The sequence below is a fragment of the Eptesicus fuscus genome, chromosome 1, assembly GCF_027574615.1.
Source record: "Eptesicus fuscus isolate TK198812 chromosome 1, DD_ASM_mEF_20220401, whole genome shotgun sequence".
Classification (NCBI taxonomy): Eukaryota; Metazoa; Chordata; class Mammalia; order Chiroptera; family Vespertilionidae; genus Eptesicus; species Eptesicus fuscus.
Window position 1 is genome coordinate 128,792,031 of NC_072473.1, and position 72,089 is coordinate 128,864,119.

A 72,089-nucleotide genomic window follows, 5' to 3' on the forward strand; every position below is an offset into this window, starting at 1 on the left:
TCCCGGCTGTGGCAATGGCGTCGCGTCGCCGACCTCCGTGGCACCTGCGATGCCACAGCGCCGCCCGCCCCTCTCTCCCATGGGGACAGTGACTCCAGACGAAGGGCACCGAGGCGCCGGGGTTCCCTCCGTCCGCAGTGACCGGTCTCCATCGGTCACTCCGTTCCTCGGCCCTGAGGGCACCTTACCTTCCTGCTCCTTCTCCAAGCTCGACTGGGCGGCCATGGCGACGCTTGTCGCTCAGAGAGCGAGTCCTCCCTCCGTCAGAGACAAGTTCTCCGTCAGAGAGCGAGTCCTCCCTTGTCAGAGACCGAGATCTCCCTCCGTCAGAGAGCGAGTCCTCCCTCGTCAGAGACGGAGTCCCTACTCCGGAGAGCGCCGACACCCCCCGCCGAGAGCTGGCGCTGGAGGTGGGCGTGTCCTGAGGAGTCCTCGCTTCTGATTGGTCAGCCGCAGCCACGTGACTATCGGCTTCTCAGAGCACGCCAACCCCCCCGCTGGGTTGAGCGCCAAACTCAAATTCAAGTTTCTCCCGCCAACAGCGCCCCTCGCCCCCCCCCCCACTCCGCCCTGTGGCTCCCATCGTGGCTCCCATTCGGGACCGTGAATTCGCCCTGCTTCCCTGGGCCCCCATGGGTGTGCTGCGAGGGAGGGCAGGGGCGGAGAGGCGGTCCACACCAGCCATCCGGGTCGCCCCAAGTCAGCTTACCTGCTCAGCACCGCCCTGGAGGCTCAGCCTCAGCGGCTCAGAGAAAGGCCACCCCGGCCCACAGGGGATGCCCCCGAGCCAGCCGCCCCTCCTGCCATCTGCTCTGCACACTCGGTCCCTGCTGACCCACAGGGACGGTCCCGGGACTCCTCGGGTCATCGGGTGACCCCACACGGGGTCCGCCTGCACAGCAGTCTGGGGCCGAGAAAAGGGGTCCCGCACTGCTGCCGGGCACCGGGAGGGCCGGCTGGGGTGGGCTGGGCTTTCCAGGAAGAACAGCCTCAGGTCCCGAGTTGCCCGCGATCCCGGGTGATCCCGGGTGATACCGGGTGATCCCGGCCTGAGATGTGCATCAGCATTTGTCCGGGCTGCGGGGGAATCCGCTGATGGATGCACAGCCACTGGTTTGGTGCCCTCTCGTTTCTGTTCATACAAACACGCTGCCGCTATGCTGTACGTATGGTGGCGTGACGTTCATCAGATGGATGCCGATTTTACCCCTATTTACCAGAGGGCCGCCTGTTCAGTGCCCCAAACAGAAAACCAAGTGTCAGAGGGCTGCCCCTCAATTCTCACCCACCCCCAAGCAAGAACTGGCACGCCATTTACATGGTGTTGGTAGAAAAGCCCTTCACACCTATCTCATCGCGTATTTTATTTTATGAAATGGAAGGACTTCTCCATACATGTTGTCTGCTGACCTGCTTCTGAAGTCCAGAAAACACCCTTGCCATATCAGTGAATAAATTCCCACGAGGCCATTTTGAAATACAAAGAAGGTTACACTTGTAAACGTTCCAGGATTCACATCGTTCCCACTTTTCACTCCTGTAACACATCGCTGTGAGGCACATCCTTCTGAATAAAAATGGCTCACATCCTCAATCGTGTCCTTGTTATGACTAGTTTCCCAGAAAAGGAAAATCTTGATACAGGCCACCATCAGAATGTTAGCAAGATGTTCCCTGTAAGTCACTGTTCTAGAAAGTTTGGCTGAATGCACTGGCATGCTTACTGGACCGGATGAGCAACGGGAGTGAAACACGATGCAAGATACATTGGAATGGTATGGGAGCGTTAGATCATAAGGACTGGGAATGGATTAGGAATGAAATGCAGAAAGCGAGCATATGGAGACTGCCTGCAGTGGACACCGGAATGAAAGAGGGCATGGAATACGGCCTTGAACCGGATGTGGAATGGAAAATGGAGTGGGATGGAACGGAATGGAAAAATGGGATTGAAAGGCAAGTACAAATAAATATCTAATGGCAGGTGGAATAAAAATTTACCTGCTGTTATGAGAAATGATATGGAATAGAATGTGCAGTGAAGTAAACATATTAAAGAAAATAGGAGAAAATCAAAATTAAGTAGGAAGGCATCAAAGAAAGGAACAGAATATGCAATGTCATGAAATCAATGGACTATGAAATTTGCACTATAGATAAAAGTACTTTAATGGGATAGAAATTAATGGAATGAAATATAGAATACAAGCTTATGAAGGTGGAATAGATAAAAAATAAAGATGAAATGGACTGAAAAATAGAAAATTTTGGTGAAATAGTGGAAATACTTGAATGAAGAATGAATGAATGGAATGGGTTCTGGCCATCTACCACTTAGTGTCATGGAACATTGACCTTTGGGCCATGCTCAGGCACTTTGGAGAGCTGGAATTCAGACAGGGCAGAGTAGGGATGCCTTGAGTCTGCTCTATGATGTCCTTGTCTGAGGCCTCAGCAGGGAACACTTGATTAGCAGTTAAAGTCCTGTTTTATATGGACTTGTCTGTTGTTGGGTCTTCATTATCCACATATAATTTAGAAGCAGTTTGCCAATTTCCAGTTTCAAAAAAAAAAATTAAACTGTTGGAAATTTTATTGCGATTGCATTCAATCCGCAGATCATTTCCACAAGAATTCTCTGTTCAATTCACTTATGTAATATTGCCTTCTACTACATAAATATGCTATATCTGATTTATGTAGGTCTTCTTTTTATTAAAATTATTATTTTTAAGATTGTTATTAATTTTTAGAGAGAGCGGAAGGGAGTGGGAGAGAAAAGCATCAATGTGAGAGTCTAAAAGCAATTGGCTGCCTCCGATGCAAGGAACATATTATTACAAAGGCTAGGAAAGGCATGGGATTTCTAATGTGGCAGAACACTTCAAAGAATTGCACTTTGCAGTCCAGTGGAAAGTTGGAGTAAAGAAAGATGAGCATGGATATATGTGTGAGGAGATTTCCCAAAGCAAAGTCTTTAAGGTGTGGCCTAATTTATTCTTGCTGCTGATAGTAAAATGTGAGAAGGGAAAAATGACCTGAGGGAAAAGTGATAAACAAAAGGAACCAGATTTGGATGATTTGGGAAATTCTCAAAGTAGCTAGGTGACCAAAAGAGATAAAAATCTAAAATTAAGAGCTTGCTTCTGAAAGTGTGGTTGAGAGAAAAAGCCAATGATGTGGCTGGAAAAGCTCTGGTAAAAGCTCAAAAAGCCAATTCCATTCATTCATTCTTCATTTGATTGCATCCACTATTCCACCAGTATTTTGTTTTCTATTTTCCAGTCCACTTCATCTTTATTTTTGTCTATTCCATCTTCATAAGCTGATTCTACATTTCATTCCATTCATTTCTATCCCATTAAAGTACTTTTATCTATAGTGCAAATTTCATAGTCCATTGATTTCATGATATTGCATATTCTGTTCCTTTCTTTGATGCCTTCCTACCTAATTTTGATTTTTTCCTATTTTCTTTAATATGTTTTCTTCACTGCACATTCCATCCATTTTGTCATAAAACACCACATATCTTTTTTTTCCACCTGCCATTAGATATTTATTTGTACTTGCCTTTCAATCCCATTTTCCCATTCCGTTCCATCCCACTCCATTTTCCATTCCACATCCAGTTCAAAGCCGTATTCCATGCCCTCTTTCATTCCGGTGTCCACTACAGGCAGTCTCCATATGCTCGCTTTCTGCATTTCAGTCCTAATCCATTCCCAGTCCTTGTGATCTAACGTTCCCAATACCATTCCAGGGTATCTTGCATTGTGTTTCACTCCCCTTGCTCATCCGGTCCAGTAAGCATGCCAGTGCATTCAGCCAAACTTTCTAGAACAGTGACTTACAGGGAACATCTTGCTAACATTCTGATGATGGCCTGTATCAAGATTTTCCTTTTCTGGGAAACTAGTCATAACAAGGACACGATTGAGGATCTGAGCCATTTTTATTCAGAAGGATGTGCCTCACAGCGATGTGTTACAGGAGTGAAAAGTGGGAACGATGTGAATCCTGGAACGTTTACAAGTGTAACCTTCTTTGTGCTTCAAAATGGCCTCGTGGGAATTTATTCACTGATATGGCAAGGGTGTTTTCTGGACTTCAGAAGCAGGTCAGCAGACAACATGTATGGAGAAGTCCTTCCATTTCATAAAATAAAATACGCGATGAGATAGGTGAGAATGGCTTGTCTACCAACACCATGTAAATGGCGTGCCAGTTCTTGCTTGGGGGTGGGTGAGAATTGAGGGGCAGCCCTCTGACACTTGGTTTTGTGTTTGGGGCACTGAACAGGCGGCCCTCTGGTAAATAGGGGTAAAATCGGCATCCATCTGATGAACGTCACGCCCACCATACGTACAGCATAGCGGCAGCGTGTTTGTATGAACAGAAACGAGAGGGCACCAAGCCAGTGGCTGTGCATCATCAGCGGATTCCCCCGCAGCCCGGACAAATGCTGATGCACATTTCAGGCCGGGATCACCCGGGATCGCGGGCAACTCGGGACCTGAGGCTGTTCTTCCTGGAAAGCCCAGCCCACCCCAGCCGGCCCTCCCGGTGCCCGGCAGCAGTGCGGGACCCCTTTTCTCGGCCCCAGACTGCTGTGCAGGCGGACCCCGTGTGGGGTCACCCGATGACCCGAGGAGTCCCGGGACCGTCCCTGTGGGTCAGCAGGGACCGAGTGTGCAGAGCAGATGGCAGGAGGGGCGGCTGGCTCGGGGGCATCCCCTGTGGGCCGGGGTGGCCTTTCTCTGAGCCGCCGCTGAGGCTGAGCCTCCAGGGCGGTGCTGAGCAGGTAAGCTGACTTGGGGCGACCCGGATGGCTGGTGTGGACCGCCTCTCCGCCCCTGCCCTCCCTCGCAGCACACCCATGGGGGCCCAGGGAAGCAGGGGGGATTCACGGTCCCGAATAGGAGCCACGGGGGGGGGGGGGGCCGGGGGGGGGGGGGGTCGGGCGGGCGCCCCCCCCCCTCAACGCAGTGTGTGGGGGAGGGGTTGGCGTTCTCTGAGAAGCCCATAGTCACGTGGCAGCGGCTGACCAATCAGAAGCGAGGACTCCGCAGGACACGCCCAGTTCCAGCTCCAGCTCTCGGCGGGGAGTGTCGGCGCTCTCCGCGGGGAGTATCGGCGCTCTCGGAGAGTATGTACTCAGTCTCCGAAGGAGAACTCGGTCTCTGACTGTCCTTCGTCTCTGACGGAGAACGGTCTCTGAGCGAGAACTCGGTCTCTGACGGAGAACTCGGTCTCAGACGGAGAACTCGGTCTCTAAGCTAGAACTCGGCCTTTGAACGAGAACTCGTCGCCATGGCCACCCAGTCGAGCTTGGAGAAGGAGCCGAAGAAACAGAAAGGTAAGGTGCCCTCAGGGCCGAGGAATGGAGTAATCCTTGCCCCTGGCCACACCCTCAGGCCCAGCCGAGGGTAGTCTCCGGCTCCCCGGCTCCCCGGCTCCCTAGGGTGGGGGTACCCAGCTCCCTGGCACGGCAGGTGCCTCCTCCGCGCCATGATGGTCGCGGGCGCCATTTCCTGTGGCAGGAACGCGGGGCGTCCTGAGCGCCAGGGCCTGGCCCCCACCCAGAACCGGGTGCTGAGGGCCGAGGTGCGCCTAGGTCTCCAGCCCGAACCCGCGGGCAGCACGGCCCCCAGGGGCCAGGCCGGAGGGCGCCGGGGCCGCCCCGCGGGCCCAGCTCAGGGCCGTGGGCAGCAGGGGGAGCCGGGGGGGGGGGGAAGAGGGGGGGCGCCCAGGCGCGGTAGCTTGCAGGGCGCTGTCTCTCTGCAGGGGCTCCCGCGCCTCTGAAGTCCGTGCCTTTGCCGCCTTCCCCTCCACGGGATCAGCCCCGCAGCCGTCGAGCGCCTCGGGCTCCTCGGGGGAGCGGCGCTTCTCAGCCAGGCCCATTCCTGCGAAGCCAGGCCCTGCCAGCGGCCCCAGGCCCTGCGTTTCGCAACCATCCCACCCTGCGAGGCGCCCCTGCCAACCGCCGCTGTGCACCCCAGCCTGGCCCTGCTGCCCGGGGCCGCGCATCTGCACCAGGGCCTGCACCCCGCGGGCGCCTGAAGGGTGCATCGGCATCTGCATCTATGCCAGGCCCTGCTCCCCGCCGCAGCAGCCAAGCACCCAAGTCAGGCCGTGCTGCCCGCCGCCGCCGCCAAAGCCAGGCAGCCCAGCCAGGCCCTGCTGCCCGCGGCCGCACATCTGCTCCGGGCCCTGCACGCCGCCGCCGCCAACCTGCATCCGTGCCAGGCCACGCACCCAGCCGCCCTGCAGCCGCGGGGCCGCGTTCGGCTGTCCGTAAACAGGTATCCGGGTCGCGTACCACACCAGGTCCTGCTAGCCGCCGCCGCCAAAGCTGCCGCCGCCTTGAATCCCAGCCGCGTTCTCGTCGCCGCCAAAGTGCTTCCAGGCCACGCCGTGCTCGCAGAGGCTCCGCTGCTCTGCCAGGCAACAACACCAGCCCACCAGGCCGCGCCCTCCAAAGCCGCTCATCCAGGCCGAGGCAAGCCCTCCGTGGCCGGGCCCGCCCTGGAAGCCCTGCCCGACCAAGCAGCAGCAGCAGCAGCAGCAGCAGCGGCGGCAGCAGCAGCAACAGCAACAGCAGAAGCAGCAGCAGCAGCAGCGGCAGCAGCAGCAGCAGCACTCCGAGCATTGTCTCCAGGGGCCGCCCCACCCAGAAAAGATCAACAGCTACCAGCCGCCCCTCGCTCTCTGGGTCTGCTGGGCAGAGGTCTGGGTCCCCTGGGCAGAGCAGCTCTAGCTCCTCAAGGTCTCCATCCAGGCCACCTTGGCGCGCACTGCGCATGCGCGCCTCCTCACCCTCACCACCTGGTAGGCTCTTACCTGGCCAGGGGGTGTTTCAGGAGAAAAGTTCCTCCGCCACTTCCACCTCCCCTTCCACCTCCTCTCCCGCCACCCCCTCCCCCTCTCCCTACTCATCCCCCTCCTCTGGGTTTCCTGGCCAGAGCCCCTCCTTTCCCCCAACTGATTTTTCTGGCCACAGCTCCCCTTCTTCTTCCCCTAATTTTCCTGGCCTGGACTCCATCTCTACTCCTAGTCCTGCTGCTCTCAGAAATGCCTTGCTAGAATTGGAACCTCTGAGCCCCACCTCCCCGGGAGAGCAGGATGAAATAGAGAGCATCCCTCCCCCCCCCACCACTCCTGACCTGTGACCCTATATGGGCATCCTCATAAGACCCAGGAGGAAACAACAGCCACCATTGTGGGGGATGGGCTGCTAATGGGTGGTTTCCTGTGAGGTTTCCTAGAGTTCTGTGAGCCAGCAACCAAGGTCATGAGTTTGAAAGCCCCCTCTTCCCAGGACTCCCCCACCAAGCACTTAACCTGCTCTTGGCCCTTGACTCCAGGCCCTCTTCTCCCTCCAAAGGGTCTTCCTTTGCCCCTGAGTTGAGATTCCCCTTTCCTAACTTGCCTATTATACACTGAATCTTTGAAGAATAAAATTAAGAACTTGGCTTTATTCTTTTAATAAAGGTTTTTCATTGAAATTAAAGGGTCTGTGGTTTGTCCCTATCCACTTGAATGTTGGCATTTGGAGGATACCTGGTCATGTGACTTTGTTGTCAATGAGGTACACATGTTTGGTTTGGTTTTTGCTATTTAATTGTTCTCTTTTTATATAGGTGTTGGGTCGGAATGAAAAACAGCAGCCACCATCTCCCATAATCTCCATCACTCAGAATCCTCGCTCCTTGGCATTGTGCCGCCTCTGCTTAGGTGCGACCCCAGTGTCTGATGATAAACAGTGTCTATAGTCAGCCTCTTGGTAGCCCTCAAAAGAATACCAAGGGATTCATCACCTGCACTAACAGACTAAGGTGGAGACAAGATTAAATTCAGGAAAGCGATCAATAACCTATGGGCCATCTATTAAAAATGTGGGAACTAAAGAAAATACTTCTGGGAACAAATATTTTAAAATACAGTACATAGTTATCCTTGGATAATCCCACACAGTCCAGAGACTAGAACAGGAAAGCCCATCCTTTTTACAGGAGCAAGTCTCCCCACTCTGCAGAGGGCCTATATTTAGTCCCAATTTACAGATGTGGAAGTAGAGGCTCAGAGCACCTTTGTGACTTGCGCACTTGTTGCTGGTAGGGCTTGGCTCTGGAGTCAGATTTCCAGTTTTCCTGTTGACCCACAGTGTGTTCCCAGGCAAGTTAGTGAACCTGGGTTCCTAGGTCTCCTCACCTGTCCATTAGGCACAGTAAGAGTCCATGCCTCCTGGATTGCGGTCAGGATTAAAATCCATGGTACAAGTTAAACTAAACATTGTGATAATGCTGTGTTACACCGGAAGGATTAAAATAACACATCCAGTAAACAGGCTGGGTCATTGGGAGCGAAATTGAGGAAAATACTGTCCTTTATATCATTTATTTTCATTTTTCCCTGGACCTTCCAAACTGTGTAGCTTGTCGTTATAAAATATGTAGTAGAGTTTCTTTAAAAACTAATTCAGGAAGCAGTGCTCAAGAAAGTGTAACTGGGAGGTGGGAATAAAAACAGGTGATATTGAGACATAGCAGTGAGCTATGAGTAATGCCAAGTGCATCTGCCCTGGGGCCTGACAAACCTGGGGTGGACAACTGGCCACATCTCTGCCTTGCTGTGTGACCTTGATCAAGTTACACAACCTCTCTGACCCTCAGTCTCCTCCTCTGTAAATGGGGGAGCCTAGTGTCTACTTCATGATCACTTCCTCTGAGAGGAGCCTTTGCAGATGCTGACCACTTATCCTCCCGGCTGTGGTTAAATGGGCCTCGTCTCTGTTCCTAAAGCCCCTTTTCCTGAAAGGCATGCCTGGCATTCCGGATTGCATTGACAGAATCAAGAATGTCAACCCAAGTATCAGGGTGATTGTCTAATACATATCAGTTCCTTCAAACTCACCAGGAGACTGTAGTGTAAGCACTGACATGTTTTTTCCTGCTTGGTAATGCAAGGGCCTGACTTAGGTTTTCATTGCCCTAGGATTTCATGTCCCAGAGGCTTCCATTTCAAAGATGGCTATTTCCAATAAGCTCAGGCCCAGCCAGAGGACTTGCTAAAGAGCCAGGCATCCCCACCATCAGAAGCGTCTCTGTTTTAGAAATGTTGGTTGATTTCAATAACTGATCATTTGGGCTAATTTGTATTCTCTGCTTGCTCTTTAAATTGATGCTCTAATGTTTCTCTAATGTTTTCAATTCACAGGTGAAGAGTGGGTTAGCGAAACCTGTGGCCCTCACCTTCAACCCCAGTGAAAACAGAACACCAGGACTCGCTTCTCGCTTCTCGCTTCTCTCTTCTCTCTCCTCCTCCTCCTCCTCCTCCTCCTCCTCCTCCTCCTCCTCCTCCTCCTCCTCCTCCTCCTCCTCCTCCTCCTCCTCCTCCTCCTCTTCTTCTTCTCTTCTTCTTCTTCTTCTTCTTCTTCTTCTTCTTCTTCTCTCTCTCTCTCTCTCTCTCTCTCTCTCTCTCTCTCTCTCTCTCTCCTCTCTCTCTCTCTCTCTCATCTCTATGTGGCCCCAGGTGTGCTGTGTCATTTCCCGGTCTTTTTAGTAATAAGGCTGGATCTTCTCAGTTTCCTGATGTTTTTTTGCTGAGGACATCTTGCAATCACAAAAACCACTAGGGCCAGTCCAACCACAACACTGGTGACTAATAAGCTGAGCTGGGCAAGGAACACACACGAAATGACCTGGTCTCCAAGCACTGATTAGTGGTTACAGATCCCTTCCAGGGACATCTGCGTGGACGGCTAGAGAAATGGGTCATAGGGCCTTGAAGCAAGGAGTGGGGGTGGGGGACCAATGGAGGAGGAGGGTGGGGCGGTAAATGGGGAGGGCCATGACATTTCTGTGAGTTCACGTGTGAGAATATAGATCTGATGTTTACTTTGCATGTGTTTGTGTACCAATTTCAAGGCATATTGTATGCACATCCAAGTATGTACAGGTAGAAACACAAATGGATATTCTGGCATATAAATGGGATCGAGTTCATGACTTTTTAAACAGGTGAATGCATGGATATGGCAGCAGGCACAGTGACTGCTCAGGAATTTTCAAAGATATTGGTTACATGTTTCACCACTCCTTTTTACTGAAATGGTAAATAGGACTCTCTGAATTTCTTACTATTAACAAGAATTAACTATATTTTAATTCCTATACTTTTTTAGAAAGAGTGCATTTTATAGAAAGCCATAGTAGTTATACTTCTGTGCTTTACATAGAGTGGGTGTCCTAGGTTCATACATACAGAGATATTTATTGAATATTGCTATGTCAGGTTCTGTGCTGAGCACCCAGGATTCAGAATGAATTTGTGAGGGTCCTAGTTTTCAAAATATGTACAGAGAACAGCAAAGAAATACAATTTTTGATCTGATATTGAGGCCAGAATAAGAGTCAGTTCCTCATGTGCACTACACTCTAACATCAAGACTTCATATATATCCTCCCAGCTCTCTGGAAAATTCTAGTTCCACTTTGACTTGTTTGTTATGTCTCATAGCAACTCTCTTCCTTTGAAAGGCGTTATCTTGCTCCATCTCCACGTGTATTATCAGGACATCTTGAATTCCACCATTGCAGTGAGCACATACCCTACATTGTGGTAGTTCCTTGTTTTACTCTGTGTCTCCTCCAGCATGCTGTGAGCGCCACAAGGACTGAAACCAGGTATATGTCTCCTAGTCTGCCTCAGGACCGGGCATACCAGTGGGAGGAGAGGCACTATGACAGCCAGAAGGCTCAGTTCATAGGATAAGGATAAAAAGCAATAGAAAGAATGTGTCCACGTCCATTTCCTATGTCACAATTTAAGCTGGTTGAACAGAAGCAGCTAAAGGCTGGAAATGTAATGATAGAGGTTCTTTTCTGGGGATACCAGATAGTTGTGCCAGATCTTATTAATTCCTGGAACACTTATTGTAGGGGGAAGCACCAGAGACTCTGAGGAAGAAACCATCACGCACCCCCTTGGAATTTCTCAAGTATTCAGGTAAGATCACCCAACGATGTGACATGACTCGCAATGTCCACCAGAGGGCGATAGGCTGCTGCTTCCCTAGAGGCCAGGTTGAGGAAGCCCTTCAGGTCCTTACCAGGTATATTTATTCCTAAGTCCTCAGAGCACAGAGACCTGATAAACAAAGAAGCCCCTCCTGCGGGTGTGAAGACATAGAAGAAAGGATAGACATGGCACCCATCCTGCCCCCAAGCCCTATTTCCTTCCTCATGGCTGCAGGGCAGACTGGATTCCCGGGATCCTGCAATGCTTTTCCTCCTGTGACGTGTGACTAACCCAGCACACAGAGTTGATGGCTTTTCCTGGAGTGTATAGAGCTGGTCTCTTTAGGTCCCTCTGCACCTCCTCCTGGAGAGAGGACAAGATTGGGAGATGAGAATGATTAATGTCACGGTTTTAGAGATGAGGACCCTGGCACCGAGGCCCAGAGACGTTGATGAGCAGATCCTAGAATGGGGGCCTTTTCTCTGCTCTGCCACGTTGCAACTCTGCCCTTTCCCTGGCCACACTGTGTTGTAAGCTGATGGTTTTCTCTCTCATGCACCACATGGGCGTGATAGGGGCCTAGGGGTTGCATTTTGTTCTCTGCTATATTCTAGCTCAGAGAACACTGCTGGGCACCAGGTAGGTAGGACATGGAGTAGAACTGGAGCGAGAATGGGGGAGGTCTAGTGAGGTTCCAACTCAGGTGATTCCTGTGTTAGCAGCTTGGATGGGAGAAGACGGGAGCCTGTCTGGGAGGACAGAGGAGAAATGGTGGGTGTTGTCCCATGAGTCTGCAGACTTTGGGCCTATTTCTCCTTCTGCCCCATCACTGCACTGCACTGCCTCTCCCTTTTCATGGCCAGAAAAGGGCACCTGAGAGAATGTGCATGAAAGCGTCTCCTTCCCAGATGTCAGTACAGTCATGACCATTGGTTCTGCTTCTCCAAGTCCTGATCTAATAAAGGCAATAGTCACAGCAACTTGTCATTGCCCTGTTGCTGGGGATCGATCACTGTACCGGGAGGTTGCACGCCCAACCTCACTGAGTCCTCCCAGGGCAGGGGAGTGTGGGTTTCTCCAGCTTTTACAAAGCCAGACAGCAGTAGGAGGAAGAGTTGGGGTTTCAGGCCAGTCCCAGAGGCCAAATGCTTGTTCATTCCTTCAAGTAAGAGGTGCCTGATGCATGGCACACAGGCCACTGTCAGTGTCCATGCTGACTTTAGTGGTGCATGGATAAACATTTCATATGCAGCTTTTAAGTGTATGGCGTGTGTGTGTGTGTGTGTGTGTGTGTGTGTGTGTGTGTGTGTGTGGTGTGTGTGTGCAGTAAGAAAGTCAGCTAACACAGAAAGCAATGCTGAGCCCATTTGGAGTCGGGGGCCCAAGCTGTGCCAAACCCTCTAAAGACACCCTGAAACCCTTCTGTCCTTTCCCTGGCATTCCTCACTGGGCCTAAGCTGCTCATCACCTCTTTCTCTCCAAATCTCTGTAGGCAGACAGCAGGGAGGTCAGCCCCTTTTCCCAGCAGCTTGTCCAGCTTCAGGTCCCAGCGGGTAGCAGAGGGGCTGTTAAACACATCCGGTTCACAATCGCACCACAGCCGGATGGTTCTTATGAACAAACTGCAAGTGATTCGTGGGAACCGCATGATGAGTAACCAAGCTAAGTGAGTTCTGAGCCTCCACCTGTTAGCTGCTCCAGCCCAGGCCCCCGCCAGACATTGCCTTGTCTTCCTCCAGAGCCTCTGAAGAGAGACTGTAGGATGAACCCAACGTACCTGAGATAGGGCTCACCACCTCTTAAGAGGGCCAATACGAAAAGCAAAGCACCATAGGTGTTGAATTTGAAGTCTGTATAAAGTGGTGAGGAGGGAAGATAAAAGAGAAAGAGGAAGTAGTGAAATAAACTGAATGAGTGGCCAAAAAAGGAGGAGAAAAATGAGGATATATGTCACATTATGAATGTGAAAGCTCTAACTATACTTAGTAATTCGATAAATCACTGCGTTTATATCTTTGATTCTTACCCATAGGGAATGGCCCTGTTATAATGAACCTGATGCCCTTGCATGCATCCATACAGGCAAAGGTATGATCTACAGCTAATCTGAGTCCTATAAGAACATCTTGTCGTTCTCATGGGACATAGGATTGTGAGGCCTGTACAAAGCTGCTACAAGTACATCTCCCAGTCCCAGTCCTATCTTCCCTAGGAGACTGTCAGGATACAGTTTCTCATTTAGTCCTTGGTTCTAAGCATATAGAAAGATTTTTGTCCAGTGATCCCCAGAACAGAGCTGTTGAATATAAAGTCACTTAGCTGCTACTTAGATTTGCCTCCTCACCAACAAACTACCTCACAAGTTGTGGGATAGTCTCCTGGCCCCTTTTTTTCTGTGTTATCTTTTATGATGTGTGAGACAAAGATCACAGGTTGCTGACACCTTTGGTTAATCTTCCTTTCACTATCTATGTAGTAATAAACTGTCTAAATCTATAAGTGTTTTATTGCATCGTTTCTGTGAGACTGTGATCTTGTCCTTGCCTTGCTTTTATTGGTGAGTTTGATAAATTCTGAGCCTACTGTGAGTCTGGTAAGTTTATGATGTCCTCTTAGAAAATGTGGGACTGCACAGGCCAGGTTAGGGCAGAAGATAGACTCCCTGGCATCTGGTAAAACATGCTCTCACTTATGTTGTGGGCAAAATGGGAAGTAGAGTCCTCCCACTAAGGGATTACCTGGACCATGTTAGGGAAGATAAGAATCCCCACGTCTAGTAGTGCAGCCTTGCCTAAGAAGTGAGCAAGAAGCCGAAACTGGTTTGGCTCAGTGGATAGAGCATCGGCCTGCGGACTGAAGGGTCCCAGGTTCGATTCCGGTCAAGGGCACCTACCTTGGTTGCGGGCACATCCCCAGCGGGGGGTGTGCGGGAGGCAGCTGATCGATGTTTCTCTCTTGTCGATGTTTCTGACTCTCTGTCCCTCTCCCTTCCTCTCTGTAAAAAAATCAATAAAATATATTAAAAGAAAAAAAGAAGTGAACAAGAAGAGAGGAGTAAGGGTCTTCTCTCAGTGGCTATGTGAGCCAGGTCAGGGAAAAGACTCTCAGGGATCAGTAGTATTACCTGTTGATAAACATTTGGAGGTCAAGTGGTTAGGAGTAGGATCAAAACCAGTTGCTCAATTGATGTTTTATTATTATTCAAAGTGCATTTGTTGAAGTGCAGTAAATGGCCACTTAAGACCAAAATTAAATGTAAAGACATGCTGACAGTGCAAGTTGCTTCCTCTGTGCCACTCTCTTCCCCTACTCCTTGAGCTCCCAGCTGCCGTGTAAATCCAGAAGAGCCTATGTTAAAACTCTTTGTCCTATGTTTCTGCAAAAATAAAAAAGTACCTACTACACTGTGGGAAAACTTTTCCAGGGAGAGATTAAGAAAAAAGTTAAAGTAACTTGTGACAGGGCTCAAAATGATTGTGTTGTAAAAATGTATAATTGGTTTGAAATGTGATACATATTTGAAATGTGAATGTTTTTAAAGTATTAAAAAATTCCTCTGGCATTCAGCGTTTTACTCTACAATGATGTTTTGTTGGTTGGCAAAGTTAAAGTCTTATTCTCAGTGGCCTTGGCTGCCCACTAGCGGGAGTGACTGATAAGCCCCAACACAATTCAAGTGCTGATTGCCAAGTAAAGTTTCTTGAAATAATGTCAACTTCATTGAGTCCCTGTGTAAGTCAAAGACAAATTGCTGTCTTTTACAAACTAAAAACAACATGTTAGCGATAGAAAAAAATGTTTGTTGTTGTTGTTTTGTTCTGTTTTGAAAATATATTTTTATTGATTTCAGAGAGGAAGGGAGAGGGAGAGAGAGATTGAAACATTAATAATGAGAGAGAATCATTGATCGGCTGCCTCCTACACGCTTCCTACTGGGGATCGAGCCCACAACCCATGCATGTGCCCTTGGCCGGAATTGAACCCAGGACCCTTCAGTCCCCAGGCTGATGCTCTATCAACTGAGCCAAACCAGCTAGGGCTCTGATAGAAAATTTATAACTCCTACAAAAGTTGGCCATATATCTCACAGTAAAAGAGGTGCACCTGCTTATGACAGATTGACTCAATCCTATAAGGTCACAATGCCCTTTTACAAAAAAGAGGGTGAGATCCCTCAAGTTGACTAGCCAAGTGTGGAACAAGACTTTGGTGGACAGTAGCAGACCTAGTTACTGAAGTATTCAGTGACGAGGTGGACAACTAGTCCTTGACCATTATCCATGAGAACCCTGATGAGTTGCATCAGTAGTTGTAGTTAGAGATAAGAGCAGGGGACACCATAAAGCTAAAAAAAAGTATTCCATGGTTGTTGCTCAGCCTTTTGTGCTATTGGGAAAGCAAAACCATTACTGTGTGATGAGTGGACACAATCACAGATAAATCACTCCCTACTATTCAAGAGTAGTCATTTTCTCAGAGATATGTTAAGCTCCACTGTTATAATGACCAGGAATGTGGGAAATTAGACATAAGTTTGAGCAAAAGCCCAATGAAACTACAGAGGCTTGGCCACTCTGACTAGCAGATGAGGGAGCCAGGCTAGTTTTCTTTCATGGATGAGAAGGGATGGAAATCATTGTGTTACCTAAAGGCCAACCTCATGCCTCAAGCCAGCATGGACTTTGGCTGATGACATAAGCATGAAAGAACAACATGTAAAGACCAATCAGGGCTGTTGCAGTGGGTCTGTATATTCATAATAAAACAGTGGTCTGTGTGAGTTGAGTTTCTGTCATCTGATAAACACATGGATGAGAGCAGGGAAAGCTAAGACTTCCCTTAGGGGCACTGTAACCTGAGCTTGAGTTGTAATGGAGAACATGAGCATTCAGGTGGTGAGATAGTCATACAGGGTCAGATTGACTGGTTTGTTCAGTTGCTACTTCTATCCTATCAGGGATGATAAAATCTTCTCTTGTGCCTCAGAGATAGCCTCCAGATCCTGTCCACAAACTATCAGAATGGAAGCCTGGAGAAAGAATTAGGAAACTTTCCTTTGTGTTAATGAGGAGAAAAAACAACAATTAACGTTGGAGACCATAGGACCTGGTTATTATGCTAGGGGGCGGTGTTCCAAAGATAAGATTGATACTTTGCCTGTTGTCTTAGTCTGTACAGGCTGCTATAACAAAATGCTATAGACTAGGTGGCTTAAACAAGACATTTATTTCTTGCAGTTCTGGAAGGCTGGGAAGTCCAAGATCAAAGTGCTAGCACATTCAGTCTGGTAAGAGCCTGTTTTCTGATTTATAGATGGCTATCTTCTTGGTATGTTTTCACATCGTGGAAGGGTCAAGGGAACTCTCTGGGGTCTATTTTATAATGGTACTAATACCATTCATGAAGGCTCTACTCTTATGCCTTAATCACCCCCCAAAATCTCCACCTCCAAGTATCATCATAGTGGAGGGTTAGTATTTCAACATACGAATTTTGGGGGAACATAACCATCCAGCTCATTGCACCCAAGAAGGAAACACTAAAAGACTACAAAACTTAAAGGTTCTGACTGTAGCAGGGAGAGAACCCTGGTCAGCTTTGGCCTTTACTGTGCACAAACAGGAGATGACCAAAAGGACCTTGCCGAAGTTTGTGCTGTTTAAATTAGTGTTAATTCAGCACCTTCAACATTACTGCTTTATCCAGACCTTGCTCCCTTTCAGAACAAAAAGGAATAGGACAAAGGCTGAGGTCACTTTTTCCCTAAGAGGAACTGAAGGCCTTATGCACTGGTCAAGGTGAATTGGGGATTTAATGGCAACCAAGGTTGCCATACCTTTTCAACTCTTTTGGACCCTAGCACACAAGCCCCTGTGGTGCTTGGCAGCACCCATGGGCATGGCCAGTATGATATGATGAATGATGCCCTCTTCAAAGATGTTCACATCTGACCCCCAGAACCTGTGAATAAGGAATGAGACCATTGTTTAGACTGAATTATTTTTTTAAAAATTTGATTAGAATTTTCTCTCTCTCTCTCTCTCTCTCTCTCTCTCTCTCTCTCTCTCTCTCTTTCTTTCTTTCCTTAAATGTATTGGGGTGACATTGGTTAGTCAAATTATATAGGTTTCAGGGGTAAAATTCTGCAGTATATCACTTGTACAATGTATTGTGTGTTCACCACTCCAAGTTAAGTCAGAGGTTCAGATTCTGATGTGCAGTGTTGAACTTTGCTAATGCCTTCTTCAGTATTCTACTGGATCTATACGATGAGAGCCAGTTTGTCTCCATGAGGGTCAGATTAAAATATACATTTACTGTGCTATCACAAGGTGATCTAAACTCTCCCACGATTTCTTATATTGTATAGACTGAGACCCAGAAAAGACTGTAACCTCATCAGAGGTGATCTAATAATATTACATGGATGACATTCTGATTGGAAGGGCTAAGGACAGCATACAGACTGCTTTAGATAGATGATACAATATATGAGTAACCAGAGCTGGAGGAAGGATTAATCCTAATAAGAATCAGTGCCCAGAAACTCAAGTAATGTTTTTGGTAACCATGTAGGCTGATGCTCAGAGAACAATCCATGGACCTGATAAAGAAAATCTGATGACCTTAAAAACTCCAGCAAACAAAAATGGGACACTACATCTGATAGACTTATTCAGTTTGAGGTACATCATACCTCACATGAGGACCCTGCTCAGCCAATTACATAAGATCATTCAAAAGTAGCCATCTTTGAACATGGCCCTGATGAACAACAAGCCCTAGAAACTATCTAGCAAGCTGTACAAACTTCCACTTGGGCCATTCAGCTCTAAGGAGCCCTTTCAGCTACAAGTGTCAGTAATTGACAATTATGCAGACTCAAGCTTGTGACAAAAATAACTGGTCACCAGGCAGCAGTGCTCCCTGGGGTCTTGGACAGCAGATGACTACCTAGTATACCCTTTTTGAGTGACTATTACTGCCTTGTTATTGGGTGCTGATAGACTCTGAGAGACTAACAAAGCAACAACAGTGTTGTTATACCCTGCTAATCCTACCAGGGGATGGCTCAGAAATGAGAACACCAATAAAGTAGATATTACCCAAAAGCATCCATTATTAAACAGATGTGGTGTATTCAGGGAAAAAGTAAGCTAGGCATTAGGGAGTCTCACAGTTGTATGAAAAAGTGACTGGTCACCCTCGAGATGAGACTGTCTCACATATGTGGTCTGTGCCAGCAACTTGGGCGTCTTGGGGGCTCTAGTACAATTAAGGATTCTGAGGATACCTGACTTTGTTTGCAGATGGGTCAGCTAAGTTCAAGGCCAATTTGATGTACTGGGCCACTGCTGCTGTGCGGTCCCAAAGAAAACTTGATACTACAACTACACATGGAAAAGGGAACTCTGTTCAACAGTGTATTTCCATGGTGTTTGCCTTGAAAACACTCAAAATGCACCCTATTACCTGTTCATTAACTCACGGGCAAAAGCCAACAGGCAGGCAGGGTGATGCCTGACAGTAGAATGACTAGATGATTAAGTCTCAGGCTCTGTAGAGATAAACATTGTATGGTAGCAAATTGCACAAGACCTACAACCCCTGTTGGTGACCCACATCCATATATCTATATAACCATATAACTTCCCTATTTGGCCTATGCAGAAGACAGATGGATCTTGGAGAATGACAGTGGATCATTATAAGCTTAACCAGGCAGTGACTTCAATTCCAGTTCAATTCTTTTGGAGTGTAGCACTTGTTCATGGGTCATATGTTATACCTCACCTTTAGGGGCCTGCTGATACTTGATTCTAGCTGTAGATCTAGAAGTGAAGAAGGGTAGTGGAGATAGGTCTTGAGGATAATCAGAGTCTTGCATGGAAACTGCCTTGGGTGAAGCCATTTTATAGTTTCCTTAGGCCAGTGCGGCTCACGAGCCACATGTGGCTCTTCGGCCCCTTGAGTGTGGCTCTTCCACAAATACCACAGCCTGGGCGAGTCTATTTTGAAGAAGTGGTGTTAGAAGAAGTTTAAGTTTAAAACATTTGGCTCTTAAAAGAAATTTCAATAGCTGTACTATTGCTATTTGGCTCTGTTGACTAATGAGTTTGCCGACCACTGCCTTAGGCAATGCGGGGTTAATATCTAAGATTGGGATGGAAGGGCCAGGAACACTGGGAGAGGGAAAGTTTCTACCACTGAAGGTAAGGAGCCCGCCTGCATTATAGATGGGGAAGCTGCTTTCACTGGCAAAGCAGACTCATCAGAATTTAGGGCTTTCTGTCCCAATTTTATCAAGATCTTCCCATATAGTCCCATCCTTAATTTATAAGATCCCATTCTTTTTTAAAAAATATTTTTTTATTGATTTAAGAGAGGAAGGGAGAGGGAGAGCTAGAAACATCAATGATGAGAGAGAATTATTGATCTGCTGCCTCCTACTTGCTCCCCACTGGGGATCTAGCCCGCAAGCCCGGCATGTGCCCTTGACCAAAATCAAACCCGGGACCCTTCAGTCCACAGGCCAACACTATACACTGAGTCAAACTGGCTAGGGCAATCCCATTCCTTCCTATTCAATGCCCCCACTTTAACAGTGGGAACCCCGAGAGCCTGGGAATTCTATTTGTGTTATAATTTAGCTAACCACTAGATGAGATTCTGTAGTTGATTTTCAGCAATCTCAGCCCTGCAGCGGCAGGAGATAAGGGTCTCCTTCAGAGCAGACCTAGAAGCTTTCAGGTAATTTACATGGTTTTTGAGCTGTGAATTCAAATACATAAGCCTACCCTTTTGCTTTACCACTTTATCCAGTGGCATTAGGAGCAACCAGCCTACCTCATTATATTCACTAATTAAACAAAAAAAGTTCAAAAGTATATAATAGTCACCCAGCTCCTTGCTTCTCATAAGTGGTCGATTAGGAATATGTAATACATATATTTTGCATAACTGTATTGCTAGATCATGCCACATTCTATCAGTGTACTCTTTACTACTAGAAATAGTAATTAGCATCTTTAAATCTAACAAGTATCGAGTGCTAACTCCAGAAACTCTGGACCAATTCAGAAAATTCATTCTTAATATTTATTCCTCTAGGACCACTCTATGCATAAAAATCTGTATTAGTTAGTGCTCTCCAGAGAAACAGAACCAACAGGATATTAATTAATTTATTCATTCATTTATTATGAAGTGATTATAAAGGCTAAGAAATGCTACAATCTTCCATCTGTAAGCTCTTCAGTCTGAAGGCCTGAATACCAGGGGGAGTTGATGGCACAAGTCTCAGTGTGAGGGCAGTGGAAGTCTGATGTCCCAGCTCAACCAGTAAGGCAGAGAGAGGACAAATTCTTCCTTTTTCTGCTTTTTTTTTGTGTGTGTGTCTATTCAGACCCTCAACAGATTGGATGATGTTCACCCACATTGGGGAAGGTAATATGTTTTACTTAGTCTACCAATTCAAATGTTAATCTCATCGAGAAATATCCTCACTGATACACCCAGAGATAATATTTAACCAAATATATCTGAGTGTCCTGTGAACCAGTCAAGTTGACACATAAAATTAACCAAAATATTTATCAAATTTTCAGTACCAGAAAAGAACACCTACCTGGATACAGCACATCCATCTGGATATACCATCACATAGGGTATGATAATTTATCTACAATTCAGGACTGAACCCCAAAATCAAGGCTGAGTAATTCTAGAACATAAGGGCAAGGAGCCTGGCCAATGTCCCCAGACTGCCAGCTACACAGTTAAATGGCAAAGGGAGCTTTGGGGAACACAGCCCGTCCTGGGAAATAAATCTGACAAAAATTAAAGGACCTTCTACATCAGTGAACTTTTTAGGGGCCCAGTGATATTGGTCATGTTGAAATATGCCTTCTAAGATGAAGGGTAAGGTGTTGCATCTGGCCCATCCTCTAATCAAGAAAGAGGCACAATGCCCAGGGGGCATCTTTGAATTTTGGAGGCAGAATATTCCTCATTTGAGTGTGTTACTCTGGCCCATTTCTGAATAACCCCCAAAGCTGCTGTTTTTCAGAGGGGCCCAGAACAAGAGAAGGTTCTGCAATAGATTCTGCAATAGAAGGCTGCTGTCCAAGCTATTTTGCTACACTTGGGCCATATTATCTAGCAGGATCAAGGTGCCTAAAGTGTTAGTAACAGGTAGGGATGGTATGTAGAGCCTTTGTCAGGCACCTTTAGATGAATTATTACATAGGCCATTAGAATTGTGAAACAGCTATTGGCCTGCTGCTGAGCCTTAGGAAAGTGTGAATGCTTAACCATGGGCCACCAAGTCACCATGCAACCTGAGTTAACCACCTGACCATAAAGTTGGGTATGCAGGGCAATACTTCATCATGAAATAAAAATGGTATATATATATATATATATATGATCCAGCATAAGCAGGCATTAAGGGAACAAGTAAGTTATATGAAAAAATGGCCCAAGCCTTGGCAGGTGTGGCTCAGTTGATTGAGCTTTGACCCATGCACTGAGAGGTCACTGGTTTGATTCCTGATAAAGGCATGCCTGGGTTTCAGGCACTATCCTTGGTGGGGGGCATGCAGGAGGTGGCAGATCAAAAGTTTTCTCTCATCAATGTCTCTCTCTCTCTCTCTCTCTCTCTCTCTCTCAAATCAACAAAAACATGCTTTTTAAAAAGTGGCCCAAATGCCCATGGCTCTTATTCCAGCTACACTGCCTTCTCTCTCCCAGCCTGCACTTCTGGACTAATGGGGAGTTTATTCAATCAGTTGACAGAGAAAGAGAAGACTCAGACCTGGTTTACTAATGCTTCTGCAGGATATACAGGTGCACCTGAAAGTGGACAGCTATAGCACTATAGCCCCTGAAGGATAGTGGTAAAGGGAAATCCTTTGAGCAGTACACATGGTTGTTCACTTTTCTTAAAAGAAAAAATGGCTAGATAAGTGATTATCATTCATGGGCCAACGATTTGGCTGAATCATCAAATGACTTTGAAGAAACATGATTGGAAAATCGGTGACAAGGAAGTTTTGGGATGAGGTATGTGGATAGACCTCTCTGAATGGGCAAAAACGTGAAGATATTTATGTCTTGTGTGAATTCTCATCAAAGGGTGCCATCATCAAAGGAAAATTTTAATAATCAAGTGGATAGGATGACCACTTCTGTAGATACCAGTCAGCTTTCCCCCATGTCCCCGTCACCCCATTATCATCCAATTGACTTATGAACAAAGATAGACATGGTGGCAAGAAGAGAGGTTATGTAAGGACTCCACAACATGGAGTTTCATTTACTAAGGCTAACCAGGCTATGGCCACTGCTGACTGATCAATCTGGCAGCAGCAAAAACCGCCAATGAGTTCCTGATATGACCCCATTCCCCAGGGTAATCAGTTATTTCATGGCACGTTGATTCCATTGGACAACTTCCATCATGGAAGAGGCAGTGTTTTATTCTTATTGGTATAGATACTTACTCTGGATATAGATTTGCTTTCTCTGCATGAAGTGTTTTTTCTAAAACCGCCATCCATGAACTTACAAAATGTCTTACCACCATCATGGTATCCCATATAGCATTGCTTTTGATAATTTTTACAGCAAGAGAAACTCACTACAGACTGATTCATTTGCCTGTCAGCATAACCATTATTGCTTGTCTCATTTTTGGTTCTTATAAGTGTATTTCTATTAGCACATGATCTCGCTCATCTAGGGGAAATAATGAACAACATAGACTGATGAACAAGAACAGACCCAGAAACAAGGAGGCATGGATCAGACTGTCCGGCCTCAGAGGGAGGGTAGGAGAGGGTGGGGGTAAAGGGGAGAGATCAACCAAAGGACTTGTGTGCAAGCATATGAGCCTAACCAGCGGTTAAGGACAACAGGGGGGTGGGGGCATGTGTGGGGAGGGGTGTGGGCTGGGAATGGGGGGATGAGGACAAATATGTGATACCTTAATCAAAAAGAAATTAAAAAAAATAAGTGCAGCAATGGGCTCTTGCTCATGGAATTCACTGGTTTATCATCTTAAAGCAGTTGGCTTGATAGAACTGTGGACTGGCCCTTTGAAGACTCAGTTACAGTGCAAGCAAGGTGGCAATAACTTGCAGTGCTGGGCAAGATTCTCCAGGTGGCCGTATATGCTCTGAGTCAGCATTCAGTACATGATGCTTTTTCTCCCATTGCCAAGATTCTTGGATTCATACATCAATGGGTAGAAATGGCACCAGCACTGCTCACTATTACTCCCAATGACCCACTAGCAGGGGTTTTTCTTACTGTTCCCGCAACCATATGCTCTGCTGGCCTAGAGGCCTTAGTTCCAAAGGGAAGATGGACTCTTCCTCCAGCAGGCACAACAATAATTTCATTGAACTGGAAGTTAAGGCTGCCACCTGTCCATCTTGGACTCCTTATTCCTCTGAATCAATAGGCAAAGAAGGGTGTTACTGTGCTGGCTGTAGAGATTGATCCTGACTACCAAGGGGGAAACTGGACTGCTATTCCACAAAGGAGAGAAGAAAAAGCATGTCTGGAATACAGGAGATCCCTTAGGGCAGGGGTGGGGAACCTTTTTCTGCCAAGGGCCATTTGGATATTTGTAACATCATTCCTGGGCCATACAAAATTATCAACTTAAAAATGAGCCTGCTGTATTTGGTCAGACATTTAATTAACTCACCCCTAATGCCTTGACCAGGGCCAGACCAAAGGATTTCCCAGTCCTTATACAGCTGCCCACAGGCTGCACGCTCCCCGCCTCTGCCTTAGGGCATCTCTTAGTATTACTACGACTTTGATTAAAGTCTATAGAAACTACAACAACCTAATTCAGGCAGGATTACTAATAGTCCAGAATCTTCAGGAATGAAGGTTTAGGTCATTCCAACAGGTAAAGAACTACAACCAGTTGAGGTGTTTATTGAAGGCAAAGGGAATATGAAATAGATAGAGGAAGAAGGTATTTATGAGTACCAGCTGTGACTATGTGATCAGTCACAGAAATGAGGACTGTAATTGTTATGAATATGTTTATGTCTATATTTATATAATCTATATCTATATCTACATCTATATCTATATATCTATTCTTTTATTCCCTTTGTTAGCCCCTTATCATGGAACACGAGATGTATTCATTTTATATCATAGTGTTTAAATATTGTTAACTTTATATCATAGTATTTAGGTTATGGAATATCAAGGACAAGAGGAAACATCATTTAAGGGGACTTTGCATCCTCTTCTGTGGAATGGGTCAGTGTGTTTTTGGTTGTATTCAGGATAGTTGTATCATGTTAGGTGGAAGGATGATCCTATTATTGTTTTTATTTGGTGATTATGTTTGATTTAAGATGTGTATGGATGCCAAGTTGACAAGGAGTAGACTTGTGATTGTTAATTTTATGTGTGTCAATTTGGAGGATGTTTTCAGATGAGATGAACACTTCAATCAGTGAAATTTGTATAAGAAGATGCCATGCATGATGTGATTGGGTCACATCCAATCAGTTGAAGTCTAAATAGAACAAAAAGACTGACTCTTCCCCCACCCCCCTCCAACAAGAGAAAATTCTCCAGCAGGTCTTCTGGGTCTCCAGGCTGCCAGCCTTCAGACTGGGACTGCACCATTGGCTTTCCTTCATCTTTAGGCTGTCAGCCCACACTGCAGATGTTGAATTTACTAGTCTGCATAATGTGTGAGCCAATTCTAAATCTCCTTCTAAATATATAAACATCCCGAGGGGCTGTTTCTCTGGAGAAACCTGAATAGTGAATTTGACAACCCTTATGATCTAAGAGTGGTTATTGAATATTAAATAGAGGTCAAATAGGTATGCCTTACCTTAACCATCATAATTATTGCCTTGACTACATTCTCCATGGTCATAGCACCCATTGCCTTAAAATAGCTAATAGTGGGCATGGATTCTATGATCCAGTAAATAATAAATCAAAATTAAATTAAATATTTGGCAAGTACAAACTGTTTTGAAGAAATGAGACCACATGGATATCTTCTACACCTTTTATCTAGTTAATACAGACAAGTGTAAGTTAAAACAGAGCCTTCAATGATTGATATCCATTATACAAGACCTGCATAGAGAAGGAGCGATTATTATTCCTACTGCTTCTTCATCTATCAGCCTAATTTGGTCTGTTTTTCAACCAGGAAGGAATGAATGGGACTTCACAATGGATTACCTCAGCCTTCATGCTATGGTCTGACTCATTACGGTTCCCATAATTAATATTATGGAAATTATTGACTCCATCCAATTAGCAATTAGAGATGTCTATCTTTGATACTGTTAAGAAACTGCTACCAACCCTCTCAGAACCTACATTAAAACAAGCCCAACAGTTTTTAGGTCCTTTTGAGTTCTGGAGGCAACATATTATTCACTTACAAATTTTACTTTAGCCATTTATGCTGTTACTTGCAAATAAACCAACCTTTAATGCCCCCCAAAAGTCTCTAGGATTTTTTTTTCAAATTGTAATTCTATTAGTGTCACTTCTATTAGTGTCCCCCCAGAAATTCCTTTACTGTAGAGGCTTAGCAATCTCCTTTCATTCCTCTTGGAGTCTCAGGACCACCCATGATCTCCATAAGTTGTCCATGACCTCTGATGCAAGAAACTGTCCTTCTAGGCCCCATGCTATACAGGCATACCTCAGAGATATTGTGGGTTTGATCCCAGACCACTGCAATAAAGTGAGTAGTGCAATAAAGCAAGTTGTAATCTTTTTGCTGGTGAAGGGTCTTGTTTTCAATTTGTAAAAAAAAAAAAAAATCTGTGAAGTGAAATCAAGTGAAGCACAATAAAACAAGGTATGCCTGTATGTTATTAGAGTGGCAATTGCTGGCTACATACTGGGGTCTCCTGGAAATAGAGGCTCTCTCAGGCCCTGGGATTGTGATCCTCCATATTCAGCTAATTGTGCCTTGGGCTTTGGAAGAAACACCCTGTAAACGCATCACAGTCACCAAAACCTCTTTGCTATGGTATAGAGCAAATCCTGGGTCCTCTGGCATATGACATTTGCAGGTGGGGATGGCTTTCCCTGTCCTTAGTCCCTTGCCAGAAGCCATGGGGCTGAAACAGGTCACCTCGTGGCTACCTAGGGATCCTCTTGGGATCCACTGAGTGGGTATCAAAGGGAGTTTGTATGCTTTATGAATAAATTGCCATAATCATGAGTATTGCTGCTTTTCATCCCTTAACCGGTATGTCTCAGATAAAGTAATGAACTCAAGGCGCAATTGTCCAAACTCCAGGCAGTCAGTCATCTTAGCGCTCGATTCCCTGGCACCCTCTGCAAATTTTATTTTATGTTATTTTTTATTTGTTTTCCCTCTGCAAATTTTAGACCCTAGGCCCTTGCCAATGGGCTGGTTATCTTGTTTGTCCAATGGCAGCAACATAAATTCCTTATCCAAGACTGTCCATTTTTGGGTAGAGTCTGGGAAGCTCTTGCCTCACAAATAAGAAAATAAAAATCAATGTCACACATGGCTCTACATATACTCAAGCTACAATACAAGGCTTCATCAAGACAGTTCTTATCCCCTTCAGAATTCCAGACATTGTGACTAAGGCAATCAACTTCTCAGAATACACAATACTGGGCAAGGCATTTGATGGAATTTTCACCTTTCTTACAGACTTCAGGCTACAGACCTCACAGTGTACCTTAATGGCTTATTAAACCTGTTCCAATTCAATTAAAGAAATATTGTACATTTTAGCCATCAAACACCAGGGATGAATTGTAATAAAGAGTCTGTCTCCAATTTTCTTTTTGATGTTTGACTGCTGACAGCTTTTAAGCCTCACTGCTCACTCTTCCCCTTTGGCTCTACATCTGGGCAAGCTAATAAAAACCCTGGGTGCTCTCTCCTTTGGTGCCAAAGGGAATTTTCAAACCATGCAAGCCCCTGACTGTGCATTGGAACCCTCACTTTAGCCCCACCCTTTAACCACAATAAAAATCCAAGCCAGTTTCCTTTTCTTGCTCTCTCAGGAATTTTTAAACCAGCTTTGGAAGTCTGTTCTGCTCTCCCCATAAAGCATTGTTATGTAAGTAATAAATCTTTGAATATTCTCTTGGCATGTAAGTGGCATCAGTCTCAACATCTGAACCAAATTTTTTTATGGGGCCCATTGTGTATCTTCAGAGTGGCCACAACCTGTAGCCTGTGTTTATAGAAAGAATTCCTAGCTGGGTGTGTAAAAGGCAAGTGGAGTTGTAGGGAAATGGCTCCTCTATGATGGCCTGGCACCCTTGCAGGTATCCATGAACTGCAGTTAAGCTGTTTTGGTTTAAATGTCTTGTGACCTCCTAGAATGTGAGAAGATGGAAGGCTGTAAGGAGCTGCTATATGGCCATCTCCCACACACCTCGTTATCACCCCTGGGAGGTTGTCATGAGACAGTTTCTTATAACCTACCAGTTTCTGATGGGGCTTTCTGTCCTGAGGGCCTCCCCTCCCCAAATAGAGCTGTACATATAAAAGCATTCAACTGCATTCAAGATTTGGCTCCTCAGTAATGGAGTATCCCAAAACTTGTGTTTCAGTTATAAAGACCCTTTTGTTTCTGTGTTGTCTTTTAGGATATGTGGGATAAGAACCTGGGAAGCTGGCACCTTTGGCTCATTCTTCTTTGTACTGTGTATCCTAATATATAAAAACCCTGGGTCCATCATGACCGGAGGCTCAACCAACTGGAAGTCAGTCCTGAGGTCAGCGCTGGGTTGCCATGGTGACCCAGCACTGACTGCTGAGGGGGCTGTGAATCAGGCCCAGAGAGAGGCCTGAAGAGAGAAGCAGGGTCTGATCCGTAGTCTCTGTGGCAGCTGTTGGTCAGCACTTGCCTCTCTCTTTCTCTCCTGGCCTGGCCAGCAGCTGTGCCTCCATTTCTCTCCAGGCCTCCACCCAGGCTGCTGATTAGCCCTGCCTTTCTGATCAGACCCTGTTGATAGGCCCAGAGACACTGTCATAGAAACCAACCAATCAGAACCAAATCTGGGTCAACTGTGAAGAACAAATGGCTGCCTAGGAGGCAGAGCTTTTGATGCTGACTGGCATAGAAACCGACCAATCAGAACCAAATCTGGGTCAACTATGAGGAACCAATGGCTGCCTAGGAGGCGGAGCTTTTGATGCTGACTGACATAGGAACCGACCAATCAGAACCAAATTGGTTGGCAGAGGAGGGCACTTGGGGGCAATCAGGCCAGCAGGGGAGGGCAGTTGGGGGTGATATCAGGCCAGCAGGGGAGGGCAGTTGGGGGTGACCAGGCCTTCAGAGGAGGGCAGTTGGGGGCCATAAGGCCAGCAGGGGAGGGCATTTGGGGGGCACCAGGCCAGCAGGGGAGGGCAGTTGCGGGCCATCAGGCCAGCAGGGGTGGGCAGTTGGGGGTGAGATCAGGCCGGCAGGGGAGGGCAGTTGGGGGTGACCAGGTTGGCAGGGGAGCAGTTAGGTGTTAATCAGACCAGCAGGGGAGCGGTTAGGGGGTGATCAGACTGGCAGGCAGAAGCGGTTAGGGGCAATCAGGCAGGCAGGCAGGCGAGCAGTTAGGAGCCAGCAGTTCTGGATTGTGAGAGGGATGTCCGACTGCCAGTTTAGGGATCAGGCCTAAACCAGCAGTTGGACATCCCCTGAGGAGTCCCAGATTGGAGAGGGAGCAGGCTGGGCTGAGGAACCCGCCCCAGTGCATGAATTTCGTGCACCAGGCCTCTAGTATAAGTAATAAACTGTCTAAATCTAGAAGTAGTTCATTGTGTCTTTACCAATTGAATCACTCAGGTCTTGGCCTTGTCTTATCTACTTTGTGTGAATTTGTTACCATATAATCCTGATTGCTATCTATGTTTTTTACCCATAAAATAAAATATTTAGCATACTTGTATTTATTCAACAGTTCTTAAACTGAATAGGTACTGAGAGCTTACCATATCTTTAAATCATTTGTATTTGGAAAGCCTTCAGTGAATTATCAAATGCAGCTGTGGGGCCAGTTCAGTACCTGAGGAAATATCTTACAGTACTTTATGAAGATAAGAAGTTAGGCATAATTGGCACTGGAAGTTTTTGAAAAAAATAGAAACATAATTTATAGACAAAATATTCTTCCCAATAAAAAGAAATTTGAGTACAGACCATGGTCTTATGGTCTCTCATTTCTTCACATTTAGAGTACACAAACACCTGGTAAAATAATGGAGATGTATTTTTGACAAGTAAAAGGTATGACAATCTTTTATATAATAACTAGAGGCCCAGTGCATGATTGAATCATGCACATGTAGGGTCCCCTACACGCTTTCGCTTTTGATCACGGGGGAGCTGGGTGCCTGTCCGCTGGTGCACCAGGCCTTTCAGAAGCCTCCGCCACACTGGAGGCTTCTGAAAGGCTTGGTGCACCAGTGATCAAAAGCAAAAGCGTGGGAGCTGGGTGCCTGTCCGCTCAGGCACCAGGCCTTTCAGAAGCCTTAGTGGCGCCAGAGGCTTCTGAAAGGCCTGGTGCACCAGCGGACAGGCACCCAGCTCCCACACTTTTGATGGTTCACGGTGTGACGTGAGCTCGCTGCCCCAGAGGCCCCTTCTGTGCCGCAGCACAGCCATGGTGCAGACGCTGAGCTCAAGCTGCCACTGGTGACGCGAGCTCAGCGTCCTGCCGGCCCAATCGGCCACCCCGGCCACCCCGAGTCCCGCCCCCCCCACACCTCCTGGCCAATCGCGGGCATAGCAAAGGTACGGTCAATTTGCATATTTGTCTATTATTAGGTAGCATACACATTATGAGTACCTGTGGGGTACCATGTTCCAGGCTCTGTGCTAGTCTGGGTCTCTAAGCTACAGAAACTCAGACATTCAGGCTAGTAAGTATAATTTTTATAAGAACTATGAAATAAAGCAGTGAGACACCTGGCAACACAAGAGTATATCTTACCCTAGGACAGTGGTTGGCAAACTCATTAGTCAACAGAGCCAAATATCAACAGTACAACGATTGAAATTTCTTTTGAGAGCCGAAAACCAACTTCTGTGCATGGACCATGAGGTTTCAATCGCACTGTATGTGTGTGCCCGCACGTGGTATTTTGAGGAAGAGCCACACTCAAGGGGCCAAAGAGCCGCATGTGGCTTGTGAGCCGCAGTTTGCCGACCACTGCCCTAGGAGATCAAGAAGTGCTTCTCAAAAGCAGTGTTGTTAACAAAGGTAGGGGCTATGATTATCCCCATTTTACAGAGGACAAAATTGAAGACTGGAGAAGTGAAGTAACTTAGCAAAGACCACACAGCTAGTCAATGGTCAAGCCAATTTTTAGCCACGGCCTGTTGGAGTCCAAAGCACTATTTGTTTTAACTTACAGCCACCACCTACAGTTCTGTTCACCTGGCTTTGTTTGCCTCCAAGTTAAAAAAAAATCTGCTAAACTTATTGTGAACTCAAGCTGAAAAACAACTTAGGGCCTCCCATGTTATTCTCACTTTGTGCCTGCTTCTTCTTGACCCATGTAAAATGTTAGGATAGTCCCCATAACTGTTGATTTCAGCAGAGTTTCACTGGCTGTTCTAGAAGGTTTTGGCCTTTACAGAATTCTAAGCACAGTTCAAAACTGAAGGAATAGGCCCTAACTGGTTTAGCTCAGTGGATAGAGCGTCGGCCTGCGGACTGAAAGGTCCCGGGTTCGATTCCAGTCAAGGGCATGTACCTTGGTTGCGGGCACATCCCCTGTGGGGGGTGTGCAGGAGGCAGCTGATCGATGTTTCTCTCCCATCGATGTTTCTAACTATCTCTCTCCCTTTCTCTCTGTAAAAAATCAATAAAATATATTTTTAAAAAAACCCTGAAGGAATAGGTATGGTATGAAACGGAAAATGGTTCAGTGCAGTAAGAAATGTTGACTACTTAACTTTCCTGTTTTATATATACCTACTTTCATATATAACTTTAAAGTTAATAAATGTGCAACTAGCAAGTCTGAAGCCACTATTTCCCTAAAAGAACTATTCAAAAAGGGCATTTGTGGGTTTGTGTAAAATTCCATAACTTCCTCCCTGGACACCACACCCTTTTTGATTTTTCACATTTTATATGAACTGGACTGTGTTGTCAAAAATCCTGCTTAACAGAACATGAGAATCTATTCCTATTCTCTAATAGGTATAAATAAGAATTTAACTCTTCCTATTTTAATGAGCCAAATTAGAGAAAAAGAAAACCCCCTAAAACTTGTCTGTAGAAAGGGAAATACTAGCCACTCCAGGGTATGTTGCTCCTCTCTTTTTCAGCATTTGACCTCTTGGGCCAGAAGTGGCACTCCAGAGCCAACATTTTCTAAACAATCAAAAAAATTTTCCTCTTTTTCTTTCCCCCCTGTGTCTTATATATTAGCTTTAATAAGAATACTGATAACTTTTTAAATTCACTTTTTTTTTATTATGGAAACAGTTAAACATACAAAAGTAGAGAGAAACATATAATGAACCATCATTTAACTATCACCCAACTTCAACAATTATCAAGTAAAGGTCAATCTTGTTTCATCAATATCTTCAATGCAATTAACATCCAGACTTATTATTTTGCAGCAAATTCCAGACAACATACCAACTGTAAATGTTTGAGAATTTATCTATAAAAGATAAAGTCTCATTTGTTTTCAACATAACCACACCACCATTTATCCCAATATCAAATATCAAATCATTTTCAAATTATCCGGACTGTCTTATAAATGTATTTTACAGTTTGGTCAAATCAGGGCCCAAAAATATCCATATATTACAACTGGTTCATATGTCTCTTAAGTCTCTTTTAATCTATAGGTTCATCCTCCCATTTCTTTCTTTCATCCAGGTCATTCATTTACTGAAGAAACATCTATCCTATAGAATTTTCTACAGTCTGGATTCTGCTATCATCTCTCTGGTGTATGTTTCTCTGTTCCCTGTATTTTCTACAGATTAGGATTTATATCTAGAGGCACAGTTACATTTAAGTCCAAAATTTTGGCAAATATATTTCATAGGTGGTATAATGTACTACCATCAGGAGGCACATGATGTCTCAGATGACATAGATATGAGTAAGAATTTTTGCTTTCTGGTATCTCACAGATGCCTTGAAACACTTGACACCTGATGTACAAAAGCCACATGTATGTTAGAGAGCATTTATTGTACTAACACCCAATTAGAAGGTGAATGCTTTAACACTCAGTGCCATTACAAAATATTATTTAGCGAAATCTTCAGTGATATCTACCATATTTCAAGTGATGTCTTGTATGCTAGATATATAAAAAGACCAAGGAAACAAGGTCCTTGCACTCAAGGTCATATAAGCCTGTGGGAAATACAGACACATAATAATAAAAGCACAAAAAAGGCCATAAGTGCCAAATTAGAAGTCTGTACAGATACAGTGGCAATGCAACAACCTGGAGAATTGTCATTGTAATAAACAGGGAAGAACTGTCCAAAAGCATAGAATGAGCTGTGTTCTTGATGAAAGAGCTCACCTGTGCTTCACAATTCCACTCACCACTGGGTTCACATTCTTGATTCTTTCAAAGTAAATCTGGAAAAAAAAGTCTCATTAATAGTTTTATTGGTTCATCAATTCCTCTAGTCAGCAAATGTTTATTGGTGGTCTACTATGGTTCATTAACCACTTTTTTTTTTTATTGGAAAAGCCATCAGTGAATTATCCAATGCAGTTCTGCTGTGAGGCCAGATGAGAGCCTGAGGGAGTAACAGATTGTCTCAGCTAACATATGAAGCTAAGAAATCAAGAATATACTAGTAAGTAGACATTTCTAATCTCTGGATCAATGACAGATGTCTCCACATTTTAGCCACTGGTCTAGCTGCTGAGGATATGGGCAGGAATCAGGCTGGGTCCTAGTCCGCCGAGTTCACAGTCTACCAGGCCAACAGTCATTCAGAAAGATGGTTACAATACTAGAATGATGCTGAAAATACTTCCTGTTTTGCTTGGTGCTTCCACAAAAGGAACCCTGAAAAAGAAAACTCTGGCCAGCTGTTAGTCCCGTGGTCTCCACGAACACACTCTCACCTCCCTTTTCCCAGTAAGCAACTAGTGATGGAGGAATTGCTTTTTCTTACAATTGGACTCAACGCAATGGGAAGTGAGAGGTACAGCTCTAGCTTCAGAGCCCTTTCAAGTTTCTGTCCCAGAAGGTGCCTCTAATGTTGCTGGTACTTTACAAGCTGCTTGTTCCTGCTCCTTCATCCCCCTGCCCCAATGTTTGATGTTTCTAAATATAAAACTGTTAACATCTTTACCATGATCTCAAATGAAAATTTACTCCAACATGTCTTCTTACAACTTACTTTAAAGATAAGAATAGGCACTTGGACAGTTGGGAAAAAAATTAGCCTCAAAAAAAAAAAACATGCTGAAAACAAATTTCTACCTCATGTCTGAAAGTATTAATTATCTTCGATCAATGTACTATTTTCTGGGAGGGGTATAAGATGAAAGACTCATCTGCACATTTTTAGTGCAATCACCACATAAGTAATGCATGGGTGCTATGTAATGACTCTGTAAGCACAAAATCCCAACTGTGTACTAAACTCATGGAGAATGGAGGTTATAGACACCATTCCATTTGCTACCGTCCCTGTCAACTGTTTTAGTCTGAAGTTTTGGATCTCTCTTTTGCTTTTATTTTTCATTTAACCTTTTTAGACTGAACTCCAGAAGCACATATACCAAGAACTGCCCATGTGAATTTGGAAAATTAACTTACAGTGTGATAACTGTAAAATATTCTGTTGTGATTTAGAAAACAAAAAACCTTGGAAGTTTTACACATTGCATAAATTGAAGATATTTTGGCAATCCAAATATTTCTGATTAAAATATAGCAAACACAGGCTAACAACTCTTAAGTGTTGATAAACATCAAAACTGTATTTTTCAACTTGTCAAATACATAGCATAGAAGTCAAAACATGCGATTTTTGCATTATTATCTCTAAGAACACCATGGACAAATTAAACCTCCCAGGTATTTGTGGCAGCATTTTAGATGCAGGCAGTTTTCAACCCTTGTTCTGTCTGACTTCAAAGCCCCAATGTAGTTTCTACCACATCCAACTGTCCCTCATGAAACCATCATGTTTTACTTCACTTTTCCACTTCTCAGAGTACTGTCTGCCCACAAACATAGGAGACCTGCTAACTTCAGTGTTAACAGCTTATCAGGAGGCATGCCTAGGGGAATAACGGTAGTTCAGGGGAGACCCAGGTATCTCAGCTGGCGGTCCGGATGGCAAGCAAGCGTCCAGGCCAATGTGAGGGTTTTTCACTCAGCACCCCATAGAGATTGCGTGTGACAGACACAACGCGTTTGTTCTAAACCAGTGATGGGCAACCTTTTGAGCTTGGTGTGTCAAACTTCACCAAAAAACTGAGCATAACTCGGGAATGGAGACTCTAGTCGCAAATGTTTCATGCTCAGGAGCAGCAAATGTTTCATTGGCATGCGGCCGCGTGTCATCAGAAATGGCTACGCATGTCAGTGCTGACACGCGTGTCATAGGTTCGCCATCACTGACCTAAACATTTCAGACAGATGGCTCAGGTGTCCCTCCACTCTGAAAGTCTGGAACAGCGGACCATCAAGAAAGGAACCTCCCTCGGCTGGGTGTCACCAGCGCCCATTCCTGTGGCTGCCCATCGCCGGGAAGTTTACCTGCACCGCTGCTAAATCCAAACGTGCGCAGTAACTTTCTTTCCAAAGCTAGTTTACCTGGAGAACACCACGGTTGCTCTGGGGGCCCTGAGACAGGGCGGGGGGGGGGGGGGGCTGGAGGCGGAGCCTGCTACACGTGCTCCGTGAATAGTTTCCCGGATGAGGTTCAGGGTGTGCTTGGCCAACAACACCTTCCCGGGAATACCTCCTCTAAAGTCCTAGTTTGTTAAACTACATCTGGGCCGCCTGGGGAATGGCCTTCTCAAGTGAGCGGTCAGAACTCGGCAGTTGTGAACCATTTTTGCAGATCAAGTTCTGTCCCTATGAATAAAGCAATTTCTGCAAAGGGCGAATGAGATGACTCTGCTGCTGAAGGTAACGTTATTGTCGAGTAGGGCAAGAGCACAAGAAGTCCAATTGCTTAAATAGCTTTTAATTCAAAACGGCTCATGGAAACCCATCCCCACCGCAGCAGGGCTTGCTGACGAGGGCTAACACTGCGAACGAACGACCGAGAAAACAAGTTGGGAAAGAAAACGGAGGAGGGGTGCCAGCCAGCCCCGGTGAGCAGGCTGTCCCCGCCTCGGCCCCCCAATCACGAGCCCGGCGCCCGCCGTGCGCGCGCTCACACGCCCCCCGCGGGCCGGGCGGCCGCCGAGGCTCCTTTCAAAGCGCCCGGGAACCAACCGGTTACGGGCGAGAAGCGAGTCCGCCCGCGTCTGCGAAACGGGCAACTTGTCCACCGAGGGCGCTTGGCAGGTGAGACAGTTGGCAAGCGGGCTGGCGAGTCTGCCAGGGAAACAAAAGGCGCCCCCTCCCCCGGGGAGCCCGCAGGCACCGGGGGTGCGCGGGCCGGGGTGCGCGGGCCGGGGGTGCTGCGGGCGGGCGGGCGGGAAGCGGGGGTCTGCAGGAGCGGTACATACTAGGGGTCGCTCCCGGGCACGGAGTTTCCGTTGGTGGGGGGACCGCCCAGCTTTAGTTTCTGCAGGTACTCGGCATGCACGGGCTTGTGGCACTGCAGGACCTTGATGGCATCTTCGACCGTGAACCACTCTCGCTTCCTGCCAATGCTCACCGAGTCTTCCCAGTCCTCCAGGACCTCGGTGACGGTCAGGACGAACACGTAGGTCCTGTGCTTGGGGTCCTGGCTCTGCTCGAAGACGCCCAGCAGCCGGCCCAACTTGCCCCTGACGCCCGCCTCCTCATACACCTCGCGCACGGCCGCGCCGCTCGGCTCCTCCTCGGGCTCCATGCCCCCGCCCGGCACGATCCAGCGGTCCGGGTAGCGGCTGCTGCTCACCAGCAGCACCTCGTCCTCGCGCTCGCTGCGGAAGCACAGGCACGCCGCCCTCTTCTTGAAGCCCTCGGGGTCGTACGTGCGCGTCTGGTTCGGCTTGCACTTCATCCTCCAGGTTGCCGCTCCGCGCGCTCGCTCGCCGCCCGGGGTCGCGTGGCCGCCGGCTCGGCCGCTGCGGAGGGAATGGGCCGCGGGCGGGGCGGGAGGCCAGGCGAGCGCCGCAGCCCCGAGCCCGGAGCCTCGGAGCCGACCAGGCGGGGGCGGGGCGCGTGGGGCGGGGGCGGCCGCGCGGACGTCAGTCAGGCCGCCCGCCCTCCCTCCGCGCCGGGGTCCGAGCGCACACGCCTGCGTGGACCCGGCGCCGCCGCCGCCGCTCCGCACGCAGCCGCCCCCCCCCCCCGCACCCCGGCGGCTCCCGCGCGCGTCGCCCCCCCCCCCGCGCCGCCCCGCAGGGTAGAGGGCGGCGAGGCGGCTTCGCGTGCGCGTCCGCGGCCGCGGCCCTTTCCACGTGCGCGTTCCCGCTGGAGGGCGCGGGGCGGGAGCGGGGGTCTCGCGACTCCCGCAGCGCGCGCCTGGGGCCCAGTGCGCAGGCGCCCCGCCCCTCTGGCTGGGACTGTGCTGCACGCGGGGTGGTGACACGCCCCGCACGGGGACTGGGGCGGGCGCCGGCTGTGCTGCTCCGCACCGCCCCGCCCCGCCCCGCAGCTGCAGGAAACGCGGGCGGCATCGTCCTCCGCACGGGAGAGTCAAGTGCATCTTCATCTCCGCCCGCAGGGAACGGTACCTGCTCGCTGACACCCAGGCCGGGCGTCAGGACGATCCTGGCCCTCTGGCACCAGGTCTTCCCTGATCTTTGCTGAGTCATGGCGTGCAGTCCCATTTCTTTAACGGGCTCCTCACCCTGCCAGGCACCTGGGCGCAGCCCATGGCTGGACGCTCCTCTCCAACCCCTCCCCTGTTCCTCGGTGTCTTCTTCAGTAAGCCCCTCGCCTCCTTGTATTTGCATCACGTCCCCCCAACAGCTGGAGGACCGCCCCTGTAGTGTTTTATGACACCCCAAGGAGCTCCACCCTCCACGCCCTCCACCCTTCTCTCTCTCCTTGGTAAGTGCTGGTGGGGGTTTGGGAAACAGGCCTAAGGGAACGAACCCCTCATATCTACATTGTGGTGTTCAGAAGCCTCCTGGATGGGGCTGCAGTGAGACCACTGGGTGCTCTGGCGGCTCTCTGTATGCTCATCCCATCCTCTAGGCCCAGCAGGGGCCCCACCCCCAGCCAAACATTCAACCAGGGAAAGCTTCCCTTCGCCTGCTTAGTTTGTGCATTGTTTTCCTGCTGTAGGAGTAGCAGCAGGAGCTTATGGAGGAGGCCTCTGATGTCGCTCAACCTTTGCCATATGGCCACTTGGTGCATCTGTGTCTCCCCCTCACCCACAGACACTGCTGGCACCGGGCAGGTAAGACCCTCCGCACCTCACGCCTCCAATGAAATAATTCCTTATTCCAGCGGAAACTGACTGAGATGTAAATGGAAAGTAGTTAGAAACATACAGTCCAATGTTTACACAACAAGTCAGTTCAGCTTCCCGGGGTCTGCGCCACCCCACTGATACCCAGGATCGCTCGTAAAGTGATGCTGTTCATTGCAGCACACATCGGCAATATCTAGAGCATAATGTGATACAAAGGTATGGGTCGTATATGAGGAAAATGATTGAATGGAGACATAAAGAGAATGACTTCAACCAACAAAGACACAACTGGTACTGACCATGTTTTAGTGATCTACAGGTGATCAGGAACATATGTAGGAATGAAACACCCATGATTAAAAACAAATGAGGAAAATAGGTTTTAGCAGGCCGTCTCCCTCAGTGTTCCCATGCTCACTAGTACACACGTGATGTGAAACCGCTAGGAAAAAACCTATTGCAATCAGGATCTAGGCAAAGATACCTGTTATCACCAAGACCATTAATGTTGTTTGAGTGTTCTTTCCAGTGTAATGAGATTGTAAAGAGACAAAAAGACTATCGTTTTGGTTAAGAAGGCAAAATTGTCATTATTTGCAGATGATATGGATATGTTCTTGGAAAACACCCAAGAAATGGTGTATATATAAATTCATTTAAATGGTAGAATGAAATAGTAATATTTAAAGTGCCAAGATCTTTCATGTATGCCAGCAATATTCATGTAAATTTGGAATGGGGAGCCCTGGCCGGTATGGCTCATGGGGTTGGGCATCATCCCTTGCAGTGAAATTTTGCCAGTTCAGTTCCCAGACAGGGCATATGCCAGGGTTGCAGGCTCAATCCCGGGTAGGGGGCTTGCAGGAGACAGGTGATTGGATTGATGCATATCTCCCTCTCCCTTCCTCTTTCTCTATAAATCAATAAAAATATTTGTAACGTTAGAATGGGGAAATGACATTCACAGTAGCAGTATCAACCACCCCAAAATAGATTTTACCATGGAATCCTAAAAATAGCGTTAGGACATTGTAGTAGAAAATGATAAACGTGTACTCAGCTTTGAGCAATGATTTGAATAAATCTGAAGGACCTGTAGCTAAAGCGAGAGATGGGGCTGATGTCTGGGCGGAGGAGTGGTCCCACCAGGCCCCAGCCACATCACAAGTCTACTTTGCAATACCAGGTCCTATCTTTTGTCTGACCAGAGGGGCCGTTTTCTAGTTTATTCTGTTACTTTTACATCAGATTATGCCTCTGCAATATGCCTCTGCTGGGGCCATGCCTATTGGAAGGGAGAGGAATAGCAGCATTATAATATGGAAAGAGGGGCGGGCTGGATTCCTACTGGCAAAGACATACATAGCGTGTTACTGGATAAAGAGAGCCACAGATTACAGGTTTAGTACAAGGCCCAGGGAAATTTGAAATTAGTTTTTTTGTCCCCAGAATGTCATTAAACAAGTTTACCATTCGCCCATTAGAATAACAGGGGAGATCGTTGTGACTTTTTCTAAAGAGGGGTTAACATCATTTCTGAGGGACTAGCCTTCTACCAAACCTTCTGGTTTGTCCACAGTTTAGTGTTTCTCCAGTGACAATCAAGGTCATTCGATGAGCCGCTGTAACAGTGACCTGTTACAGTAAGAACTGCGATTTGTGCCTGCGTGCCTGCATCCCCTCCCACAGTGTCCCTGGCGTGGGAGATGGAACTCCCTTTGTCCAGGGGGACAATGGCAAATGTGAAGCTAGCTGAGAGTTAACAAGCGCTTGCGCTCCTCAAACAAGATGACACAAATATGAAGAAGCTCGGCCCAGGTGGGTGACGAGAGACCCATGGCCCGTGCATGCCCTTCACCCAGCTGCCTGAACCGAATGCCAGAATGTGAGCGAGACCCCCCTAGAGCATGAGCCGCCCCCAGCAGAGCCACTTCGTGGGCAGGGCACTGACCACAGGTGCTGAGGAGGCCTGCTGAGAGAGGAGGGCAGGAGGAGCACTCCGCTGAGCCCACTACCATTGTGAGCCGCAGAATTGTGAGGGCAAGAACCGGCTGTTGTGTCAAGTCACTGAATGGGGGAGGGGGCTGGTTTGTTATACCTCAAAAGCTAGCTGATACAACTGTTCACTGCCACCCATCTAGATCCAACAAAAACAAGGAGAGGGAACATTTTTAGAGTAGAAACTTCACCTCTGCTGGAAGAGGTTGACACGGGACTTTCCCTGGAGTCCGAAGGAGAAGGGCTGAGGCCAAACAGGTGACATTTGCTGTGAGTAGCTATGTGCCAGGCCCTGTGTTGAGCACTGTGTCCTTTGTAACTGACAGGCAATGGAATCTTAAGGAGGCCGTTTTATTAGCATTTCATAGAAGAGATGGCTTCGAGTTTGCACTTCAGTGCGTCTTCATGCCTCTCTAGCCCGTGCAGTCACAGTATCACCAGGTCTTGTCAAAAGGATTATTGTCATCGAGAGCTGTGTTTTTTGTGACATTCTTTGATGACATTCAGAGTTGAGTACTTGGGCAAGGTGTTCATTTGTTCAGAGTCACTGAGTTCAGAGAAAGTTATTTTCCCAGGTGGATGTTCTTCTCTTGCACAATATAGTGCAAAGAACACCCGAATGCCTCTCTCTCTCAGCAATTATGTGTGTCATCTTGAGATGTTACTTAACAACTGCAGGTTCAGTTTCCCCAGTGAGCATGAAATGGAAAAGATGATGCAAAAAAAGAGGATACTCTCTTTTGCCATGACTCCCAGCACTGACTGTAATTTATTGACGGTCTGCATTATTTTATGCACTAAATATATATTTACTCACAAACTTGGCAAATGAGCATTAAGACCCCCCTTCAGCAGATTAAGAAACAGGCTGAGATGGGTTAAGTCAGTAAGTGATGGAGCTGAGATGGTCACCGTGGTTTGCCTGAGTCCAAAGCCATCCTCTCGCATCCACTAGGACATATTTCCCAGCTGTTCCGAGCTGCTGAGGTGCACATGCGTGTCATGGCTTTGGTACAGCTTCCTCCTCTCCCGTTATTCCCCCCAGGATATCCCGACTCCCAGGAGAGCATTGCCTCATGTCATGGTCTGAAGGTAAGAGGATCTGCACCGAGACCAACAAGGCTGGGCTGGTATTTCTGCATTTTTTTCTGAGTTAGGAAGGAGCAGGCAGATTGGACAGTGAGTGTCACTGGAAGCATTGTCGTGGGGTATTGACAGAGTGAAAGGGCAAGGCAGAGGCCACATGGATCAGAGAGGTCTGTTGTCATTGTGCCTGTTCATTGTTCATGGGAGATTTAAAGGGAAAGGTGAGTGACTGTAGGTAGCTCTGTACATATCGTTTCACTTGGCGAGGTTTGGCAGGGTGAGCCTTTCAAATCCCTCTCCACATTTCCCCAGCCAGGAAGGGGATGCAGCCTGAGATTCCCCCGTCAAGCTCTGCCACCTGAGGGGCATGGCCTGAAGTCCCCCGTCAAGCCCCTCCGGGAGGGGGTCATGCCTTGAGGGCCCCCATTAAGCTCCACCAGGCGGGGGATGCGGTCTGAGATACCCCATCTAGCCCCACTGGGCGGGAGGCTCAGCCTCAGGTCCCCTGGCCCATACCGGGGTTGCGGGCACAACTTGAGGTTCCTCATCAAGCCCCGCCAGGCAGGGGGCATGACCTGAGTTCCCCCAGCCTGGCACCAGGGGCGGGGGGCGCGGCCTGAAGTCCCCTGTCAAGCCCCACTGGGCGGGGGGGGGGGGGCGCGTAGGCTCAGGTCCCCTGCCCCGGCCCAGCGCCACGCAGCCTCAGGTCTCTGCTGATTGCTCATTAAGGCTCCTTATGGGAACTTTGCCTCTGCTGTGGGCACATCCATCTTTGTGACAGTGTGACGGTCAATTTGCATATTCCCTCTTTATTAGCTAGGATGGCACCGAAGTGCATTCAATGGTGTGGATACAAAGATGGAGGGATGTCTAGCCCACTGTCTCAAAGAGGCAGCACGTGCTGATTCCTCCTTCACTCCCTCAGGCTCCCTGACTGCAGAGTCCTCTTTTCCCTGACGCCGTGCCCTCTGTAGCTTTCTAATTCAGCACCGAAACCCTGCCTAGTGCTGCTCCGGTCCTGCATCAGAGTCAAGTGTGAACCCTGACACAGCTCTTCAAGGCCTGCAAGACCTGGGCCCTGCCTCCTCTTCGCCTTTATCGGTATGATTTTCCCCTTCGGCCACTCCTCCCCAGCTCACCTGGACCCCTACAGGTGCAGATCTTGTCCGCCTGGCCCCCTCCTCAGCACCTTTGCTCTAGTAATCCATCTGCCTGGAATGCTCCTCACTCACGTCAGCCTGACTAACGTGCTCCCTCCATAAAGGCCTGGCTTAGCCCTCACCTGCTCTCAGAGGCCTGCCCAGGCCACCATAGTTTACACTGCTAAGGGCAGGCCTCCTCCCCCCCCCCCCCCCCACCCCCATCTTCCTTATCCCCTTTACCTTGGCCTAAATTGTCCGTTTGGCATGCCACTCACCAGCCAGCTGACTGTGCTCTTTACTTCTTTGTTGTGTGCGTTGCTTATCTCTCGCCTCCCCCATAGCCCCGGCCTGAGTACAAGCTCCCTGATCTTAGGGACCATTGTCCCTTGTTCACTGGTGTATCTCAAGCCGCCCAGCACGTTGCTGAGCACACGCTGGAGTCGGCCAGACGGTATCTGTTGGTGTGAGGAAGAGTGTCTGTCTCCCCCACTGCATTGTGACAGCCTTGAGGACAAGGGCCTTGTTCCTTGGTCTGTCAACCCCCTTCCAGGACACTTTCTGGTCCAACTGGACAGGCACTGCGGCATATTTGTGGGGTGAGTAAGTGACAGTAATAGAGAAAACATTTCCGCTTCCACGCTGTAGTGTTTCCTGTAGGTGCCATCTGTGTCAGCACCTGCCTGTGCCAGCTGCCGTGCAAACTCTGCTAGGCAGCTAGGAGGCTTTTTTAAGTGCTCACCTGAGGATATGTTTTTTATTGATTTTAGAAAGAAGAGAAGAGGGACAGAGACAGAGACAGACACACACACACACACACACACACACAGAGAGAGAGAGAGAGAGAGAGAGAGAGAGAGAGAGAGAGAGAGAGAGAGAGAGGAGAGAGAGAAACATGTATGCGGGAGGGAAACATTGATCAGTTACCTCCTGTATGCATTCTGATCAGGGATCAAACCTGCAACCTGGGTATGTGCCCTGACAGGGAGTTGAACCTGCCACCTTTCCGTGGACAGGACGAAGCTCCAACCCAGTGAGGACACCAGCCCGGTCAGCGGGGACATATTTCCGAGCCAGAATCTGATGCACTGTCTGCAGACCCCTCCTCAGGACCTGTGCTCCAGCTAATCCACCTGCCCAGAATGCTCCTCACCCACACCTCTTCCTCCATCTCAGAGGAAGTATCCTGGCCCTGTGGTTCGGGTGAACTCTCTGATGATGCGTTCTCAGGGAAGTTGTACAGCAATCATGGAGCTAGCACAGTTCTTCCTGCACAGCATGACTTAGGGTGGTGGTTCCAGGTCTCACTCATTCATCACCGTTTTAGTCTGTGCAGGACATGTGCTATACTGGTATCCTATCTAATAATAGAGTAACATGTAAATTACCATCACTCCGCTAAGCCCACGATTGGGCGGCGGGAGGCTGGGGGGCGGGACTCGGGGTGGCCTATCCGGCCATTGAGAGGCACGGATCCGCTGCCACTGAGTGGGGCTACCCTGCTCTTGAGAGGCACAGGGGGCGGGACTCCAGCCCCCTGTGCCTCTCAATGGCCAGATCCGCGGCCGCTGAGGGGGCCTGCCTCGGACACCCAGCTGCGCCTCTCAACGGCAGGGTAGCCAGGTGTCCGCGTCAGCCCCTCTCAGCGGCCGTTGATAGGCGCAGGGGGCGGGAGTCCCACCCCCTGCGCCTCTCAACTGCAGGGTAGCCCCCCTCAGCGGCCGCGGACCATCAAAAGTGGGGGAGCTGGGTGCCTGTCTGCTCTGGAGCCGGAGGCTTCTGAAAGGCCTGTTGCACCAGCGGACAGGCACCCAGCTCCACTGCGAAAAGCGAAAGTGTGTAGGGGACCCTACACGTGCATGATTCAATCAAGCACTGGGCCTCTAGTTTACATATAATATTGTATGTTGTGTAAATGAAAGCATCATTGAGAATAAAGTATATAATTATAATTTATATAATTAAACACAATGAAAGCCAAACAATAGAATGTAGTAATTGAAATATAGGTTGAGATTAATATTTAGTAATAGTACACGTAATGATGGGTACCTACTCTGGGCATTTCATCATCTTCTTTCATTTAATCCTAATAAAAACCCTCAAAGGAAATATTTCCATTTTTATGAGGGAGAATGTTGAGATCAATGACATGATCTAAACTGCGCAGGATCTGACAGCTTGTAGGCAGCCACATGAGGTGGGGACTCAGGGCTCCTGATGCTAGCACTCCGCAAGGACTGCAGTGTGGCCAGATCCCCCATAGCTTGCCCCCAGCAGTCCTGTCTTACCATTCCCTTCCTTTTGTTCACAGACACGGCTGTCCGACATTGTCATCCCATCTCCTGGCGTTTTAGAAGCTCTTCATCCCAGAGATCTCCCCAGCCCCTTCGGACAAAGGTGGGTGCACTCCACCCTGATTTCTGTGGCCACATGGAAGGTGACTCCGCAGAGCCCTTGTGAATGCCTGCAGTAATTGCTATTTACATCTCCTTTGTGCCTCGTGATGAGTGTGGATCCTGAGGAGGGTCCTCTGCTGCAGAGCTGGTTTCCCTGTTCTTGGCAGGATGCCCTTCCCTTCCAAGAGATCTGAACGCAGCCTAGGAGGGGACGTAGCTTACTTATCGAGACAGGGTGCGCCCACAGGCCCAGGCCCCACGAGACCCGCTCCCTCAGAGGCAAAACAGGTTTCCCGGGGTGACCACACCGTTGCACACATTCCACAGCCTCCTTAGAGAAAGACGGCCAGGCACGTACGGGGGTGTTTGGTATCAGAAGTGGGGTCAGGCAGTATTCTTGCCTCGTTGCTTGGGGCGAACTTTCTGATGGTGCAGTTACTTATAAAGGAATCCTGTTTGTTTGGTTTTGTTTGATTCTTGAACTGCAACATCAGAAGAGATGAGGAAAAAAAATCTATGAGAGTCTACCATGTTTCAGGGATTTACATATCTCACCGATAATTTTCATAAAACCCTTATGGCATACATGCCGCTGTTCCAGTTTCACAGGGGAGGAAATGAAGGCTCAGGGGGCCAGGTAGCTTGGTCCTGGTCACACAGCCAGGAAGTTGCACAGATGGGATTTAGAAGAACTACTGTCACAATTATTGCATGTATTGGTCACCATACCCCACATTAAAAATATATAAAAAATCGTGCTTTTGACAATACCAATGTAAATTTAAAAATTCCATTCCTTTACTATATCATTATTCTATTTTTAGAGCTTCAGTCACAAGAAATAATTCTTTTCCCTTACATACAATATTGAGCTTATAATAACATTAGAGTTGGGGGTGTCAGGTAATGAAAGGCATATGCATGACTAAGTCCTGGGAGTAGGTGCTTACGCCATATTGTGTGCTGCAAATTGTGTGATGAAGAAGCACGTGGACAAATGGACCAGATGTCTAGCCCTCCAATACCTAGCGTCTAGAAAGGTTTCCATGGCACCCGACACGGAGAAGCCACACATGCACTGCCTCCATGGAAAACATGGACTGTCCTGCCGCCAGGGTGGTTTGCTGTCCGTGATTCCATAGGAAATAAATGAACTCAACAGACTTCAGCAACACCTACCATGTTTTCTGCAGTGGACTTCACACACGCCGTGCAGACAGCAAGCACAACGTATTTCTAGTCTTTAGTGTCTCCTCGGAAAGCTAACAAAAGAGTGGAATGTAATTTATGCAGTACAAGTCTCCACAGGGTACATTTTCCTGCAAGAGCGGGAACATGGAAGAGGAGACACAGACGTGAGTGGGGAGAGAATAGAGGCAGCAGGAGCAGGAGTCAGATCAGGGGAACCGAGTCCTTGTGACTCTGAACATGCGTGGCCGTCCCTGAAGATTCCATCATTTGCGGCTCACAGACGTGATCTCATATTCCTGAGTGGTTATGATTTTCACCAAAACAGTTAATGGAATTTCCAGTCTTGTATTCATCAATTTTTAAATGACTTTTTTTTTTTTTTTGCACCATCACTCTGTATTTGCAAAGACTGGAGGAATTTCCAAAGTTCTCCCAGTGTGAGGACATTTCAGACCATTGAGAGATTATTAGAGAGGCCTGCACTGATCATGAAGCCAGGAAGTCAGCCATGCCTGGGCACTGGGAGCTATTGAATATAGGGGGCTGGGGTGTAGTGAGAAAGTCCCCCTGTTCCAGGCACTGTAGCAGGCTCCGGGGTTAGAGGGTCATTCACGCTGATCCAGCTGTCTACGTGCCGAAATTCAGCAGGTGGATCTTAACCCCAGTGGTCTGTAAAGCTCTGTCAAATTTGTGTATCAAGGGGGTGTTTTATACCCTCTCTCTCTCCCTCCCTCCCCCCCCCCTTTCTCTCATGAACTCAGCTAGGATATAGGGTATTGGAGCCAGTCTGTCTGACTCTAAAGCCTCAAAGAATGTCTGTGACATCAGGCCCTTTGCATAATGATTTATTTCAATGTGATTCAGAGCCACGACCTGCAAGTCCCCTGACTGTGCTTGCCTGCCGCTGCTCCACGGAGAACCTTGGAACTGGAAGTCCGCTCATCTAAAGGTCAGGGACAGAATGGGCCGCTCCAGCATCCACACTGTTCACACTGACTGAGCATGGCACCGCCTTCCCGGACAGTGGCCTTTGTGCTGCCGTCCCACTTCAGGCCTTGATCTTGTCCCCTTATTGCCGTCAGTCTTCACTGCACACCATCCAGAGCTCTCTGCACTGTGCCTTCCACAGTTCGTACTTTAATTGTACCCCAGAGCCACATGTGGGTACGCTGGGCCAGAAATTATTCCTCCTCCTGTCCAGTAGGTTGTTGAACAGCAGAGAATTGCCCTCACCACCACAGATCCAAGACACCGATAACGTAAACGTTAGCTTTCTGTTGCTGCATAGCAAATTGCCACACATTTGGCGGCTTAAATCAACACATTTATTATTTCACAGTTTCCATGGGCCGGAGGTGGGGCATGGATCACGTGCGTTCTCTGTAGCGTCTCCTGAGGCTGGAATCAAGGTGTCGCTTGGTGGGGTCTTACCTGGAGGCTCTGGGGGAAGCTGCCTCCCAGCTCATTGAGGTGGTTAGCAGGTGCATCTCCTGTGCTGGCAGGACAGACCCCACTTCCTTGTGGGTGTGGGGGGGCTGCTCTCAGATTCCAGAGGCTGCCTGTATTTCCCGTCATGTGGTTCCCTCCATCTTCAAGGACGCTGTGTGGTGCCGAGTTCTTCCTGTGCTTGCACCTTCCCTTGCTTCTCCTGCTGCTGCTGCTGCTAGACAGAGAGGGCTGTCTGCTTTTCAATGGCTCCTCATTAGATTAGGCTCTTCTGGATAATCCAGGATAATCTCCCTATTTTAAGGCCCCCAGTTTAGTAACCTTAATTATATCTACAAAATCCCTTTAGCCACGTAAGGTAACACACATGTGCAAGTGATAACTCCTCTTGTCCACAGTCCTGGGATTATGCTGGGAAATATCGGAGACCAGTTTTAGAATTCTGCCTACCACAACCTTTGATAACTGCCAGTTAATTATTTATGAAAATCCTGTTTTGTGACCCTGATTGTCTGTACTCCTGTGAACACACTGCCCCCTCTTTATTGACGTACATCATGTCATCATAGGGTTTTACTTCAACAACAGGCTTGTTCCTTCTCAAGTGTATTAGTCAAGGCGCGCTCTCTCTTTCTCTCTCCCTCTTTCCTTCCCTCCCATCTTTTTAGGGCCATTTATCCACCCCTTGAAAGCAAAGAAGCCTCCCGTAGAACGTTGTGCACACTCCCTGTCCTCAGTTCCTCTCCTCCCATTCTCTCTGATTCATACTTCAATCAATCTTATACAGCTTCTATTAACATGAAGCTGTTCTGCTCAAGGTAACAATGACATCAATATTTCTAAATCATATGCCCATCTCACAATCCGCTCCTTAATGACCATTCATAATTTTTGCACAAAGTTGATCACTCCCTCTACCTAGAAGTACCTCTCTCGTGTATTATTCAGGGTTCTCTAGAAAAACAAAACTGATAGGATATATATACACAGGAAGGGAATTATTCTAAGGAAGTGGCTCATGCAATTATGGAGGCTGAGAAGTCCCCAGAGCTGTTGATGTCTCCAAGCTGGATTCCCAGGAAAGCCCATGTGTAAATTCAAGTACAAAGGTTCAAGAACCAGAGAAGCCAATGATGTAGTTTCCAGTTGGGGGTCTGAATACCTCCATTTCTCAGCTCAGTCCTTCAGACAGGAAGGGCTAAATTCTTCCAACTTTTCATTCTATTCAGATTCTCAAGGGATTGGTTGATGACCACCCACCCTGGGGAGGGCAAACTGCTTCAGTGAGTCCATGGATTCAAATGTTAATTTCATCCAGAAACACCCTCAAAGACACACCTTGAAATAAGGTTTAGGCTAATATTTGGCAAACCCGTGGTCCAGCCAAGTTGTCACGCCATATACACACCTGAGCTCCAGGACAAAACTTTTCTGGTTGTTCTCTGACCTCATTGGCTATAATTCCTCATTGTTTGTGGCAGGTTCACCTTTCCTGTGACCTCTTGGAATCAATGTGCCTTAGAACTCAATCCTTGGTCCTCTTTTCTTTTCTACCTACACTCATCCTCCTGGTGAGCTCACCCAATATTGTGGCCTTATATGCCATCTCTACCCTCTTCTCTCTCCAGTTTAGTTATCCAGTGTAAATGCCAGAGTCTGTTGCCTACTGTGTACTCTGCAAGTCCACATGAATGTCTAATTAATATTTCAATTTTAACTATGAAAAGAAATATTCTCATTTCATCCCCCTCACTTCATCTATTTATTTCTTCCTCATCTCAGTTAACATTAACATTAACATTAACATTAACATTAACATTAACATTAACATTAACATTATGCTTGTAGGTGCTCACTTAAAAATACTGGGTCAATCTTTGCATTAATCCATCCAGAAATCCTGCTCTGTCCACATCCTAAATATGTTGAGAATGTGAACAATTTTGCCACCTCTCCTGCTACCACTTGACTCTAAGCCACTATCATTTCTTGCCTGGATTGTTGCAATAACATCCTTACTGGTTTACCTTCCTGTAACTTTATCTTAATGTTTAGCCTCATCACAGCAAACAGGGGTATACTTTGAAAACCTAAGCCAAATTATGCCTCCTCTGAAATTGCTCTCCATCTCTTCGAATAACATCATTTTATTCAACATTGTTTTGTTATAATGTTGATGAGATGTCATAGGAACTTATATGTTGTTTAAACCAATGGTAAACAGCCTGTGGTAAGATTGGTTTTGTAATAGGTCATTTCATTTAAAGTCACAGAAACAATTGGTGACATTAAATGAGGGCTTACTGTAGCGTAAAAGGTTGGATAGTAAATGGCAAGTATTAAAGCACAAGTCTGTCTAATTTCAAAGAGCTTGCTCTTTTGTCTAAGTTTATGGTTTCTAGAGTGGCACTCAGGCAAATGATGACAACCAAGATGACTTTAGAGCTACACAAAGTTTAGAAGAGCAGTTATAAAGATTAAATGATATAACATTTACAGAGTGCTTAGTAAAAGGAAAATCAACTAAGTTTATTATTTATATTTCATTCTTAGTTTTTAAACTTTTAATTTTAACAGTATTTTTGAATTAATTTTTAAAAATAACATTGCACATAATGCATTTTTGTATTTTCAGTAATTACAGAAAATTTTAACTGATCTTATTTGAGAAAAAGATGATACATTATGAATTAAATTGTTAAGAAATACTTTTGTCTTATAAACCCCCCAGTCATATTACAGGAATGATTGAAATGATATTGGAAATGCTAAGTGAGGCTTTGTAATAAGAATTTTGCTAGATACTAGGTGGAGCTTCTAAAACTTTTTTGTTAATGAGATTCTCCCAGAAAGCCTCAAAGTTGCCTAGGAGTTTGCTTGGAATCTGATCTCTAAATTCAACAAATGGTGCCTACAAAATAGCATCCACTATATCAAGTCCCTTTTGGAAGTGAGTATTTTTCCTGTCTGTGGTATCTATAAATTTCTTTAGCAAATACTCAAATATTTCCACCATATTTCCAGAAGAATTCCTCTGAATATATACTAGTAAAGGCCAATGAAACATGATCTGCCATAATCATGGATTTCACAATCTAGTGTTAGAGGCAGATACATAATAAAAAGGGAACTGTAGACTTTGAAGTATAAATCTGTACAGACTACCATGGGAGTCCAAAGGAGGGACACAGGGAATGTGGATGAGAGAAATGGACAGAGGACTATCCCAAAATGTCCGGTAAGTGTAAACAATGTGTTTTTGAAGTCCCTAATGGGGTTATGTGACCTTTGGGCCAGTGAATACTCTCTGATGTGCTAATAATAACTTTGAACACCACCACCCCTGGGGCATTTTGTTTTCCTGAGGTTAGGGTAGTTTGTGTGGTTCCTGTCCTTTGCCTCTCTACCTAACTTTTGGCGGGCCAAAGTTTGTACTTACTGGTTTTGACTGACTGAGCACATCCTTTTAAACTACATGGCCTTGGCGGAATCCCTTTGCCCCAGCTCTGCTGTTGTCTCTGGGTCTGTGTCATCTCTGTGGTATATCACAACAACAAAAGAGGGTGCAAAGCCATGTACAGTGTTTTCTACCACTTTTGTATTAAAAATGGGGGTGGAGGGGAGGCGGTGTGGCTCAGTGGTGGAGCGTCGACTTATGAACCAGGAGATCATGGTTCAATTCCCGGTCAGGGCACATGCCCAGAGTTTCGGGGTCCATCCCCACTGGGGGGCATGCAAGAGGTAGCAGATCAATAATTCTCTCTCATCATTGATGCTTCTCTCCTTTCCCTTCCTCTCTGAAATCAATAAAAAATATTTTTTTAAATAGCGGGGGAAGGAAGTATATATATCCATACTTGTGTATATATAAAATACCTCTGGGATAACAGTTGTTACCTGCTTGTGGGGAAGGCAAAGGAGAGATGAGAGTTTGGGAAATCATTTGGCATCTATCCTAGGTAACTTCTTGAATTCTAAACCATGATGTGGTATTGTTGATTCAAAGAATGACTTTTTAAACTAAAGATCAAAATGAGATAATTTCCTGAGGGTTGAATTGTGAGGGCTTTGAACCCTGCCCCCAAACCTCAGACCCAGATTCAGGCACAAACAGACACACGACCTTGCTGCAACTTGACCACCATCTCCAGAAAAATCTTATCTTCTTTGTGTTGGATTGCCCTGTGGAGGCAAAAACCAGAATTACAGGATCTTCTGAGAGTGAGAGAGGGAAGTGAGGAAAGGGCCTAATTTATCTGGAAGTGGAGTTAAGGGACCCCTAGTGGAGTGTTTAAAACAAGCCCTAGCTTCCTGATATTTCACATCCAAGTACTTCAAAATGCATCTTTAGAAATTAAAGGTATTTTCTTAGAAAAATCCATTATGATGGTCAACAAAATTCCATAATGCCATCCCAAACCTAAACCTATATAAATGTTCACAATTGCCTCCAAAATGTCTTTTTACAGTTGTGTTTGCTTTTCACTGTATTTCTAGTGCCAGTCACAAGGTATGGCTTCATGTATTGTGACGTGTTTCCCTTGTCACTATTATGTGACATCTGCCTAGGACAGTAGCGAAGATGTAATCCAACAGTTTTAAAAATAGGTTTTTATTGATTTTTTTTTTTAGAGCGAAAGGAAGGGAGAGGGATAGAGAGACAGAAATATCAATGAGAGAAATATCATTAATCGGCTGCCTCTTGCATCTGCCCCACTGGGACCAAGCCCACAACCCATGTATGTGCTCTGACCAGGAATCAAGCCCATGATCTCCTGGTTCCTGGGTTGATGCTCAACTGCTAAGCCACACCAGCTGAGCCAACATGTTCAATTATAGTTATTTTGAAGGGAGTATAAAGGAATTAATGAAAACAAGAAGGGCAGTAAGTCAATGATTATTGAAGGTAACTGATAGGTACAAGGGGTTTCGTTATATATTATTTTCCCTATTGTTTTTTTGAAATGTTTAATAAAAAGTATAATGGCATACCCTATGAGGAATGGAGTACAGTTATGGAACACAGTTATAGGATAATTTTTCAATGCTTTTATCTTTTCTGGATAGTAACTTTCAGAAATATGCTAGAACAAAATGCATTGGCTTTTAATTCCATAAGAACATAAGAGATCAACCGAAGGACTTGTATGCATGCATATAAGCACAACCAATAAATGCAAGACACTGGCGGGGGGGGGGGGCGAGGGCAAGTGCTGGGGGGTAGGGGAGGCCGGGGGGAGGTCAATAGGGGAAAAAAGGAGACATATGTATTGCTATTTAAATAAAAGAACATATCACAATAGAAAAATAAAGGGAAAATTGTATTTGTGATGTAGGTCATTCTTTTTTTTAATATTTTATTGATTTTTTACAGAGAGGAAGAGAGAGGGATAGAGAGTCAGAAACATCAATGAGAGAGAAACATCGATCAGCTGCCTCCTGCACACCCCCTACTGGGGATGTGCCCTCAACCAAGGTACATGCGCTTGACTGGAATCGAACCTGGGACCCTTGAGTCTGCAGGCCGGCGCTCTATCCACTGAGCCAAACCGGCCAGGGCCAAAAAGGGCATTCTTTATAAATTTTTTATATTAACCCCTTATCACATCTACCATTGGTGAATGAATATCTTCTCCCATTCCGTAGATGGTCTTTTCATTTCATTGATGGTTTCCTTTGCTGTGCAAGAACTTTTTAGTTTGGTGTAGTTCCATTTTTTTATATTTTCTTTTCTTTCCCTTGCCCAAGGAGATATATCAGAACAAATATTGCTGAGAAAAATGTTAGAGATTTTACTGCCTATGTTTTCTCTTAGAATTTTTTAATAGTTTCGAGTCTTCAATTTAAGTCTTTAATCCATTTTGAGTTTATTCTTGTATATGGTATAAGAAGGTGATCTAGTTTAATTTTTTGAATGTATCTGTCCAATTTTTCCAGTACCATTTATTTAATAGATTGTCTTTACTCCATTGTATGTTCTTGCCTCCTTTGTCAAATATTGATGATATAGGCATGCGTGTTTTTTTTTCTGGGCTCTTTATTCTGTTCCTTTGATCTATATGTTTTTACTCAGTACTATACTGTTTTGATTATTATGTCCTTGTAGTATAGTTTGATATCAGATGGTGTGATACTTTCAACTTTGTCTTCTTTCTTTCAATATTACTGAGGCTATTCAGGTTTTTGTGTGGCTCCATATAAATTTTTGGATGAGTTTTTTCTAGTTCTGTGAAATAATGCCATTGGTATTTTGATAGGAATTGCATTGAATCTATAGATGGTAATGATGCTAATTATTCCTATCCATGAACAGAGTATATACTTCCATGTAGTTGTATCTTCTTCGATTTCTTTCTTCAGTGCTTTATAATTTTCTAAGTATAGGTCTTTTACTTCCTTGTTAAATTTATTCCTAGGTATTTTTTGGATGCAATTGTAAATGGGATTGTTTCTTAGTTTCCCTTTCTGATAGTTCCTTATTGATGTATAACAATGAAAATGATTTCTGAATATTAATTTTGTACCCTGCTACTTAACTGAATTCATTTACCAGTATAACTTTAAGAATTTGTTCAAGTACTAATAATCATTTTTCTTCCTGGTAATTGCTGTGTTATATTTGGTTGACATATTCTGTCCTGATTTATTTTATTTATATATATATATATATTATTGATTGCAGAGAGGAAAGGAGGGAGGGAGGGAGGAAAAAGAGAGAGAGAGAGAGAGAGAGAGAGAGAGAGAGAGAGAGAGAGAGAGAGAGAGAGAAACATCAATGATGAGAATCATTGATTGGCTGCCTCCTGCATGTCCCCTACGAGGGATCGAGCCTGCAACCTGGGCATGTGCCCTTGACTGGAATCAAACCCAGGACCCTTCAGTCCAAAGGCTCATGCTCTATCCACTGAGCCAAACCAGCTTGGGCTGTCCTGATTCTTATATGCTGCTCTATAGCCATTGTCACATTAAATGATCCTACATGCTAGCAACAAAAGAAGCAGGAAAAATTAATCCTCATCCAACTATAGACACCATTCTTTAAACAAATTCCTGATGATCAAAATCTTGACAATGGTAAAATATGGACATTATGGATAAATATTCTGAGGCCAATGTTGTCTGTCCTTGGCTAAAGGGAAGTGGTATTGAGAAAGAGCAAAGCAGCCCTGACATCCAGGAGTTGGGTCTAATAATATCAACTAAGCCTTGTTGTTGCTAGGAGCCGCTTGGCACTCATAGCAAGGCCTTAGTGTTCTCTCATTGAATTATTTCTTAGAACATCAATAGCAGACAAGGCCACCTTGTTAGCATACTGGATCAAAACAAAAATAAGACCACTCAGTGGTCATGCCTGAATACGGACAAAAACACGAATATTGTCCATATTGCAAAAATGATCAAACATCCCTCTATGCTGGTTAATATGAATGATGCTTCTTTACTAATTATAGTTTTAGCTTCATCTACTGTTCTTTCCTTCTATTTAAGTTTTATTGAGATACCCAATCATAGAAATCTCCCTGCTTCCCGACAACATCCAAACCAGAGCAAAATCTGCTTCCCTCCGTAAGTGCTTTCTGAAATCATCCAAACACCATACCATTAAATCCCTTTTATCATCCTCTTACTGAGATGTTCCCTGGTTCTATCATCTTAATCTCCCTCGCTACAGTGAACAACAAACCCAATATTTTAACCACAGATGTGTTCCCGTTGGTCTTTGACTAATGAAAATTAATACTTTATATATTTCTAGCAGAAAAATCCAGTAGTACAGTCTAAGAATGTCCCTCCACCTTGTTACTGCTCTCAAAACCTAAGTACTTCAATCAGAATTAACAATTAGGCGTGTCTGATCAAGAAATTTTCATGTTTAACACATATGGGGCAATAACTATTGTCTTCTTAGTCTATCTTGATTTTTCTTATAAAATTTTCTCTCTTGGAGATCATTCCATAATATTAGACCAGGTTTACCTCATTGTTAAAATTAATGAGCATGATTGCTGCCTGATTTGAAAAATATCTGCTCCACAGATATTCCATAATATGCTTGCATATACCTACATTTAGCTATTCCCTTATTATGTATTCTTCACAATCACCAACAATATTCTAGTGATTATTTATGCCTTGGTTTGTCCTAATTTATTATCCTAAGATGATCATGAAGAAGTAGAATAGCATTTTAAATTCTAAAAAACTTTCCCACTTGTTCTGTGCAAAGCTCTTTCCCAGAGTGTAATCAACACTAGATACCATGCCCATCTCTGATTAAAAAAAGAATCTGAGTGACGAAAAATTCCATCTCATTGTTCATCAAATTTTCTTCCATTTGAGATGAATATGCTCATATTTTCACTGGAACTTATTAAGTAATTTGAGGGTTTGAGAGAATAATGCTGCAAGCGTTCTTTAGCACAGTGGTAGTCACAGTAAGTAACTGTATTTAAATAATGGGATCTATTTACAGCTATCTGGCTGAGAGCTGGCACTTAATGCCAGGCCCTGCTCTAAGTGATCTCTCTGTGCTCAAGATATTTCATTGTTCTTGCACTTATTTTTAAAAGCTACTGAACATTTACCGTGTGGCAGTCAGGCACCATTTTAGGTGATAGTCAAGTAGCAGAAAACAAGATTCTTCTTTTCATGCTGATAAAACTCTAGGATAGAAAATAAACCGGTTATCAAATAATCAACATCATGATCATCATTAGTATTGTTATATGTGCCTAGGTTAGTGTGGAAGGAAGCAACCTGATATGCTCCTCTAAATTATAGCAATGTAAAGGATGTGCAGTAGATAAATAAAACAAGAATGGTAGGAAGTGAATGGCTGTTGAAGCTTAGTGATAGAGTTGTATTATAGTTCTCTTTAGTTTTTATGTGATTGAAATGTCTATAATACAAATTTAGAATAAAAGCATAGGAGCATATCCTCTTAAGAGGTGGAGTGCAGCCATAGGAGAGCTTTTCAATGTTCTGGACTGCAATTTGTAAACTTCTCTATGATAAAAATATGCTACCAAATTGTGTCTGTGAGGGATGATATTCTCCATTAAGAGAGATTAAAAAGACCTATATGACATGTAAACACTGGTTTGAAAAAAAACAACACACCTCACTTATAAAAACTGTTTTGGGGAAAGCCAACCATTGTGGATATGGGCTGTATGAGAGATTGTTATTAGGTATTTATTGCTAATTTACTTTATGTGGTAATTGGTAATTTTTTGAGGAAAATTTCCCTTTATTAAAGAGATGAATACAAAATTATTAAGGGCAAAATAGAAGAATGTCTATAATTTAAAATACTTAAGCAATAAAGGATAGGTGAAGCAAATATGGTAAAACTAACAAGACTGAAATCTAGGTGATGGAGATTCTGGGAATATGATGTCGGTAGGTGCATAGGTTTTCTTTCAAGTGACTAGTTTATTCCTGGCACAAAACAGGCATATTGGAAACAGTTGTTCTGTTCTTCCTCCTCCCCCTTCTTCTGGCATGTTATAGATGAAGCTACTTTCCAATTAATGAATATTCCAGAAACTCAAGTTTTATGATAAACGTAATTACGAAGGTGAATCTACCGCCAGAAAATTATGTAAACCACTTGCAAATTTTTTGCATTAGTTTCTGTATTGTATAATCTATGACAATATTTTCTGCTATTAGTACAGATAATTGAGACAATCTTTCATTTGAACTGTCATGTGCTCAGAGCATTTTCCAGACACACAACTGCAAAGAAAAATACCTTCTTTCTATTTTTCAGGTGAAGTATTTCTTTTTTTCAGTTGAACTAAAGGGTAGCTTCAATTCTAGTCTCATGCTAACATATAAGCTCTGACCAACTGTTCTTTCTTAAAATTGTTTCAATTACAGTTGATGTTCAATTATATTATACATTTATATGACTTATTAATTGACGTTCAATTGTATTATACATTTATATGACTTATATAATTACTCATTATATATTGACGTTCAATTATATTATACATTTATATGACTTACGAGGTGATCCCCCATAAGTTTAGTACTCATCTGATACCATATATAGTTATTACAATATTATTGACTATATTTTACATGCTGTATTTTATATCTCTGTAACTGTCAATTTGTTCTTAATCTCTTTATTTTTTTCACCCAGCACCTCCACCCAGCATTTTGATATTCTGAATTGCTACAAAAAAAACCATTGACAATATTTAAAGAAAAAACACACTACATAACAAAGTATTCCCGTGAACTCTAAAATACAAGCAGATGGACACCAAGAATCACCAGATCTATCTATATATGAGTCTTATCTGTATAAGAATAAAGCTTTGAGCTATTTTCTACCCTGCATTGGTCTGGTTCAATGCCTCATGCTCTTTCCATTATGCTGAGCTGCCTCTTTTAATAGTGTAATCTATTTTAGTTTACTACTACCATCTTCATATACAATGGCCCTCTTGTCACTGTTTTCTTATAATCTAATAATTGTGTGATTAAAGATCAGGAGACCATATCTGAGAAAAGATCATTAGAAGTCTGGTGCTTCCCCATAGGGGAAACATAGTATAAAACCTTTGCCCAGATGTTAGTTGTATGGGTCTCTGTTATAGTCATTTTACCTCCTTATATGTGAGGCAACAGCTGGTTCTGGATATCTGCTCTTTTTCAAGAGTAGACCTACATTAAAGGGAATGAGTGTAGGAGGAAGGTCCAGCTTAAATGCCTTTCAAACTGGGGAAGGCACTCATCTAGCCTCAAAGGGCTTCAGATGTTGCTGTTCTTTTCCAAGCTGCCTACTGAGGCTTTTGGTTAATAGTCATCTCCTACAACCAGAATGTAAAAACTAGATGCACTCTGAATTTTTGCCAATAATTTCTCATTTGAAACCCCAAAAGAAATTCGGTTAGGATAGGCCAGGAATTTTTTCTGGCTCTCCCCACCAGGTGGCATGATGCATGACCAAAATCATTTTACACACAATAGAGTCAAACAATTAGAGCTTCATTACTTGCAATAAACAGCATTTGAATAATTGATGTAGATCCTTAGAGGTCCAAATAATTGCTGGTGTCTTTGCTGAATCACATCATAAAGTTTTATTTTTACCAACTATTTGTAATTTTGACTCACATCTTATTTTTTTGTATAATTTATTTCTAAGTAATTTAAGATGCAAGAGGTTGCAAAAACAATACTGAATTCTCCTGCACCCTTCACTCAGATCCCCCTCAAAATAACATAGCCAAGATACATTATCAAAGCCAGAAAATTTATAATGGTACCATACTGTCAACTCAATTGCAGACCTTATTGGCTGTTGCAAATAACACTGCAATGGACATAGGGGTGCATATATTCTTTGAAAATAGTGTTTTGGGTTCCTTTGGATATATTCTGAGAAGAAAAAGATAAATAAATAGGACTAAAACGTTTTTGCACAGCAAAGGAAACCATCAACAAAATGAAAAGACAACCCATTGAATGGGAGAACATATTCACCAATACATCTGATAAGGGCTTAATAGCCAACATTAATAAAGAAATGTATTAATAAAATTAATAATTTATAAGGAACTTATAAAATCCAACACCACAAAAACAAATAATCCAATATGGTTTTGAGTGATCATGCCTGGCTTACCTCTCTAATTTTGTCTATCACCACTCCCCCTGCTGTTCACTATGCTCTAATCACACTAGAAGTATGGTTTTTTGTAACAGCTCCAATAACCCCATCTCCTTCCTGGCTCAAAGTCTTTCAAAGAGCTATGCTCTCAGCTTTAGGGGCATCTGTCAACTCCTCCCACTCTTCTTTGCCTGGCTAACTCATATTCACCCTGCCACTTTCAGTTTAATTGCCACTGATTCAAATAAGCTGCTCTCCCTGGCCCTTTTATACTAGGTCAAATCCTTATGATATCCTCTCATAGCTCCCTGTACTTTTACTGTGTATGTTAATCTCAGTTTTAACCAGTCACTGTGGCTGGTTTAATGTCTGCTTTCTGAGATAGAGTAATAGCTCAATGCGGCCAGATACTCTGCCTTACTTACTTCTGTGTCCACAAGCTTCCTCTTGTCCTATATAATAAAAACCTAATATGCTAAGTGTCCAGTCATCTGGTCATACGTTCAACCAATCAAAGCATAATGTGCTAATGATATGCTAAGGCCACTCAACCGCTCACTATGATGTGCAATGGCCATCAGGGGGCAGATGCTCTGACCAGTAGGTTAGCTTGCTGCTGGGGTCTGGCTGAATGGGACTGAGCGAGACGGGCTGGACATGCCCTGGAGCCCTCCTATGTCCTTCCCTGGCCCTGATTGTGCACCGGTGGGGTCCCTTGGCCTGGCCTGCACCCTCTTGCAATCTGGGACCCCTTGGGGGATGTTGGAGAGCTGGTTTCAGCCTGATCCCGCAGTCCAGGCCAAGGGACGCCACTGGTGCATGAATTTGTGTAATGGGCCTCTAGTGAAAATATATTTGCCTCACTCCATGATATAGAACCTCTTAGCACTTTCCTTTGGACCCCTAATCTTGGTTCTCATCTTCATGTAATTTAATCTGAGCCCTCTCCCATGCTAGTCTATAGTTCCCTAAATAAAATAACAATAATAATTAGTATTATAATAAAAGAGATCACCAACAGTGATTTAACATTCAAACTGAAAATCCATCCCCTCCACAGAACGATGACCAAAACAACGGTTGCAAAACTCAAAATGGTTCACTCTTATCTTACTCTGACTGTTCAAACAAATTGTCCATCATCTCTCTGTATGTCAATATCTTATCCAATGAAAGCATAAACAGAAAACACAGGAAATTACCCAGAACCATTCAAGTTAACATTTCTCAAAAAGCACTACTGCAGTTTGTTTATATGCAAATACCCAAATGGAGAAAACCTCATTTATCCAACTGCTTAATTTTACATTCTGTGATGCTTGTACCCACAGGTCACCACAAAATGCATAAAAGTTCACTCTGACAATAATATTTGACAGCAGAACTAACAAAGTTAACAAGACCATCTTCTTGTAGATTTATTCTCACTTTAATTGAACAACTTCCTCACGGTGGCATTTTTGCAGCTCTCCATACTTTTTTTCATCTTTAAAAACTTTTTAATTTAAATTTTATAATTACTAGGGGCTCAGTGCACTAATTTGTGCACCTTGAAAGGAACAGTGGGTCACGAGGCTGTGGTGGGCATAGGGGTGGGTCTCTGCTCATTCTCTGTGCCCCAGCCCAGCCCTTCCCACCATGGCTCCAGTCCCCTGTCTGCCAGCAGCCCTGCTCCCGCCCCCATAGCTCCCATCACTGATGGTGCCAGCCCCACTTGCAATCACTGACAGCGTGGAGTGATTGGGGCCGGCGCCAGCAGTGGGTGCGAGTGGGGCTGGTGCCATCAGCACATGCCCTCACCTCCCCCACCCATCTGTGTCCATTGGTTACGCTCATATGCATGCATACAAGTCCTTTGGTTGATCTCTTAATCCCTCACCTCCTGCCTTCCCACATAGGTTGGACAGTCTGTTTGATGCTTCTATGACTCTGGTTCTATTTTGGTTCATCAGTTTATGTTGTTCATTATATTCCATAAATGAGTGAGACCATGTGGTATTTATCTTTCTCTGCCTGGCTTATTTCACTTAGCATAATGCTCTCCAGTTCCATCCATGCTGTTGCAAATGGTAAGAATTCCTTCTTTTTTACCGCAGCGTAGAATTCCATTGTGTAGATGTACCACAGCTTTTTTAATCCACTCATCTGCTGATGGGCACTTAGGCTGTTTCCAAATCTTAGCTATGGTGAATTGTGCTGCTATGAACATAGGGGTGCATATGTCCTTTCTGATTGGTGTTTCTAGTTTCTTCGGATATATTCCTAGAAGTGGGATCACTGGGTCAAATGGGAGTTCCATTTTTACTTTTTTGAGGAAACTCCATACTGTTCTCCACAGTGGCTGCACCAGTCTGCATTCCCATCAGCTGTGCAAGAGGGTTCCTTTTTCTCAGCATCCTCTTCAGCACTTGTTGTTTGTTGATTTGTTGATGATAGCCATTCTGACAGGTGTGAGATGGTACCTCATTGTTGTTTTGATTTGTATCTCTTGGATGATTAGTGACTTTGAGCAGGTTTTCATGTGTCTCTTGGCCTTCCTTATGTCTTCTTTCAAAAAGTATCTATTTTGGTCTATTGCCCATTTTTTGATTGGGTTGTTTATCTTCCTTTTGTTAAGTTGTATGAGTTCCCTGTAAATGTTGGATATTAAACCCTTATCGGAGATAACATTGGCAAATATGTTCTCCCATGGAGTGGGCTTTCTTATTGTTTTGTTGATGGTTTCTTTTGCTGTGCAGAAGCTTTTTATTTTGATGTAGTCACATTTGTTTATTTTCTCCTTAGTTTCCATTGCTTTAGGAGCTATATTGGTAAGGCATCTTAATTTTTTTGTTGCAATGGTAACTGGGATTGTTTTTTTAGTTTCTCTTTCTGTAAGTTCATTATTGGTGTATAAAAATGCCATAGATTTCTGGGTGTTAATTTTGTATCCTGGTACATTCCCGAATTCATTTATTAGTTCTAGTAGTTTTTTGATGGAGTCTTTAGGGTTTTTTATGTACAAAATCATGTCATCTGCAAATAAGGACAGCTTTACTTCTTTTCCAATTTGGATGCCTTTTATTTCTTCTTCTTGTCTGATGGCAATGGCTAGTACTTCCAGTACTATGTCAAACAGGAGTGGTGAGAGTGGGCATCCCTGTCTTGTTCCTGTTCTTAGGGGAAATGTTTTTAGTTTTTGCCCATTGAGTATGATGTTTGCTGTGGGTTTGTCATATAAGGCTTTTATTATGTTGAGGTATGAGCCTTCTATTCCCACCTTGTTGAGAGTTTTTATCAGGAAAGGGTGTTGGATTTTGTCAAATGCTTTTTCTGCATCAATTGATATGACTATGTGATTTTTGTCTCTCATTCTGTTTATGTTATATATCACGTTTATTGATTTGTAGATACTGTACCAGCCTTGCATCTCTGGAATAAATCCCACTTGGTCATGGTGTATGATCTTTCTAATGAAATGTAATGCTGGATCCTATTTGCTAGAATTTTGTTGAGGATTTTAGCATCTGTGTTCATCAAGAATATTGGCCTGTAGTTCTCTTTTTTTGTAGTGTCTTTATCTGGTTTTGGGATTAGGGTGATGCTGACTTGATAGAAAGAGCTTGGAAGTGTGCCTTCCTCTTGAGTTTTTTGGAATAGTCTGAGAATGATATGATTTAGTTCTTTGAATGTTTGGTAAAACTCCCCAGTGAAGCCATCTGGCTCTGGGCTTTTGTTTGCTGGGAGGTTTCTGATGACTTCAATTTCCTCCTTAGTTATTGGCCTATTGAGATTTTTATTGGCCTATTGAGAATCTTCCTGATTGAGTTTTGGAAGGTTGTATTTTTCTAAGAATATGTCCATTTCTTCTAGGTTGTTTGGTTTGTTGGAATAGAGTTGTTCATAGTATTTTCCAAAAATCTTTTGTGTTTCTGTGGGGTTTGTTGTTATTTCACCTCTTTCATTCTGATTTTGTTTAGTTGAATCCTCTCTCTTTGCTTCTTGGTGAGCCTGGCTAGAGGTGCATCAATCTTGTTTGTCCTTTCAAAGAACCAGCTCTTGGTTTCATTGATCTTTTGTATTTTTTTTGGGGGGGTCTCTATGTCATTTATTTCTGCTCTGATCTTTATTATCTCCTTTCTTCTCAATCTGAGCTTTTCTTATTGCTCTCTTTCTAATTCTTTAAGTTGTAGAGTTAGATGATTTACTACCATTTTTTTTTTTTTGAGGTAGGCCTGTAATGCTTTGAACTTCCCTCTCAGGATTTTTTTCACTGTGTCCTATAGGTTTTGGATTGGTGTGTTTTCATTGTCATTCATTTCCAGGATGTTTTTAATTTCTTCTTTGATCTCTTTGGTAACTCAATCATTGTTTAATAGCATGATATTCAGCCTCCAAGTGTTTTATTTTTTTGATTGTTTTTATTGTAGTTGATTTCTGATATTATGCCATTGTGGTCTGAGAAGATGCTTGATATGATTTCAGTCTTCTTGAATTTGGAGAGACTTTGCCTGTGACCCAATATGTGGTCTGTCTTTGAAAATGTTCCATGTGCACTTGAGAAGAATATATATTCTGTAGCTTTGGGGTGATATGTTCTGAAGATGTCAATAAAGTCCATCTGATCTAGTGAGTCATTTAGGATTGCTGTTTCTTTGCTGATATTTTTTTGTCTAGAGGATTTATCCAGTGATGTCAATGGGGTATTAAAGTCCCCTACTATGATCATATTGCTGTTGTTCTCTCCCTTGATACCTTCCAGAAGTGTTTTTATGTATTTGGATGCTCCTGCATTGGGTGCATTTATGTTTACCAGAGTTATATCCTCTTGTTGTATCTATCCCTTTAGTATTATGAAGTGGTCATCCTTATCTATTGTTATCGCCTGCACTTTGAGGTCTATTTTGTCAGATATAAGTATTGCTACCCCAGCTTTTTTTCATTTCCATTTGCCTGAAAGATATTTTTTCTATCCCATTCAGTTTCAGTCTGTGTGAGTCCTTTGTTCTGAGGTGGGTCTATTGTAGACAGCATATATATGGGTCATGTTTTCTTATCCATTCAGCCACTCAATGTCTTTTGATTGGAGCATTTAGGCCATTTACGTTTAAGTTATTATTGATAGATACTTGTTTGTAGCTATTTTTATTTTTTGATGCTATTTTTTCCTTCTTTATACAACAGTCCCTTTAGCATTTCTTGCATTGCTGGCTTGGTAGTGATAAACTCCCTTAAGCCCCCCCCCCCCCCACCTTTTTGTTTTGTCTGTGAAGCTCCTGATTTCACCTTCAGTTTGAATGCTAGCCTTGCTGGATAGAGTATTCTTGGATTCAGTCTCCTGCTTTTTAAAAATATATATTTTATTGATTTTTTACAGAGAGGAAGGGAGTGGGATAGAGAGTTAGAAACATCGATGAGAGAGACACCGATTCAGCTGCCTCCTGCACACCTCCTACTGGGGATGTGCCCGCAACCAAGGTACATGCCCTTGACCGGAATCGAACCTGGCACCTTTCAGTCCATAGGCAGATGCTCTATCCACTGAACCAAACTGGTTAGGGCTCAGTCTCCTGCTTTGCATCACTTTGTATACTTCCTTCCATACCTTTCTGGCCTGGTGTGTTTTTGTTGGGCAATCATTTGATATTCTAATAGAAGACCCCTTGTAGGTAACTTTCTGTCTCCCTCTTGCAGCCTTTAAGATTTTGTCTTTGTCATTAACATTTTACATTGTAATTATGACATGTCTTGGTGTGGGTCTTTTTGGATTCATCTTGTTTGGGTCTCTTTGTGCTTGTGTGACTTTTTTCTTCTCCAAATCAGGGAAATTTTCTTACAGCATTTCTTCAAATACTTTTTCTAACCCTTGCTCCTCTTCTTGTCATTATGGCACCCCTATTATACATATGTTGCTTTGTTTCAGGGTGTCCCAAAGCTACCTCAGGCTCTCCTCATGTCTTTTGATTTTGTTCTTCAATTGCAGTTCAGATTGGGTGTGTTTTTGCTTCCCTGCCTTCTAATTTGCTAATTCGATCCTCTGCTTCTCCTAGTCTACTGTTGAAAGCTTCCATAGTTTTTATTGTAGCTATATCACTCTTTATTTCCTCCTAATTCTTAAATAGGTTGTTGATTTTCTCATCCTTCAAGTGTACGACCCTTATTCTGAATTCTTTTTCTGACATATTGCATGCCTCGTTTCATTTAGTTCCTTTTCTAGTGATTCCTCTTTTTCTCTCTTTTGGGGGTTGTTCTTCTGTCTCCCCATTTTTGCTCTCACCAAAGGATCTAGGTTTCAAGTCATGTGGGGCCTGTGGCTGCAGTGGTGCACTTGGTGGCAGGTCACATGGTCACGGGCAATGGCTGGTGGCATGGCTGCTGGCATGGTCAAGGTGCCCGAGCTAAAACATCTGGCTGGCAGGAGGGGAGCATGCTCTGAAAATCACTGTAGCCCTCAGCCAGGGAGGCTGGTGTCCCGGTGTCTGTGGGTTGGTAGTCGAGGCAGCAGGTCCCTGGCCGGAGTGGCTGTAAGATCCCAGGTGGTGTCTGAGGGCTGCCTGGGTGGAGGTGAGGCTGGGCTCCCAGTCACAGCAGCCCTCCCATTCAAGATGGTGTGGCCTCTGCAGCAGAGCCGGCTGCCCCAGGAATGATTATAGCAGTAGCAGAGGTTGCCCAGCCTGGTCTGCCAGCCCCTAAAGGTCCTGTGAGATCTAGCTGTCCCTCACTCAGACACACACACACCACACATCAACACACTCCCCTTTCACTCCCTCACTCACATTATCTCCCTGACTGCCATCCTCCTGGCCGCCATCTTGGAATCTGCTCATAGCTTTTCATCTCTTCTGTAAAAATCTATCCTGGAAATAAAGAAATTCTCATGAGGAATCAGTTCCCAAGTGCTTGTAAATACTAGGAGATAAGATTCCCCTGTTGGTCTGCAGCCAAGCCTGGATCCAGCAAACCTCCAGCTCTATCTGTCCATTCCAATGCAGGAGGCAGAATTAATGGTGACTGACAAATCATCCCAACCTTCATCCTGAAATTATGCAGGGGACAGGGGGAAATTTTGCTGCTTGTGAGAAATAAAGGGAAGGATTACTTAATAAAACATGAAATCTCATTTAAATGATAGAAAAGAAAATTTCAGGTGTTCCACCATCTCCCAATTACCACATCAAAGTGAAAGTGGCCATCATTGCTACAAAGAACACACATATACACAAATATAAAATAATATTTTAACCACTTAGCTATCTATCCTCTATCTTAATGAAGACCCAGTTCCTAAGAGCATTTTGTATTGAAACAGCCATGATGTTTCTTTATATCAATAGAAATATGCCAGTCATGAAAAACATGCTCATATGGTTTTGAATTGTTTAAATTCCCATGAAGAAGTAGATGAAAAAGGAAGACAAAAGTATATTTCACAATAATTTCTTACCTTATATTTATGCTCAAATGTTCATCTTTACCTGTATAAACACAGCTACACATTCAAAGTTTTCTGAAATTTACTCAGTAGGGATTCACTCATCCAGTTAAACACTACTATTTTTTTAATTGCCTAAGATAAAACCAGCCTCCCCTGAACTCCCAAGTTAACAGGTAAAAATCACTCACTGGGTACTTCCTGTGATGTGTTATGGTCATCTGCTTGTGGGCCTTTCTCCCACATCAGTCTGAGAGACTCTGGAGTAGAGACCATGATTACACCTTTCTGTATCTTCCCCACCCACGATAGGGTCTGGACCAATATATTTCCTCTGCCTCTCTTTAAGGCAGGGGTTCTTCAAGTGTGATTCCTTAATCAGCAGCACTAGTATCGCCTTGGAACTTATTAGAAATGCAGATTCTCTGGCCCTGCCCTGCCCTACTGCATCAGAAAACTTGGGAGTTGGGGTCCAGATATGTGTTTTATAAGCCCTCTTCATAGAGCAGTAGTTCTTAACCTTTTGAATGCCGTGACCCTTTAATACAGTTCCTCATGTTGTGGTGACCCCCAACCATAACATTATTTTCGTTGCTACTTCATAACTGTAATTTTGCTACTGTTAATGAATCGTAATGTAAAGATCTGTGTTTTCCGATGGTCTTAGGCGACAAGACCACCGGAAAACACATTGGGTGAACGCCAGCATGGGGGGACAGTAGGGGGGTGAGCAGGCCAGCAAGGGGGCAGGTGGTGGCGATCAGGCTGGCAAGGGGGCAGTTGGGGGTGAGCAGGCGGGCAAGGGAGCAGTTGGGGCCAAACATGCCGGCAAGGGGGGGGGGGCAGTTGGGTGCGAGCTGGCTGGCAGGGGAGGGCAGTTGGGGGCAATCAGGCCGGCATGGGGGCAGATGGAGGCGAGCAGGCTAGCAGGGGGTACAATTGGCGGTAAGCAGGCCAGCAGTGGGGACAGTTGGGGGTGAGCAGGCCAGCAAGAGGGGCAGGTAGGGGCAACCTGGCTGGCAGTGGGGCAGTTGAGGGCAATCAGGCCAGCAGTGGGACAGTTGGGGGCAATCGGGCCAGCTGGGGAGGGCAGTTGGGGGCCATGAGGGTGGCAGGGGAGGGCTTTTGGTGGCTATAAGTCTGGTGGGGGGGGGCATTTGGGGGCCATGAGGCCGGCAGGGGAGGCAGTTGGGGGCGAGCTGACTGGCAGTGGAGGGCAGTTGGAGGCCATGAGGCTGTCAGGGCATGGTAGTTGGGGGCCATGAGGCTGGCAGGGGAGGGCAGTTGGGGGCCATGAGGCTGTCAGGGCATGGTAGTTGGGGGCCATGAGGCTGGCAGGGGAGGGCAGTTGGGGGCCATGAGGCTGGCAGGGGAGGGCAGTTGGAGGCCATGAGGTTGGCAGGGGAGGGCAGTTGGAGGCCATGAGGCTGGCAGGGGAGGGCAGTTGGGTTGAGGAGGCTGGCAGAGAGGCAGTTGGAGGCGAGCTGGCTGGCAGGGGGGGCAGTTGAGGGCGAGCAGGCCAACCAGGGGGGCAGTTGGGGGCAAGCTGTCTTGCATGGGGGGCAGTTGAGGGCGAGCAGGCCAGCAGGGTGTCAATTGGGGGTGAGCAAGCCAGCAGGAGGGGCAGTTGGGGGCGAGCTGGGTGGCAGGTGGTGGTGATCAGGCCATCAGGGGGAGCAGTTGGGGGCGAACAGGCTGGCAGGGGAAGGCAGTTGGGGGCCAATCAGGCCAGCTTGGGAGGGCAGTTGGGAGCCATGAGGTGAGCAGGGGAGGGCAGTTGGAGGCCATGAGGCTAGCAGGGGAGGGCTGAGTCCGGCCGGAGAGGACAATTGGGGGCCATGAGGCCGGCCCGGGAGGGCAGTTGGGGGCCATGAGGCCAGCAGGGGAGGGCAGTTGGGGGCGAGCTGGCTGGCAGGGGGGTCAGTTGTGGGTGAGCTGACTGGCAGGGGAGGGCAGTTGGAGGCCATTAGCCCAGCAGGGGGGTTAGTTGGGAGCGAGCAGGCCTGCAGGGTGGCAGTTGGGGGTGAACAGGCTGGCAGAGGGGCAGTTGGGGGCAAGCTGGCTGGCAGGGGAGGGCAGTTGGAGGCCATGAGGCTGGCAGGAGAGGGAATTTGGAGGCCATGAGGCTGGCAGGGGAGGGCAGTTGGAGGCCATGAGGCCGGCAGAGGAGGGCAGTTGGGGTTGAGCAGGCTGGCAGGGGGGTAGTTGGAGGCGAACAGGCCTGCAAGGGGGGCATTAGGGATGAGCAGGCCAGCATGGGGGGCAGTTGGGGTTGAGTAGGCTGGCAGGGGGGCAGTTGGAGGCGAACAGGCCTGCAAGGGGGGCATTAGGGATGAGCAGGCCAGCATGGGGGGCAGTTGGGGACAAGCAAGCCAGCAGAGGGGGCAGTTGGGGGCAAACAGGCTTACAGGGGGGCAGTTGAGGGCAAGCAGCCAGCAAGGGGGGCAGGTGGTGGCGATCAGGCTGGCAGGGGGAGCAGTTGGGGGCAGTCAGGCCAGCTGGGGAGGGCAGTTGGGGGCCATAAGGCTGGAAGGGGGAAAGGTGGGGGTGAACAGGCCAGCTTGGGAGGCAGTTGGGGGAGAGCTGGCTGGCAGGGGAGGGCAGTTGGGGGCCATAAGGCTGGTGGTGGAGCATTTGGGGGCCATGAGGCCTACAGGGGAGGGCAGTTGGGGGCCAGGAAGCTGGCAGGGGAGGGCAGTTGGAGGCCATGAGGCTGGCAGGGGAGGGCAGTTGGGGGCCAGGAAGCTGACAGGGGAGGGCAGTTGGAGGCCATGAGGCTGGCAGGGGAGGTCTGTTGGGGGTGAGCAGGCTGGCAGGGGGTCAGTTGGGGGTGAACAGGCTGGCAGGGGGGCCAGTAGGGGGTGAGCAGGCCAGCAGGGGGGGCAATTGGGGGTGAGCAGGCCAGCAGGGGGGGCAGTTGGGGAGACCTGGCTGGCAGGGGTCAGTTGAGGGCGAGCAGCTAAGCAGTGGGGGCAGTTGGGGGCAATCAGGCCAGCTGGGGAGGGCAGTTGGGTGCCATGAGGCTGGTAGTAGAGGGCAGTTGGGGGCCATGAGGCTGGCAGGGGAGGGCAGTTGTGGGTATAAGGCCGGTAGGTGGGGCATTTGAGGACCATGAGGCTGGCAGGGGAGGGCAGTTGGATGCCATGAAGCTGGCAGGGGGTCATTTGGGCGCCATGAGGCTGGCAGAAGAGGGCAGTTGAGGGCAATCAGGCCAGCTGGGGAGGGCAGTTGGGCGCCATGAGGCTGGCAGAGGAGGGCAGTTGAGGGTGAGCTGCCAGGCAGGGGAGGGCAGTTGGGGGTAATTAGGCTGGCATTGGGGGCAGTTGGGGGTGAGAAGGCCAGCAGTGGGGGCAGTTTGAGGCAAGCTGGCTGGCAGGGGGGGCAGTTGAGGGTGAGCAGGCCAGCAGGGGGTCAGTTGGGGGTGAGCAGGCCAGTAAGAGGGGTAGTTGAGGGCGAGCTGGGTGGCAGGGGGAGCAGGTGAGGGAGAGCAGGCTGGCAGGGGGCGGGCAGGAAGTGGTGATCAGGCCAGCAGGGGGAGCAGTTGGGGGCAAACAGGGTGGCAGGAGAGGGCAGTTGGGGGCTATCAGGCCAGCTAGGGAGGACAGTTGGGAGCCATGAGGTCAGCAGGGAAGGCAGTTGGAGGCCATTAGGCTGGCAGTGGAGGGCAATTGGGGGCCCTGAGGCTGGCCCGGGAGGGCAGTTGGGGGCCATGAGGCCAGCAGGGGAGGGCAGTTGGGGGTGAGCTGGCTGGCAGGGGTGCAGTTGGGGGTGAGCATCCTGGCAGGGGAGGGCAATTTGGAGCAATCAGGCTGGCATGGGGGTAGTTGGGGTTGAGCAGGCCAGCACAGGGGAACTGTTGGGGGCCAGCAGGCCAGCGGGGGGGGGGGGGCAGTTCGTGGCCATGAGGCTTGCAGAGGGGGAGCAGTTGGGGGCCATAAGGCCAGCAGGGGTCAGTTAGGGGCCATGAGGCTGGCAGGGGAGGGCATTTGGGGGCCATGCGACCGGCAGGGGAGGGCTGTTTGGGGCAAGCAGGCTGGCAGGGGTGCAGTTGGGTGCAAACAGGCTGGCATGGGAGGTAGTTGGGGGTGAGCAGGCCAGCAGGCAGAGTGGTTAGGGGTAATCAGATTGGCTGGCAGAGGAGCAGTTAGGAGCCAGTGGTCCCGGATTGCGAGAGAAATGTCTGACTGCCACAGGGATCGGGCCTAAACTGGCAGTTGGACATCCCCCAAAGGTTCCCAGATTGGAGCGGGTGCAGGCTGGCCTGAGGGTCCCCCCCCACTCCACCTCCTTGTGCATGAATTTCGTGCACCGGGCCACTAGTCTATATATATAAAATCCTAAGTGACCATTCGACCATTCCACTGATAGCTATGACACAAACTGACCACCAGAGGGTAGATGCTCCGACCGGTAGGTTAGTTTGCTGCTGGGGTCCAGCTGATCGAGACTGGGTGAGACGGGCCAGACACGTCCTGCAGCCCTCCCACAGGCCCTCCCTGGCCCTGATTGTGCACCGGTGGAGTCCCTCGGCTTGGCTTGTGCCCTGTTGCAATCTGGTACCCCTCGGGGGATGTCAGCTGGTTTTGGCCTGGTCCCCGCAGGCCAGGCCGAGGGACCCCACCGGTGCATGAATCTTTGCACTGGGCCTCTAGTGAATACATACATTCCCAAGACAATGAGAAATGCATATAGGACACACTATGATTTATCTAAATATCAATAATACTGCTATAGACCAATTTAGAGCTCAGCGCTTGTGGATGTTCTGGAGCACTGAACCTGGTCTTTGCACGACATCATGGTGTGCGTGTCCTCAATTATGAGAACTACAGAAAAATGGATGTCCTGCCTCTAGGTCACAGCTTTACAGCTTTCTATCTCACTGCTGCCCCCTTGTGACATTCTCCAGCTGCTAATATTCACTGATCCTTATCCCACCAAGACAGAAAGAATTGGTGTGTGTGTGTGTGTGTGTGTGTGTGTGTGTGTGTGTGTGTGTGTGTGTCTGTCTGTTTTAGCTGCCTAGGAAGGGGGTCTGAGTTTTCTTTGCATCAGAGGTTCTTGCACAGTGGCTGGGGCACTGCATAAGTGAATAGGGAGTGAATGGAGGATCCATCATATACCCAGTATTTAAGAAAGCAGCCATCATTTATAAGGTAATCATAGTGGAAAGAGAGGGAACGTTTTGCACAGCAATTGTACATCATTCTTCTCTGGCCATTTTAGCAAAGCACTGATAATTTTCATTTCAGCTTACATGCTGAAGGATAAACGAGCTGTACATCTTTAGATGGTCCTGTCACGAGGCTTCATCCTAATTTATTAGAAAATTTGCCAGGCCCTTCTGCCTCGTCTTCCACTGGGTTTAATACAAATTAGACAAAAGTGAAAACAACTCCTGGAGATTGTATATTAGGCCAGGGAGGCAAAAGTATGAAAGAGGCACTGAGCTCCCTACCCAAGTGGATAGGCTGATTGCTGAAGAAATTAAATCCACCCAGGAAGAAGATCCATGAGGAAGAACACTTTCAAAGACAGGAAAGCACATGTGATGAGACAGGGAACCCACTGTGTTTTGAGATGTGAAGAAGATTGCAGGCAAAGGCTTTAGCAGAGGTCTCTTTTGCAGAGGGGAGTTTGGATATGGACCATCAGTTAGAAGATAGTAGGAAGCCAGGACCTGTAAAAAATCCTGAGAGGAATGGGGAATTGGAGGGAGTGGCAGGGGGTACAAAACCCACAAGTGGCAAGGGCAGCAGAGATGAGCGGGACTGTGGCAGAGTGTGTACCTGATATGCAAAGCATCATTCCAAGTAACTGTATACTAATGTGGGAAGAGCATTAGACTCTAAGTTATTTGTCTCTGTGCACATCAGAGTGGTCAAATTACTGGGGCTGTGATTGTCTTAGGTCAGTTCCAGGGTTCATAGCACAGTTAAGATCAGAATCCAGTGGCATTCTGAATTTAACATTAAATTCTAACACAATAGAATAGAAGGTAAATACATGAAAAGACACTAATCTCTATCAATCATTATAGAACTGTAAAATAAAACTATAAGGTGATACCTTTATGTAAACACCAGAATGGCTAAAATGAAGGAAATTTCCCAGTATCTTCTAAAGCTGAACAAATGCATACCCTGTGACATGAAGGACACGTAAAGGGGTGTTTATAAAAACAATATTTATAATGATCATAAACTGGCAATAACT

At 46.1% G+C, this 72,089-nt stretch overlaps 1 protein-coding gene across 1 annotated transcript; it reads right to left on the reverse strand.

The window, feature by feature from the left end:
• Positions 1–31,518: 31,518 nt before the first annotated feature.
• Positions 31,519–36,403, reverse strand: NUDT10 (nudix hydrolase 10). The gene is made up of 2 exons (XM_054718508.1): positions 35,728–36,403; positions 31,519–32,658 (listed from the first exon to the last, which is right to left on the reverse strand). Coding segments are annotated over exons 1-2 (483 nt in total). The 5' UTR covers positions 36,210–36,403; the 3' UTR covers positions 31,519–32,657.
• Positions 36,404–72,089: the final 35,686 nt, after the last annotated feature.

Excerpts from the sequence above, each read along its gene's own strand:
- NUDT10 (XM_054718508.1), bottom strand. The coding sequence starts at position 36,209 with ATGAAGTGCAAGCCGAACCAGACGCGCACGTACGACCCCGAGGGCTTC.